At 46.7% G+C, this 72,089-nt stretch overlaps 1 protein-coding gene, 2 long non-coding RNA genes and 1 pseudogene across 3 annotated transcripts in view; 3 read left to right on the top strand and 1 right to left on the bottom strand.

Annotated features, from left to right (window-relative positions):
* The window catches only part of LOC145525293 (olfactory receptor 5P56-like), a 14,822-nt gene extending 4,129 nt beyond the window's left edge, over positions 1 to 10,693 (top strand). The window contains 4 exon segments of the mRNA XM_081538088.1: positions 2,909 to 2,951; positions 6,528 to 6,651; positions 9,767 to 9,809; positions 9,811 to 10,693. Coding sequence (XP_081394214.1) covers positions 2,909 to 2,951; positions 6,528 to 6,651; positions 9,767 to 9,809; positions 9,811 to 10,693 — 1,093 coding nt within the window.
* Positions 10,694 to 45,882: 35,189 nt separating this feature from the next.
* LOC145525585 (uncharacterized) lies at positions 45,883 to 60,498 on the bottom strand. The gene is made up of 2 exons (XR_014068308.1): positions 60,428 to 60,498; positions 45,883 to 46,444 (listed from the first exon to the last, which is right to left on the bottom strand). It is a non-coding gene; the product is annotated as an uncharacterized LOC145525585 (long non-coding RNA).
* On the top strand, positions 49,703 to 50,683 carry LOC145526648 (olfactory receptor 5B21-like; annotated as a pseudogene).
* Positions 60,499 to 60,509: 11 nt separating the features above from the next.
* Positions 60,510 to 68,696, top strand: LOC145525586 (uncharacterized). Its single transcript, XR_014068309.1, has 2 exons — positions 60,510 to 60,624; positions 64,572 to 68,696. It is a non-coding gene; the product is annotated as an uncharacterized LOC145525586 (long non-coding RNA).
* The last annotated feature ends 3,393 nt before the right edge of the window (positions 68,697 to 72,089 follow it).

Here is a 72,089-nt window from a genome sequence, read left to right as displayed (position 1 = left end):
TTAGACTATGTGAGTATAGTTGATCTCCAAGCTCAAGTTTCATTTATTTTTTTAAAGCTACCATGAGATGCTATTCTGTTCCCATGGAAACAGAACTTCACCTCCCTTCCTCCCACTGGTTACATGAAGCCTGTGTTATAATGCTCCCATCTCAGCCCACAAAGTCAGCAGAGATAGATAATAAAGAAACAGTTTCAGCTGTGGAAGAGCTCATATCACTTGTCAATCAGGCTTGAAAGAATGGGGTTGTACAGAACCTGCTACTAACAACTACAGCCTTCTCATATTTTAAAAAAATGTATTGACACAAATAAGTCACGGGGATGTACTGGACAGCATGGTGACTATAGTTAATAATATTGTATATCTGAAAGTTGCTAAGAATAGATCTTAAAATTTCTCATCACAAGAAAAAAAATTGTAACTATGCATGGTGACAGATGTTAACTGGACTTACTGTGGTGATCATTTCTCAGCATATGTAAATATCAAATCATTATATTGTATAGCTAAAACTAACATAATGTTATATGTCAATTATATCGCAATAAACAAGTGTTTTTAGGGGGCTTCCCTGGAGGCTCAGTGGTATATAATCCACCTGCCAACACAGGAGACATGGGTTCGATCTCTGGTCCGGGAAGATCCCACGCGCCACAGAGCAGCTAAGCCAGAGCACCACAACTCTTGAGCTCCAGAGCCGCGTGGCAACTACTGAAGCCTGACGGCCCTGGAGACCGTGCTCCACAGCAAGGGAAGTCCCGCAGTGAGACGCCCTCAAACCACAGCTAGAGAGTAGCCCACGCAGCAGCGAAGACCCAGCACAGCCAAAAACTAAGACAAATAAAATTACTCAGAAATTTAATGCAAGTGTAGGAACCAATTAAATTGAAAACAAAACCAAAAAGAAAAAGTTGTTTTTAAATAGAAGCCAAAACAGTTTTTAAAAATTGCCTTAGGTCAATCGACAAGATGCAGGCTCAGTAAGTGTGAATGAAAGGCTTCTCAGAGGAGACAGGGAGGAGAAGCCTGAGAAGCAAGGACCATCTGAGACAGGATAGAGGAGATAGAAGCAGGGTCACGGCCAAGCGAAGGCTATGACCGTATGAACAGGAGGCTGCCATAGTAACAGGAAGTGAACGTGAAAGTCGCTCGGTCGTGTCCAACTCTTTGCTACCCCATGGACTACAGTCCATGAAATTCGCCAGGCCAGAATACTGGAGTGGGTAGCCTTTCCCTTCTCCAGGGGATCTTCCCAACCCAGGGACTGAACCCAGGTCTCCCGCATTGCAGGTGGATTCTTTACCGTATTAACAAACGCCCAAATCTCGTTGGCTTACAACAGCAGAAAGTGTATTTCTCACTCTTGTTCACGTCTATCATGAGTCAGTAGTGAGTCTGCTACTTTTCATTCCGAGACTTGGGCTGATGTAAGGGAAATCCCTGTGTCTTGGGCATGGCTGGTGTCATAGCAGAGGGAAAGAGGGGCGTGGAGGACACGGGGTGGCTTCAGAGGCATCTGTGCCCAGACAGGGCACAGATCACCCCATTCACACTCCCAGGACCAAACCCAGTGATGTGCCTAAGCTTAACTGAAACTGGGGAAGAGAATGGATATGAATTCTCTCCTTTTTTTGGACTATAGTCAATTAACAATGTTGTGATAGCTTTGAGTGGAGAGCAGTGGGACTCAGCCATACATATACATGGATGAGAATAGATTAAAAATTTTATCCAGGGACTTCTCTGGTGGTCCAGCGGTTAGGAATCCACCTGCCAATGCTGAAGACATGGGTTCAATCCTCGGTCTGGGAGGATCACACGTGCCTCGGGGCAGGTAGGCCCCTGCACCACAAACACTAAGCCCACACTCTAGGGCCCACGCTCCAGGGGCCACGCTCCAGGGGCCACGCTCCTGAGCTGCAACCAAGACCCAGAGCAGTCCCCTCCTCCCAAACAAGAATGTTTATCCAGGACTTCCCTGGTGGTCCAGTGGTTAAGACTCCACCATGGTCGCTGCAGCCATGAAATTAAAGACGCCTGCTCCTTAGAAGAAAAGTTATGACCAACCTGGACAGCATATTAACAAGCAGAGACATTACTTTGCTAACAAAGGTCCGTCTAGTCAAGGCTATGGTTTTTCCAGTAGTCATGTGTGGATGTGAAAGTTGGACTATAAAGAAAGCTGGGCGCGGAAGAATTGATGCTTTTGAACTGTGGTGTTGGAGAAGACTCTTGAGAGTCCCTTGGACTGCAAGGAGATCCAACCAGTCCATCCTAAAGGAGATCAATCCTGGGTGTTCATTGGAAGGACTGATGCTGAAGCTGAAACTTCAGTCCTTTGGCCACCTGATGCGAAGAGCTGACTCATTTGAAAAGACCCTGATGCTGGGAAAGATTGAGGGCAGGAGGAGAAGGGGACAACAGAGGATGAGATGGCTGGATGGCATCATCGACTCAATGGACACAAATTTGAGTAAACTCCGGGAGTTGGTGATGGACAGGGAGGCCTGGTGTGCTGCAGCCCGTGGAGTCGCAAAGAGTTGGACATGACTGAGCAACTGAACTGAACTGAACTGCAACGCAGAGGGCTCGGGTTCAATCCCCGGTCAGGGAACTAAGGTCCTACATGCCATGGGAAGAATTGTTTTCCAAGAGCTCCATGGAGGAGCCCTGATGCTCAGGCATCATAACAAAATCTAACACAATTAGGGAGACACAGCGCTCCTGGGGAGAGGACCAGCGTCACGAAGCGGCGTTCGTGGGGGGCGTTCGTGGGGACGACGCATCAGACAGCCTGTGCAGGTGCGGACGCAGCCCAAGGGGCAGAGGACTCGGCCCCGTTTCCCTCCTGCAGGTGAGGTTCAGCAGGTCCCTCCCGCATGAGTAAACTCCCTCTTACCTGCAGGAACATGGGCCATCCCGCCATTCGCCTGCTGAGACTCTCCCAGGTCAGTAGTCTAGGGACTGAATCTCTCCAATCCAAACAGGTCATTTGCCTAACGAGGCCCTTGCTGTGTGTGGAGATGTCCCCTGGGATTGTGGAAACCCAGGTCGCCAAGGTCCTCAAGGAATCAGCCAATGTCTTCCTTCCCGGCCTGTGAAAATCAGGCTCTTTACACCTTGTTCTCCCGAGACTTGGCTCTTCGGGGTCCACACCTAGGGGTGTCTGTCAGAGTTATTTATCACAGTGAAAAAGTTGCAAATGCCTTATTGTCAACCGAGGGGGACCAGTTAAGTAAATGAGGACACACATATCCAGCCACAAAAAAAATGTGGTGATTAATACAATTATGTGACTATTACTTACTGATCGGCATGGGGAAATGCCCATGGCGTGAGTGAGAAAGGAAACGACAGAATAGCTTGAATAGTATAATTCTGTTTGATTCTGTTTATGGAAAATTATGGTCGTGAGTGCATTGAGAAATTTATAGCAGGAACATTCACCAAGGCCCATTTTCGTGGCGGCAGGAGTTTAGATGAGGTTCTGCTTACTTCTTGGTTCTTTTCTGTGTTGCTTACATTTTTTTACAACTAGCATGTGTTATTTCTACAATGACATTAGAGCTGTTTTGTAGGTGGGAAGAATTATGTTTTGTTTTACTATTTTGGTGGAGAGATGTATTCTGAATATTGTTAAGCAAATAAAGCAATTATGGTATAATCCCATTATTGTATATTATTTGTTGTTGTTGTTGTTCAGTTGCTAAGTCACATCCTTCTCTTTGCTGCCCAAGGGACTGCAGCCCACCAGGCTCCGCCGTCCATGGGACTTCCCAGGCAAGAACACTGGAGTGAGTCTCCATGTCTCTCTCCAGGGGATCTTCCAGACCCAGGGAGTGAGCCCACATCTCCTGCTTGGCTGGTGGATTCTTTACCACTGAGCCAGTGGGAAGCCTGGGCTGGGAAGCTGGCTGTATATTTACGGCAAATATAATATCCATGCTTCTTTCCCAGAGATGTTCTGAAGATCAAAGGAAATGACATTTGGGGAAGCCACACCCCCACAGTCACAGAGCTCACGTGTTGACGTCATTGTTAGTTTCCGTCACTTCCTGTGAGACCTGGGGATTACGTTGACTTGTGTCCCTGTGTACATCTTTCTGAGTCTTTCTGGGTCTCAGTAACCTGAGGATAGAGGCTCACCACAGATGGACACTGTCAGTGAGGACCATCTGTCCTGGCATTTGATGGAGAATCCCTGCTCCTCGGGGGTTCCCAGACAGCCCTCCCCAAGACCTCTCCAGCATCCCTCGGGGACCACCTGCCGTTTAGGTCTGCTCCTGGGAGAACAAGTCACAGATTCCCCCGGCACATTTCTGAACTCCAGGGGTCAGGATGAAAAACAGTCAGACGAAACTTAAAGAGCCTTCCCAGCAATAAGGAATCCCAATGCTTGGCTACAGCTCCTTGAGAAGTTCTCTTGAGAAAGCTGGTCAGAGGCAATTAATGAAAAGGGGAGACGAACACTCCCAACAGGTCTGCAAAAACCAGGCTCGTGGATGGACGGTCTCTGTTCAACCACAGGTAAGTGGGCTGAGAGATGGAGTCCTAAGACCAGGGAGGGCTTGGCTTCCTTGATTCTCCCTCCCTCACGAACCTGCTCTCACTATTCCAATCTGACCACCTGCCTGAACACTTAGGTGAACGGGAAGAAATTGGAGCTCAGAGCAGTGTGCAGTAACGTTGAAATTAATTTCCTTAGGGCGGTACCCTGGGGTCTCTTGGCATTTACAGCTCACACCCTGTCCTCTTTCAGCTTCAACCACCAGCTGTACTTTGTACAGCAGAGACCTTAGAATTCACCCTGACATGCTCTCCTCCTCACATGGCGCTTCAGCCCGTCACCAAATCCTGACGCCCTGACAGCTGAGCAACTCTCAGATCCGCTTCCCTCTAAGTGTCTCTGCTACTGCCACTCTAGTTTAAGCGGTGAGTCCCCCCTAGATGACTTCAATATCCCCCCAACAAATCTCCCCCATCTACGGACCCTCCTCCAATCATGTCCCCACAACTGCATTTAGACTGACCTTATCACAAAGCAAATATGGCCCTGTCATCTCCCTGGTTAAAATTCCTTTACGGTCTGTGTTAGTCACTCAGGCGTGTCCGACTCTTTGCAACCCCATGGACTGTAGCCCGCCAGGCTCCTCTGTCCATGGAATTCTCCAGGCAAGAGTACTGGAGTGGGTTGCTGTTCCCTTCTCCATCTTTTATGGTATCCCACATCAAAAAAAAAAAAAAATTCTTGACATAATCTAGATTACTGGACAGTAACAGTGTAGGCTCTAAACCTGATCACTTGATTCAAACCTCACTTCAGCCACTTCCTAGCTGAGCCTTTGGGCAAGTCCCCTATCTTCTCTGTCCCACAGTTTCCTCATATGTAAAATAGAGATTTCAATGGCGCATCTGGTAAGGTTGTTGGGAGGATTAAATCAAACGAATGGTGTTTAGAAGGGCGCTTGACACTCAGAAAGCACTCAAGTGTTCCAAAATGCTGCCCGCCTGCCAGTCTCAGCCTGCACATCCTCCCTCTTTGCCCTCTGCCAGCACTGGCCCCTTTCCAGCTCCTCATCCTCTAGAGGTTTGCTCAGACCTCAGGGCCTTTGCATGGGCTGTGCCCACTCTCCTCCTACAAAAAACTCTTCCTGGGGAAAATCCTCCTTGGTCTTCTTGAGTCTAAGTTTCAGGCTTATAGCATTAAGTACCTCCATGTTGGAGTCACTGTTCCAGTTGCAATGTTCAACTATTTGTGTGATTATTTTATGAATGCTTGGCTCTCCCTCTAAATCCCATGAGAACGAGCACCATGTCTGTTTTCCCTTCCCGCTGGACCCTCACTTCCTACCCTGTGCACAGCACGTGCACAATGGACATATTCTGAAGGACTGAACAGGCCCATCAACTCTGAAGCCTCCGTCTCCTACAAAGAACTTCCTCCTAAGCTTCAAAGTGGTAGACGCCCCCCGCCCCCAGTCTCCTGGATCTGTGTACTGGTTTCTCTCTATCACAAATGGATCTCACCGCTACTTCCCTGGGGGTCCAGTGAGTAAGACTCCGCACTCCCGGTGCAGGGAGCCTGGCTTCGGACCCCCAGTCAGGGAAAACTAGATCGCACGTGCCACAATTAAGATCAAATAAATAAATCAAAAAATTTTTAAATGGAACTCAACACATCCCTCCTCAAGTCTGTTACTTGCTAGAGGGAATGACACCGTTGTTCACTCCATCACTCGAACTAGGACCCTGGATGTCATGCCCGCCTCTCCTTCAGCCCACATATCCAATCAGTGAGCAAGCAGGGATAAATCTGTCTCCCAGCACTTTCCCCAACCTTTCCTCTCTCTCTGGGAGCAAAGATCTCCCCTACCTTGATCTCCATTGTATCTCCAGTCCTAATAAAGGGATTAGATGATCTGTGAGTCGGTAAGACAACATCATCTCAGCTAAGGCCACTGCAACCAGTTCCCAAATGTAGCTCCCCGCCTCCCGTCTGATTTCCCCTGAATTCATTTTAACAGCTTAGTCTGACCATGCTGCCATCTTGCTTATATGCCTACAACTGCTCTCCACTTATGGGGCTCTCAAGGCCAGTCCTGCAGAAGCTGAACAGCATTTCCTCATGGTTAAAAATGACCAGCACTGGTGAGTGAATGTCTGCTTTTAAACAGAAACCTGTGTACTTGTAGTTAGTGCCTAGGCTTCCCTGGTGGCTCAGAGGGTAAAGCATCTGCCTGCAGTGCAGGAGACCCAGATTCGATCCCTGGGTTGGGAAGATCCCCTGGAGAAGGAAACGGCAACCCACTCCAGTACTCTTGCCTGGAGAATCCAATGGATGGAGGAGCCTGGTGGGCTACAGTCCATGGGGTCGCAAAGAGTCTGTCATGACTGAGCAACTTCACTTTTCACTTATCGAGCATTTAAAGTTATAACCAAAAACAGCAATTCATGTGCCCGAGGAAAGAGCAAGGGTCTCAGAGAGAGAACCAGCACCCATCCACCTGGAAGGTGTCTGTGGGAACAGGAGACCTTCAGAAACTCTCAGGGACTCTCCCGTCCTTCGATGACCTCCACGTTCACGAGCCACCCGTCTGCTGACCTTGATAAGCCTCCTCTTTCCTTCATGTCAGGACACTTCAGTCTCCTTCACACACTCTGATCACCATGGCAGCCCCTCATGAGCATCTCAGCAGAGGAACTGGAGCAGGCTCTCTCATCCGGGAGTTTACCACTGTGAATCCTGGGCCTCCGAGGTCCAACCACACCCACTGTTTCCGCCAACTCACCCCTTAACCCTACCGGTGTCCTGACCCAGACCCAGCTCATGGACTCCTTGAAGAGACAGGCCAGGCAAAGCACGTGGGCCAGCTCCCCTCTTGTTTTCTCTGAGGTCTTGAAGCGTCATAACAGCTAGCATCTCTCCTCTCTGTGCAAATTCTGAACCAGTTAAGACAGAGGAGGTAGAAGCAAGGCAGACAGAGAGGAAAATACCACCTGCAGGACTGAAAAAAACCTGGTACCGCAGAGCCTGTCAGCCTTGTGAGTGGCATTTCTTAAACATCAGACAGACAATGACCTAGTTTTCAGATCGACCTTACGGAGAAGCAGAGCAGAGTGAAACCTGTGCTTCTAGTAAGAAAGGAGAGGGCAAAGCAGAGCTGGACACGTCCAGGGCCTTTTCCCAAACTCACTGACCACAAATTCCTCCTCTAGGAGAAGAGGGGCTCAGGACTGTTACACAATGGGTCCTCACTTTAGGGAAGGACACATCATAAGCACAGATATATCCCCTTCTTTTTCTTATTGGCAAGAGACTGAGTTGCCAGTGGATGCTGGTAGCACATAGTCATGTTAGTAGCTTTGATTTAGACACCGCCTGATTTGGACTTCCCTGTAGTCCAAACGGTAAAGAATCTGCCTGTGATGCAGGAGACCAGAATTTGATCCCTGGGTTAGGAAGATCCCCTGGAGGAGGGCATGGCAGCCCATTCCAGTATTCTTGCCTGGAGAATTCCATGGACAGAGAAGCCTGTCGAGCTACAGTCCGTGGGGTCGCAGAGAGTCGGACACAGCTGAGCAACTAACACACACACAGACACCACCCATTTCTCGTTATCCTGAGATACTCTAAAGAGATGCTGTCTGATTCCTCCTCTGCTCCCAGCCTCATCCAGACCATATGGCATTACGAAATGTAACCGGACAGCCACAGGCACCAACCCACCAGAACCGACACTCCACTAATCGAACAGGCATCCAACCAGAGAGGGCAGACCCTGGCCAAGACCCCACCCCAGGGCTTCCCCTCAGAACAGTGAGCAGCCGTGATGATCTGAAAATCCAGATAGCGAGGTTCTCTAGAAGGAAGTGCTTGGGAGCGTGACTACAGCTGAGAGAGCCCCTCTGGGGAGGTTAAGGAGGCGGGCGTGAGAACGCTGACCTGTGCTCGCTGGGGACAGAATTCTGCCTTCAGAATCGTGCCCGGCCATGGACCCCAGTCTTACTGCCTTCTGTTGTTAATAGCTGATGCACTAGAGTTTGTTCTTCGGTTATGGTTTTGTCAAACGGGAATTTTCGTATTTACTGTAGCTGCCCATTAGCCCGGACAAATATTTTTCTTAGTTAGTAGTAAATAATAAAACAGACTTGGCTCTATTTCATTTCATTTTCTCCCCTTGGAGTCTCAGCTCTGTCGTAGACATAGATCAGAAAACCCGGCTCCTGACAACAGCTCAGGAGCCTCCATCAAGAGCCAGGACGGTCCCCAGATGGGAGTGTGAGTCTCCAAGGGCTGTTGGAACAAAGTCCCACAAAGCGTGCAGAGTCACGCAAGAGAAATGTGCTCCCTTGTAGTTCCAGAGGCTACACGTCCAAGATGAAGCTGCTGGCAGAACCGAGCTCCCTCGGAAGCCTCGAGGGAAGGATGCTTCCTTGTCTCTTCCAACTTCTGGGAGCTCTAGGCATTCTAGGTTTGTGGCAGTCAGTTCAGTCTCAGTCGTGTCTGACTCTTTGCGACCCCATGGACTGCAGCACACCAGGCCTCCCTGTCCATCACTGACTCCCAGGGTTTGCTCAAACTCATGTCCATTGAGTCGGTGATGCCATCCAACCATCTTTTCCTCTGTCGTCCTCCTCTCCTCCCGCCTTCAATCTTTCCCAACATCAGGGTCTTTCCCAATGAGTCAGCTCTTCACATCACCCAATCTCTTTTTTTGTGGCAGCGTTACCCCATTCTCCGCCTGTCTTCACACGGCCGCCTTCCCTGTGTCTGTGAGTCTGTTTCCAGTTCATGCAATTCACTTGCATCATATTTTAGATTCCACATGTGATGCCATATGCTATTTACTTTCTCTCCCTGACTTCTCTCACTTGATGTGATCCCCTCTAGGCCCATCCACGTTGTTGCGCTATTTCACTCTTCTTATTGCTGAGTAATACTCCATTGTGTATGTAGCACATCTTTATCTCTTCAGCTGTCAGTGGACATTTAGGTTGTTTCCATGTCTTGGCTATGGTGAATAGTTAAATGGGCACAATATCGCAATGAGAAAGCATGTGTGCGCTTTCAACCACTGTTTAGGAAACGAGCTGGCACGTGACACACAGCGGGCGTTCAGTCCACCCCGGCGTCCCCTCCCCCGCCCCGCCAGCTCCGCCCACTCGAGGGGCTTTGAGCAAGCGTCGGCTGGGACCCCGGGTCTGCCTCGAGGGTGCAAGCGGGTCTTGACTTGGCGTCTTTGCCCTGGCGGGTGCCCCGCAGCTGAGAACTGCCCCCGCGTCAGCCGGTTCGTCCTGCTGGGGCTCAGGGCGGGCGGGGCTCGGGGGCCGCCTCTCTGCCCTCTTCCTGCTCATCTACTCGCTCACCCTCCTGGGCAACCTGGGCATGATCAGCCTAATCCACGCAGAGCCACAGCTCCACACAGCCATGTACTTCCTCCTGAGCGTGCTCTCCGTCACAGACTCCTCCTTCTCCACACTGAACGCCCCCCGGCTGCTGGGCGGCTTCCTCCCCTCCAGCCAGCCCATCTCCTTCGCAGGCTGCGTGGTCCAGATGGCCCTCATGACCCTCCACGGCACCGCCGAGTGTCTGATCCTGGCCATTATGGCCTGCGACCGATCCGCCGCCATCTGCCACCCTCTCCTCTACCGCAGCCTCAGGTCCCCACGTCTGTGTGTCCAGCTGGTGGTGGCCACCTATACGGCTTCTGTTGCCAGTTCAGCTTTGCTGACCGGGAACGTCTTCATGCTGCCCTGCTGCGGCCCCAACATCATTAACCACTATTTCTGTGACATCCCCCCAGTGCTCCAGCTTGCCTGCAGAGACACGGCCCAGGCTGAGGCCGTCATCTACTGGTCTGATGCCCTGATTATCCTCTTTACCGTCACCGTTACCCTGGTCTCCTGTGCCTACATCCTGGTGACCATCTGCAGGATGCGTTCCCTAGAAGCTCAGAGCAAAGCGCTCTCTACCTGTGCCTGCTTCCTCGCCCTCATCTGCCTCTTCTACGGCACCACCAGCTTCAGGTATACCCAGCCAAGCTCTCACAGCTCCACGGAACAGAACAAGGCGGTGTCTGTCTTCTACACAGCGGTCATCCTCATGCTGAACCCTCTGATCTGCAGCCTGAGGAATAAAGATGTGAAGGCTGCTCAAAAGAAGAGATGCCTCGGCCTGCTGCCTTCCTAACCCAGGGTGGAACATTCCATCCCCGAGTTTTAACATAACATAAAGACATAACATAACATAAAGACATAACATAAAGCGAGGATAATGTTAATGCTTGAATAGAGAGAAGAATGCTCCAGCACTGTTTAAGTGACTGACACACACTAGTTCATTTAATCTTCACACAACAAGTTGAAATGAGTACTATTGTTATCCTTTAGGAATCTGAGGCACAGAGAGGTTGAGTAACTGGCCCAAGGTCACACAGCAGATAAGAAGCAGAGCCAGCATCTGAATCCAGCCAGTCTGGCTCCAGAGACCTTGTTCTCAACCAGTTCATTATACTGGCTTTTTCTGATGAGTGCATCTCACCAGCAGACCCCGAGCACAGTTTTTCCTAAATTCCATACGTCATAAGGAGGAGCTGGATCATGGCATTGCAAGTGCTATGGGCAGGAGTGTGGGCTTGGGCACACCCAAGTTCATGCTGCCTTTGAGTCATTCTCTCTTTTGGCAGCCGTGTGATGTCGAGTCAAGGTACACAACCGCTGACGCTCTGTTTTCCCAAGTGAAACGGGGCACTAATCCCCATCTCAACTGGTTATCAAGGTTCCCATGAGGATAAAATGGGCTCACACAGGGTCTGGCACAACCGATTATTCACCGATCATTGAGCTTTTTCCTTCCCTGGGGAAACCTCTCTGTAAAACCAAATATTCTTTGTATTTTTTTACCTTTTTATTTTGTGTTGGGGTATAGCCGGTTTACAGTGCTGTGATAGTTTCAGGTGGACAGCAAATACATATACACGCATCCACTCTCCCCCAAACTCCCCTCCCATCCAGGCTGCCACAGAACACTGAGCAGAGTTCCCTGTGAGATACACTAGGTCATTGTTAAAAACCAAATAGTCTCATCCATCACTTTTGTCTGTTTGTGTCCATTTTGGCCATGCTGCGTCGCTTGCAGGATCTTAGTTCCCTGACCGGGGACTGAACCCAGGCGTCAGCAGTGAAAGTCCTAACCACTGAACCACCAGGGAATTCCTCCCACCAGTGTTTTTTAAGAACGGGACCCGATAAACAGCAAGGGCCTGCTGCGTAGCAGAGGGAGCTGTATTCAGCAGCAAGAAATAAACCATAATGGAGAAGAATATAAAAGGCATGTGTATATATATGTATATACATTTATATACATATGCACACACATATACACATGTATAACTGAATCACTTTGCAGTATACCAGAAACTAAGACAGCAGTGTACATCCACTATACCTCAATTTTTAAGAAAAGAGAGACACACCATGTAGCTATATTAAATAGCATCTAGCTGAATCATGGAAAAGTTCTTCCTTTCTAGTTTTCCTTTTTTACTCTTCTTATTATATCAGAGTTGAAGTTTCTACCTGGTACTACTTTGACTTTAAACCTTCGTTAATCTAGTCTCTGTTTTTAAAAGCAAACCTTAGCACTTCACAGCAGCTAGCTAGCAATTAATAACATTATATTGCTTTTGTTTTTATTTTTTTATTGTGTCACTTTACTATGATCCTGATAAAATATTTTAAATACAAAATTTTTAGAATAGTCTAATTCTTAGAAAAATCACAGGACAGGAGATACACAAGGCAAAATATCATGAAAGAGTTGGATGAATGACTTTAGGAACACTGGCATTGTTCACATTTTTAAAAATATTTTCACATTCATTCTTTTATTTGATCTTCACCAAATGTAAGATAAGTAAGCCAAATATTATTATCTCCAGGTTACAGATAATCCAAAAATAATAACAAATCCTAGAGGCTGAACTGATCAGCCCTGAGTCTCACTGGAAGGACATGAAGTGGTTTAGAGCAGAGAACCCAGGCTCCTTGAATTGAAATGGAGTCCCCTAAACACGCTGCTCAGCTTTGGTTCAGAAAGCATGAACGTTCTTGGTCGGTTTGGGCTGCGGAAGCTTTTGTCCTTCAGTGTTCCTGCTCGGTCTCTTCTGACAGCGTCTCCCTTAGCCGTGAATGTCCCTCCTCCGCCTCAGACCTCCGGAAAACACACACCGCTCAGATCCCTCCTCTTCCAGGAAGCCCAGTGAATCTGGCAAGAACTGCCTGCCACTGCTCCCAACAGAGCTCTGACCATAACAGTTTAAGCTCCTAAGCTTTCTTATGATGCCTGCTGCCTACGGGAGTCAGAGAAGTTTCCCAGAGGAGGTTAAGTTAAAGGCAGAACTGAATTAATAACAAAGAGACTTTTCAGGCTGACAAAAGGATCAGGGAGAAGACATCCCTATGTGTCCTGAATTGTGATGGAAACTTATTTTTTAAAAAGCAAAGGCTTAGGACGTCCCTGGCTGTCCAGTGGTTAAGACTCCATGCTTCCAATGCAGGGGGCCTGGGCTTGACCCCTGGGCAGGGAACTGAGATCCCACATGTCCTGCGGTGCAGCTAAAAATAAATAAACAAAATAAATTTAAAAAGAAAAGGCTAGAAATGGTTTCGACTGATATGGACACTCCCTGAAAGTGATGAAAACCAGGTGCCAGCATCCTTCGATCTTAGCATCTTTCATGCACAACTTCTGTTACAGGCAGAATTATCTCCCCACCGCAAAACTGATACGCTGACATTCTATCCCCCAGGACCTCAGACCATAACTGTATTTGGACTGCGTGTTAAGTCGCTTCAGTCATGTCCGACTCTTTGCAACCCTACGGACTGTGGCCTGCCAAGCTCCTCTGTCCATGGGACTCTCCAGGCAAGACCACCGGAGTGGGCTGCCATTTCCTTCTCCAGCTGTATGTGGAGGCAGGGCCTCTAACACAATCTGACCGATGTCTTGTAAGAAGGGGAAGTTTGGGCACACAAAGAGGTGCCAGGACGAGCAGGTGCAGAGAGAGGACCCGGTGAGGACACAGCCAGGAGGTGCAGAGAGGCCTCGGAACAAACCAGACCCTCCAGCTCCTTAACCTTGGGCTTCCAGCCTCCAGAACGCTGAAAAAATAAATATCTGCTGTTTACATAACCCAGTCTGTGGTATTTTGTCATGGCAGTCCAAGCATACTAGTACGGCTTGGGTGTCAAGGCCTCCACTGGCCACTGTGGCTGCTGAAGCCCTAGCCATCACTGCACTGTTTCAAGAAGAAAGTTGGAGAAAGGGGGAAACTACCAGCTGTCGATTCCCATTTTGTAGCCTCTTCAAACCAGCCGAGCACAGTCACTGGCCTCTCATTGGCCAGGACTCAGTCACATGGGAGTCAGATGACTTGACTAAGCAAGCGAGGCTGGGGAACATGGTCATCAGCTGCACACACAGCCACCTTGACTATCTTGGGATCCTATTTTTAAAAAAGAAGGGGAGAGTGCGTACTGGATTGGCGTCCGGCACTCCTGACCATACCTCCCTTACTGCCTAGCACAGGGGTTGGCAGAGGACCAATGGCTCACCCACAACCCTGATGCACCCTGCCAACAGGTGGTATGTGGGCAGCAAATAGTAAATTTAAAGTTTTTAGCCAACATAAAAAATTTTGATGCCATCACATTTCAACAACCCACATTCCCACCTTCTCTGTGAAGAAAAATTGAATTGGGGCACTCCACCAGTCCTAACATCATCATAGCTAAAATCATCTGGTGCTGAGTCAGAGACGCCCTTTAAAACAAGACACAGATTCTCCAGTTCTCCCCACCCAATTCTTCCCCATCACTCTTCTCAGAGTCTCTGTTGTCTTTTCATCACAGTGGTGGTGTCCTATGTCGCTAAGTCGTGTCCAACTCTTTGCAACCCCATGGACTGTAGCCCACCAGGCTCCTCTGTCCATGGGATTTCCCAGGCTAGAATACAGCAGTGGGTTGCCTCCAGAGAATCTGCCTGACTCAGGGATCAAACACGCATCTCCTGCATTGCAAGTGGATTCTGTATCACTGAGCCACCAGGGAAGCCCCTTTTATCATCATAGTAGAAAAAATTTATTATATTCACATCTCCAGCAAAAGTAAGAAAAGAAAAGAAGGGCTTAGAGGTGTGCACGTGTCAAGGCAAGTAGCCAGTGCCGAGGACAATGCCTGGTGCACAGAAGAAACTCAATCAATACCCTTTGGCTGAATGAAGATAATGTCTATTTTTGGATGTGGAGAATGTCCCTATAGATGTAATATTACCTCTCACAAAAAAAAAAAAAAAATGTGTCCAGACATGAATGCAACTAACATTTGAAGTTTTCAAACTAATATTTGAGAATGATTAATTTACCATGCTTTGAAAAGGCAATCAATGTAGGGCTTTGTTTCTGCCATCCTCAGAATACATGGATCTGGGGGATCAAATGAGGAAGTGAATCTGTTCTTGCTATTACACCTAGTGAACCCACTTACAAAAGTTTTCCCGATACTGGCAAATTTCGATTGTGCTGGTTTGTCGTAGTTGCCAGGAAGAAAGGCAGCAACCAGTAGCCTACTGATCTCTGAGGTTGGAAGTAAGTGACAAGAACCATTTAGAGTTCATGCCACAAAACTACAAGATAAAGAAAAGGTTTGCTGTATTGCAAAATAATGATAGATTAACAAGATAAGGTTGGACAAAGTCTTAGAGTTTACCTGGTCCATGCCTCCATTTAATACTCTCCAGGCAAGAACGCTGGAGTGGGTTGCCATGCCCTTCTCCAGGGGATCTTCCCAACCCAGGGATCAAACCCAGGCCTCCCGCATTGCAGGCAGATTCTTTACTATCTGAGCTACCAGGGAAGCCCCATTGAATACTTATTCCTCTACAAAATATCGCCATCAAATTTTGGCCTTCAAAAATGTGGACCTCTCTACATCAAGGCGGCTCATTCTGTTGTTGGACGACTTTGAAAGTTAGAAACATCACCATTCTAATAATCAGAGTTGGGGCTCAGTGATTTCTAGTAATTATTGTCAGCCGTGCCTTCCAGGGCAACTCAAAATAAAGTATTCCCTTTTCATTAGAAAAAAAAAAAGTTCGTCCATGTAGAAAGAACACCTTTTCATAAACGTGAGGGGCCTGAGTGTTCCCTGGAGATATTTGAGTTTGTGACCCTTGGTCCATGGGGTGATTCTCAACTCCTTAGTACGACCTTAAGAGCCTGTGCCAACCTAACCTCCCAGGGAGGTTCCACCAACCACCTACCCTGAGGCCACAACCAAAGGCAGGCATTTGCACACACCTCTTCCTCTGCACGCATCCTCTTGAGTCCTGAAGAGCGTTTCCCCATCCCTTTGTCAGCCTGACCGATCTTTGGATAATTCTGCGTGCTCACGTGCTAAGTCTCTTCAGTCGTGTCCAACTCTGCAACCCCACGGACTGTAGCCCTCCAGGCTCCTCTGTCCATGGGATTACCCAGGCAAGAATACTGGAGTGGGTTGTCATGTTGTTCTCTGGAGGATCTTCCCAACCCAGGGATCAAACCCACGCCTTTTACGTCTCCTGAATTGGCAAGTGGATTCTTTACCACTGGGCTTCCCTTGTGGCTCAGTGGGTAAAGAATCTGCTCACAATGCGGGAGACTTGGGTTCAGTCCCTGGGTTGGGAAAATCCCCTGGAGAAGGGAAAGGCTACCCACTCCAGTATTCTGGCCTGGAGAATCCATGGACTATATAGTCCATGGGGTCACAAAGTGTCGGACACAACTGAGCGACTTTCATTTCACCTTCTCTACCAGCCTAGTGCCACCTGGGAAGCCCCTTAGATAATTCTAGTCCCAGCCTAAATACAGCCTCTTCTGGGGAATTTCTCTGACTCCTACAGCCATCATTCATCATTCCTTCCTCTATGGTCTGATTTGCCTACCTTAAAGAAAAATTTGAAAACTACCAGAAGGTAAAGATTGAGTGCTGAATGGGAGAAATAAAAAAAGAAAGAAAAGGTTCAAGTAGGAAGCCCAATCCAGCACAGCCTAGGAAAGCTTCAGATCTGAGAATGCGGGAGGAGAAAGGCCACTCTCTAAAGCCAGAAGACCACGACCGGCCCTGTCCCAGCTTAGCAAAGCAGTGTCGCTGGGTGTTCCCGCATCCTCTGCCCCCTGGGGGTTTTTTGTTTGGGTTTTTTTTTTTTAATTATTTTTGTTTATTTGTTTTTCGTCGCGCTGGGTCCCTATTGCTGTGCGAGGGCTTTCCCTGGTTGCAGCCAGCAGGAGCTGGTCTTCCTCGCGGTGTGCAGGCTTTTCACCGCGGTGGCTTCCCTGGTTGGCGAGCACAAGCTCTAGCTGCGAAGCGCACGGGCTTCCGTAGTTGCGGAATGCCAGCTCAGGAGATGTGCGCGCGGGCTTAATTGCTCTGTGCATGCGGAATCTTCCCAGACCAGGAATTGAACCTGTGTCCCCTGCATCAGCAGGTGGATTCCTATCCACTGTACCACCAGGGAAGTTCCCCCTTTTTTAATTAGAGAGGATCTGGCGTCGTTATAGGCGGGCTTCCGGTTCACGTGCAGTGCCTGGCTCGGGTGGGGTCGTGGCATCCAGTTGCCTCTAACTGTATACCAGGTGCCTAAGTCAGGGGAGTCCCCCAGTTAGCAGCCATCTCATCAGCAGCCAGGGACCAGGTCAACGCTAATTATTACCTGCACACCAGCGCTCACACACGGCGCTGAAAAAGTCAGTTTGAGGACTTCCCTTGTGGTTCTCCAGGCGAGAATACTGGAGTGGTTTGCCATTCCCTCTGATGCTGATGCTGAAGCTCCAATACTTTGGCCACCTGATGCAAAGAACTGACTCATTGGAAAAGACCCTGATGATGGGAAAGATTGAAAGCAGGAGGAGAAGGGGATGACAAAGGATGAGATGGCTGAATGGCATCACCGACTCGATGGACATGAGTTTGAGCAAGCTCTGAGAGATAGTGAAGGACAGGGAAGCCTGGCGCGCTGCAGTCCATGGGGTCGCATAGAGTCGGGCACGCTGAGAGACTAAACAGCAACAGCTAGTGGTCCAGTGGCTAAGACCCCATGCTCCCAGTGCAGGAAATGCAGGTTGATGCCTTGTCAGGCAACCAAGACTCTGCATGTCTCAGGGCACGGCCAAAAGAAATAAATGTGGTTTCTCAAAAAAATAATTTTATAAAAAGAAACTCTCAGTTTTTTCTCTCCCATTTTTATTTTGGATTTTTGTTTTCTTTTTATTTTTAGCTTACTTGCCAGTCACCCAGCCTCTGCCCTAGTGTTCAGGACAGAGAGGATGTTGAGCCACTGCTTGATGCTTGACAAATAGGATAGAACAGCAAAGTGCCTACGTGGTACCTGACACATAATAGACACTCAGTAAATCACAGCTCCCGTCAGAAGGACACATGAGGCGGAATAATGGGAGGAACCCTTCTCCCAAGAACAGAGCCGGGAGGATGCCTCCAGCTTAAGCCCAAGGCCACTGCTGCAAGTTACAGGGCTGCGTCCTTCTGTGGGGAGCTGAGACTGCTCACCTCCAGATCAGCAAGCCGCATCTGTGAGCCGTTTTCCAGCAGACAGCAATCTGGAAACCCCCAGTGGTCTTTAATTCTCATCAAAGTTTGTATAAAAATATAGTATAACTTACTATCAACCCTCAGTATGATCAATTGAGTCTTGTATTTTTATAGTCATGTGAAGATCATACTCACCATTGAAATTAAGAACTTTGGAAGTTATCTTCACTCACTGCTGTTCATTCTTATTTCCTTCATCTGGCTTCAGTTCCTCGGTAAAATTGCAGGATGTGTATAATTTGGGGGGTGCAGTATAATGATGAATGCATTTGCTTTTCTGTAGGATTGCATTCTAGAAAAGAAACTTAAGTTCACTTTCTTCCAAGTCCTTTTTAGAAACTCTATTGCAAAGAATTTTAAACATGTAGGTATTTTTTAAAAACCCCAACATAAGGACTTCTAGTGTGGTCTTAGGAGAAGGCAATGGCAACCCACTCCAGTACTCTTGCCTGGAAAATCCCATGGACGGAGGAGCCTGGTAGGCTGCAGTCCTTAGGGTCACTAAGAGTCAGATGCGATTGAGCGGCTCCACTTTCCCTTTTCACTTTCATGCATTGGAGAAGGAAATGGTAACCCACTCCAGTGTTCTTGCCTGGAGAATCCCAGGGACGGGGGAACCTGGTGGGCTGCTGTCTATGGGGTCACACAGAGTCGGACACGACTGAAGCGACTTAACGGCAGTGCTACCTTCAGTACTAAAGGATACAGCCAAAGCTGGCTCCAGAGCACAAGTGTTTTCTACAGCTCTGGCCAACCCCATCGTCACTCTGAACCCTGGCTCTCTTGAAGCCTCTATTACCACTGAGTCCCCTTTAAAGCCTTTTAGATCATTTTATGGAGAAGGCAATGGCACCCCACTCCAGTACTCTTGCTTGGAAAATCCCATGGATGGAGGAACCTGGTGGGCTGCTGTCTATGGGGTCTCACAGAGTCGGACATGACTAAAGCGACTTAGCAGCAGCAGCAGCAGATCATTTTAAGCATATGCATTTCATGTTCCCCAGCTACACAGTAAATTCCCTGAGGGCAGGGAGCTTGCCTCTCAGAGCTGGGGTTTGGAATCAGGGCTCCGTGAAATCTAGTGGGAAAGTTACAGAATCAGTTCAGTTCAGTTCAGTCGCTCAGTCGTGTCCGACTCTTTGCGACTCCATGGACTGCACTATGCCAGGCTTCCCTGTCCATCACCAACTCATGGACCACAGCACGCCAGGCTTCCCTGTCCATCACCAACTCCTGGAGCATGCTCAAACCCGTGTCCATTGAGTCGGTGATGCCATCCAACCATCTCATCCTCTGTCGTCCCCTTCTTCTCCTGCCTTCGATCTTTCCCAGCATCAGGGTCTTTTCCAATGAGTCAGTTGTTCGCATCAGGTGGCCAAAGTATTGGAGCTTCAGCTTCAGCATCAGTCCTTCCAATGAATATTCAGGACTGATCTCCTTTAGGATGAACTGGTTGGATCTCCTTTCAGTCCAAGTTACAGAATGGACTTGTCCAAGCCCTAGCAGCACTGCTCCCAGCTGCAGACCCTGGATTGCTCTAAGAAATCCAGAGGCAAATTCACAGTTTTCTTCTCTGTGAGAAAACCCTGCCTGCTTCCACCAGCTTCCTCCTCAACCCAGCACCTCTGACAGCCAGCTACCTGTCCAAGGATTGTGGTTGAGTCAGGTCTCACCGGGAGCTGCTGGTGAGTTCAGGGCAGCTGCAGAGGGAACTGGAAACAACAGGGGAAAAAAAAAGACCAGCGAGGTAAGGGAAAGAGAGTGGCCACTGACCACATCCCCCTGGATCAATCCCCTCTCTAGCTCTCTTCCCCAGAGGGCTTGTCTTTTGCAGGGAGAGATCTCTACCTGAGGCTTGGAGCCTGTGAGTCACGCCTGAGAAGGAGAGTTTCTCTCTCCACCAGGATGAGTTCAGACAGGCTCGGAGTGCAAGGGAAGGGCCATGAGTCATCGAGGAGGAAGAAAGAGCCAGGGAGAGGAGCCTTGAAACATACACACTATCATCTGTAAAATAAATATCCAGGGGGAATTTGCTGTATGACGCAGGGAGCTCAGCCCAGCACTCTGTGACTACCTAGAGGTATGGGAAGGAGTAGGAGGTGGGAGGGGGGTTCAAGAGGGAGGGGACATATTATTCCTATGGCTGATTCATGTTGATGTCTGGCAGAGACCAACACAGCATTCTAAAGCAATTGCCCTCTGATTAAAAATAAACAAATTTTTCAAAAAAAGAAAGAGCCAGGGAGGGGGAAAGAGTGGGCAGGCTCCTCTGCTGTGTCAGGGTCCACGGCCTCTTTTCCTGTCCCTGGTCCTCGGGTATCCAAGGCCTTTCCTAGGCAGGTCAGGGTCTCACAACCTTGACACCGTCAACACTTGGGGCTGGGTGATTCTTTGCTGGGGGGCAGGGGGCTTTCTGTGTGTTGTAGACTATTTCACGGTCTCCCTGGCCTCTACCCTGAGACATTGGTAGCATCCCCGTCTCATCAAGTGTGACAATCAAAGACGTCTCCTTGTTGCTGTTGTTTAGTTGCTAAACTGTGTCCGACTCTTTTGAAACCCCATGGACTGTAGTCTGCCTGGCTCATCTGTACACGGAGTTCTCTGGGCAGGGATACTGGGGTGGGTTGTCATTTTCTTCTCCAGGAGATCTTCCTGACGCAGGGATCAAACCTGCTTCTCCTGCATTGGCAAGCAGATTCTTTACCATCTGAGCCACCAGGGAAGCTAAAAGATGTCCCCAGATGTTTCAAAATGTCCCCTAGGGGTAGGAAGGAGGGAGGCTGGTTGAGACCACTAGCCTTAGAGGACTTCCCTCCTCACCTTCCCTTCCTTCTACAGAAAGCAGGGATGGGTCTCAGGCTTCCTTATTCCTTCCCTCGTAGCTGCTTCTTCTTAGCAATTCCTGAAGATTATCTCCTTATCACATTTAAGGGCTGCTTCTTTCAGATTCATAGATGAGAAGGAAGAAGTGATGATCATGAAGAATAATCAAATTCTCAGAGCGTGGGGAAGAAAGGAAGAACCAAGAAGGGACCCAGGAGCTCAGATCCTATGGTAACCAAAAGTCCTGATGGACTGAGGCAGCATCATCCAATAGAAACATAACGCAAGCCACAAATACAGGCCACGTATGTTATTTACCTTTCCTAGTGGTTAGCAACATTTTTCAGAAAAGGTACTGGCGACCCACTCCAGTACTCTTGCCTGGAAAATCCCACGGATGGAGGAGCCTGGTTGGCTGCAGTCCATGGGGTCACTAAGAGTCGGACGCGACAAAGCGACTTCACTTTCACTTTTCCCTTTCATGCATTGGAGAAGGAAATGGCAACCCACTCCAGTGTTCTTGCCTGGAGAATCCCAGGGACAGGGGAGCCTGGTGGGCTGCCATCTATGGGATCGCACAGAGCCGGACACGACTGACGCAACTTGGCAGCAGCAGCAGCAGCAACATTTTTAAAAATTAAAAAGGCAAAATTAAATTCAAAAATATATTTTACTTAACCCAATATCTCAATAGTCACTTCAACATGTAATCAATGTTCTAAAATTAGTAATGAGCTATATTCTATTATTTTTTCCCACAGGCAGTCTTCTACATCTGAAGTGTATCTTTCTCTTATATTTCAGTTTGGACCAGCCATCTTTCAAGGCTTCAACAGCCACACTGGCTAGTGGCTACCATACTCACCACGGTAGGACCAGGCTTCCTTTCAGAGGTTGAGGTTCACCCCTGCCTTTCTCGCAGCACCAGAGAGCTTCCAGAGGCCACGATCTTAGCAACACAGTGAAGCCATCTAATCTCCAAGTAGATATTTGTAATTTAGAGAATACAATGCCCATTTCAAGGGGCCCCTGAGCGATCCAACACAGTATCCACTTCTGGGCCCATAAACAAAGCAGCCTGAAGGTTTCCATTGGGTCCTTTTCCAAGAGTTGGACCTCAGACGTCATGCCACACCCCTCGTCAGGAAGAAAGGTATAAATCCTCAGGGCGTACATTACCCTAACCCCACCCTACACACAGACTTTCTCCAAGCCGTCAGCGAATTCCACCCAGCCTGTACACACCCTGCTTCTCCCCAGAAGCTTACTGTGCTCAGTTCTTGCCCAATGCGAGACCGCAGACCCCTGAGGCCCTCAGACCCTGCCCTGCGTGGCATCATCGGTTCACCAACCCTTCAGTCACATCTGCTTGCTGCTAGATAGAGATCGTGCTCAAGGAGTGGAGAGCCTCTGTTCAGTTGATGAATTCCCAAGCCTGATGGACACACTCCTGGTTAAGGTACCAGGCGTAGGATAGGGGCCCTTGATGGAGACTTATAACCGCTTCCCAGGTGGCACTAGCGGTAAAGAGCCCACCTGCCAATGCAGGAGACATAAGAGACCAGCGGTTTGATCCCTGGGTCAGGAAGATCCCCTGGAGGAGGGCATGGCAACCCACTCCAGTATTCTTGACTGGCGAATCCCATGGACAGAGGAGCCTGGTGGGCTACAGTCCGTGGGGTTGCAAAGAGTCAGACACCACTGAAGCACATGAGCGCGCAGTGAGTGGGACCCCCCCTCGCTGGTACTTGTCCTGCCAGGATGTGCCTCCTGAAATTGACTCATCACGGTTCAAAGGTCCCGCAGGGCCGCGGACGGAAAAAGATGGGAAGACGGCTGAGACTAAGACCAACTAAGGAGGATCGCAGCTTCCAGTTCAAGATGGTGGAGTAGAAGGACATGCGTTCATCTCCTCCTGCCAGAGCACCAAAATCACAACTAGTCATTGAACAATCATCAACAGGAGGACACTGGAACCCACAAAAACAAAACAAAACAAAACAAAGACCAGCTCAGGAACAGAAACTCCAAACGTTTCCGAACATTTTTTCACTGGATATGTTCCCAGATGACCATTCAGTAGATTTAAAGTTTTTTTTCTTCTTTTTAATCTTTAAACCCCTAGTACATGATCTCTGACATATAGTAGGATCTCAACTAATACATGGATGAAGGGACTTTCCTGGTGGTCCAGTGGTTAGGAATCTGCCTTCCAATGCAGGGAGCGAAGGTTCGATTGCTGGTCAAGGCACTGAGATCTCACATGTCGTCAGGGAACTCAGCCCGCACACTGCAACTAGAGAGGAGCCCTTGGGCTGCAGCAAAGACCCAGTGCAGCCAAAAATAAAAGTAAGAATTTGTTGTACAAGGAGGCAAATGCAGCCCATGTGCTGGGACAGAAGGGAGGTCTCTGAGAGGTCTCCATGTAGAAGCCAAGGAAGGAATGATCCATTATCTGCAGTTTTCTAGCATCCTGATCCTTCCCTCACAGAGGCTTTGGTGGACAGCTGGACGTGTGACTCCTGGAGTCAGGTGCTGCTCCTGCCTGGGCCAAGCCTGCAGTCCGGACAAGCCCCCACGCATCTGATCACTCAAGCCCAGCCCCCACTCTAGAGACTGTAATCCGGTCCCCTCCCGCTGGGGCCACGGTTCAGGTTCCGCTCTCTTCCCCACGTTTAGCCGTTCTCTTCAGTCCTGGCTCTCGGGGATTTCCTTTCCTGTGATTTGAGTTCAATCATATCTTTCAAATTATTTTATTAGAGATTTTTTCCCTGCATTTCTGTGTTTGAGATAGAAAGGGTTCCAGTTTCCTCTGTTAAAGTAACCACAATAGACCCCAAATGGGCTCATACTAAGCCCCAAATCAGCAAAGCAAACTTAACTAAATTTCTCTGCTCCCCCAGAAAAGGAAGCCCCAGGTCAACCCAACACTGCTTGCCTACTCAGCACAAGTTACCTGGTCGGTATCCAAGACTTCGCTTTTCTCCTTGTAGGGAAAATAACCCTGCTTTACCCAATCATCAAGTGCCCAGTTTTGTTTTGTTTTTTAATTTTTTTAACCATATAGCACAGGAATTTTCATTCAATATGTTGTAATTAACTGTGCTCAGTCGCTCAGTCATGGCCGACTCTTTGCAACCCCAATGGGCAGACTGTAGCCTGCCAGTCTCCTCTGTCCAGGGGATTTTCTAGGCAAGAATACTGGAGTGGGTTGCCATTTCCTTCTGCAATAATAACTATAATGAAATGCAATCTGCAAAAAATCAAACAAAAAGCAAATGCCCAGTTTAACTTCCTTGTTCCTACTCACGTTGCCCTGTAAACATCTTTCACGTTGTACGGCTCTTCAGAGCTCTTCTCTGTCTGCTAGATTAGACGCTGTCTGACTCATGAATCACTGAATAAGATCTATCGAGTCACTAAATTATCTGTGGAAATGTTTCTTGTAATATAGCTAAGTCTCCCATGCCGACTTCAAGGGTTGTCGTTTTTGTTGTTGTTCAATCGCTAAGTCATGTCTGACTCTTTGTGACCCCATGGACTGCAGGACGCCAGGCTCCTCTGTCCTCCACTATGTCCCAGAGTTTGCTCAAATTCATGTCCATTGAGTCGGTGAAGCCATCCAACCATCTCATCCTCTGCCTCCTTCTTCTCCTTTTGCCTTCAGTCTTTCCCAGCATCAGGGTCTTTTCCAGTGAGTCAGCTCTTCCCATCAGGGGGCCAAAGTATTGGAGCTTCAGCTTCAGTATCAGCCCTTCCAGTGAATATTCAGGGTTGTGTTAGGCTGATGCAAATCTGATTGCCCAAATTTCCTGCTGAAAACCTTTCACTGATGCCCTACTTCCTTCAGAGTAGAGTCCAAAGAAGACACAGCATGACTCAAAAGGCCCTTCGTGACCTGACCTAGGTTGATTTCCTGGGTCGCTTCTCAAGCAACCCAATCCTCACACCTTTCATGCCAACATCCCTGAAATATCTGCTGTGCTCCCCAAATCAGCCACGGTCTCTTACGCCTCCTCCCTTCGCATATGCTACGTATCCCCTGGAACATTCTTCCCACTCACCCAAATGTCATTTCTCACAGTAAGCAATTCCTCACATCGACTCTGCAAGCTTGAGTCAATCCTCCATTTCCACGTTTCTGCTCTCTTAGTCCACCCCGATCTCTTCTCATCGTATATTAGAATTATCTATCCTCATGGAATTTTTTTTTATTTTCTCAGGAAACACTTGCCCCATCCACCAGGTTAAGCTCCCAGCAATCACTGTGTTCTATTAATACAAGACTCTGCCCAGAGACAAATTTTCCAGGAGGATGACACAGCAAGACTTCAGGGTTCCTTACCTGCCGGGACTCTCCCAAGGCCCTGGGAAGGCCACAGCTATGTGCTCACATCATCAGATGTCTTTTTGTAAAGTTTTAGAACGAAGGTATTTTTTGCCACAGTTGGTTAAAACCACTGCCTCTTTCCGCCTTGATTTCCCCCACATCCCCTTACCCTTCTGCAGCTTTAGAGTGGCTACTGGCAATGTGAGACCCAGCTAAGGGGTGGTTGAGGTGGGAAAGCACTCTGCTTGGGTTTATTGCATATATTCTTATGATTTCTGAATAGCCTGGCATTTAGTTCAGTTATTGGTAATCATTCCAGCACTTCCCAGGTAGCACTAGTGATGAAGAACCCACGTGCCAATGCAGGAGACATAAGATCCCTGGGTGGGGAAGATCCCATGAAGGAAGGCATGGCAACAGACTCCAGTACTCTTGCCTGAGAATCCCATGGACAGAGAAGCCTGGTGGGCTACAGTCCATAGGGTCACAAAGAGTTGGATATGACTGAAGCAACTTGGCACACAATGGCAGTCATCCCAGTGGAGAACAGCTTTCAGGAGCCCTGATATCACCCACTGGGCCAGCTCTCCCGACATTAGGCATAACAGCGTGGGGTCAGAACTCAGATGACTGCACTCATGTGGCCACAGCACTCAGATGCACATGGGTCTGAAACAGACGGAGAATACAGTCACAGAAACTACTTTCAATCATCAGGGTTATAACTGATACAAATGTCATATAATTTTTTTTCTTTTTTGTAATGCACTGGTATTTGTCACTGATAGGACATTTTTAATTTGTTGTGATTTATTTTCTCATCCATCCCAAGAAATCATTTTTTGTGTGGAATCGTGTGTTCTTTTTTTTTTCGGCCTTACCCAGCAGCTTGCAGGATCTTAGTTCCCCAACCAAGGATTGCATCTGTGCCTTCGGCAATGAAAACTCCAAGTCTTGAGCACCAGGGAATTCCCTAGCGTTCTTTTTCTTAATGAACTCCCCCAAAGATAAGCTCTCCGTGTCCCAGGAAACTTGAGCTTGCCCCTACAGCTGTCCGTCCCCACCACAGCTGACCCACGTTCTCTCGGGAATTTGAAACTGGGATTTCTGCGCTCCTGGAACGGTAAGAGGTAAACTCAAAAGCCATGAGGTGATCATGGTTCTCTCTGTGGATGAAGTCCTAGAGAAAAACCATGGGCAGAGCTGGAGGACAAGAGCTCTGTCTACTTTCCTGCCTGTTGGTTCCTCCCTTGTCCCTTCCAGGAGGGTCCATTTTAATTTTCTCCTGCTGCATGAAAGTTACACCAGTGAGCAGCTTAAAATAACAAGCACTCATTATCTCACAATCTCTGCAAGTTGAATATTCCAGGGTAGCTGAGCCAAGTGGTTCTACTCAGGGTTCCTCATAAGGCTGCAGTCAAGGTGTCAGCCAGAATCCTTGTACACCCTTGGTGGGAAGGGAAATCTGTACAGCCATTACAGAAAGCAATATGGCCCTTCCTCAAAAAATTAAAACTAGAAATACATTCTGATCCAGCAATCCTACTTCTGGGTATATATCCGAAGGAAATAATGTCAGAAATATTTGCAGTCCCATGTTTATTGCAGCATTATTCACAGTCGCCAAGAAACAGACACTATCTGTCAACAAATGAATGGATAAAGAAAGTGTTACACACATGGATGTATGTGTGTATGTATAGGTATACACACACACACGTGTGGAATGCCGTTCAGCCTTAAAAATAAGGAAATCCTGCCATTTGCAATAACCTATGTGAACCTGAAGGATGCTGTCCTGAACGAGATAAGCCAGACACAGAAAGACAAATACTGCGTCGTCTCACTTACGTGCGGAATCTAAAAATCAGACTCATAGCTGCAGAGAGTAGAATGCTGGTTACCAAGGCCTAGAGGAAGCAGAAAATGGGAGATGTCAGTCAAGGCGCACAAAGTTGCAGTTATGAAAGATGAGTCAGCTCTACAGACCTGATATACAACCCCACGCTGCTGGCGCTCAGGCGGTCGATCCTGTCTGACTCTGGGCGACCCCGTGGACTGTAGCCGGCCGGGCTCCTCTGTCCATGGGGCTCCCCAGGCAAGGATACTGGAGGGGCTGCCATTTCCTTCTCCAGGGGATCTTCCGACCCAGGGTCAAACCCACATCTCTTGCATCTCCTACGCTGGCAGGCAGGTTCTTTACCACTAGCGCCCCCAGGGAACCCCAATATATATATATACACACACAGACAGCAATTGTGTGAGGTGATGATTATGTTGATTAGCTTGATTATGGTGATTATTTCACAGTGTATAGGTATATCAAATCGCTGGGACTTCTCTGGTGATCTGGTGGTTAAGACTTGGCCCTTGCACTGCTGTGGACCTAGGTTTGATCCCTGGTCAGGGAATTAAGATCCCACAAGCTGCCTGAGAAACAAACAAATCATCAGGTTATAATCTTAAATACAACCAATTTTTAACTGTGAATTATACCTCCATAAAGCTGGAGGGGAAAGATGTCATCAAGAGCTGCAGTCATCCCCAAGACTGGAGTAGCTGCTTTCAGTGCGGCTCATTCACCTGGTCGCTACCAGGAGGCCTTGGTTCCTGCCAAGTGGACCTTTGGTGTTCTCACAACACGGCGGCTGGACTCCGAGTCTGTGATCCAGGAGATGGAGCAAGAAGGAAGCCGCAGGACCGCTTATGATTGCTACAGTTTGAACTGTGTCCTTCCCAAACTTCACATATTGAAGTCCTACCCCTCAGGAGCTCAGAATGTGACCTTCTTTCGAGATGAGGTCTTTACAGAAGAACTCACAATAAACGAGATCATCACATGCACACACCGCTGTGTTTAGGGCAGGTACCCGGGACTTCCCTGGTGGTCCAGGGGCTGAGACTCTGTGCTCCCAGTGCAGGGGGCCCAGGTTCGATCCCTGGTCAGGGAGCTGGATCCCACATGCTGCAGCTAAAGCTCGAAGAACCTGCATGACCACCACAGCCAAATAAATAAACACTTCTGAAAAATAACGAAATGAAATAGATAACCAACAAGGACCTACTGTATAGTACAAGGAACTCTATTCAATATTCTGTAATAACCTAAATGGAAAAGAATTTGAAAAAAATAGACACATGTATATGTATACTTGATTCACTTTACTGTACACCTGAAACTAACACAACTTTGTTAATTGACTATACTTCAATATAAAATTTAAAAATTTTTAAATAAATAAAATAAAATGAGGTAATTAAGGTGGGTGCTAATTCAATGCGATTCATGTCCTTATAAAAGGGGACAACTTTTTAAAATCTATTTATTTTTAATTGGAGGATAAATACTTGACAACACTGTGTTGGTTTCTGCCGTCCGTCAGCATGAATCAGCCACAGGTGTCCTCTCGTTCCCTCCCACCTGACCCTCCCTCCCCCCTCCCACCCCACCCCACCCCTCTAGGCTGTCATGGAGCACCAGCTTTCAGCTCCCTCCATCACACGGCAAATTCTCACTGGCTGTCTAAGTTTACATATGGTGATGTACGTGTTTCCACGCTCCTGTCTCAGTTCTTCCCACACTCCCCTTCCCCCACTGTGTCCGCAAGTCTGTTCTTTATGTCCGCACCCCCTTTGCTGCCTTGCAAATAGGTTCATCAGGAAAGACTCAGAGGGAAAAAAAGAGGAACAACAAAAGACTTGACACCAAGAAGTTTGGTTCAGATGGAAAAGAATCTGCCTGCAATGCTGGAGACCTGGGTTTGATCCCTGGGTTGGGAAGGTCCCCTGGAGAAGGAAATGGCAACTCACTCCAGTATTCTTGCCTGGAGAATCCCATGGACAGAGGAGCCTGGCAGGCTACCGTCCGTGGGGCCACAAAGAGTCAGACACGACTGAGCAACTCTGCACAACCACACCCCGGGCTCCCCTTTCCTCTTAAAGGGCTTGGCGGAAAGCTTTCCGTAATCTTAGGATTTTTAAGGCATGAGCCACCCACCTCTCTATATGGCCCTGTGATAAATGTTTCTCTGCTTCAGAAAAAAAAAGTAGGGAACTTTGGACCCAAACAGACATGCATAAAGGAAAACTGCTGTCTGACAGTGAAGGCAGAGATGGGGAGAACCCTGGGGAGAACCCTGGGGAGAAGGGCGGCCAGACAACCACCAGCGGCAAGGCGAACACTCCACTCACAGCCCCTGGAAGGGAGCAACACGCCAACACCTAGATCCCAGGCGTCTCTGACTTCAAAACCACGAGGCAATGCCCTTTTGCTGCTCAAGTCACGCAGTTTCTGTTACCCTTACAGCAGCCCTGAAACTAATGCAACGACCACGTCTCCGAAGTCACACGGCATCGCTGCTTCCACTTTCAGGAGTGAGTCACCCTAAGTCCAGCCCAGGCTCCAGGGGAGGGGAATTAAGCCTAACCTCTTGAAAGGAGGACTCTCAGGATTTGTGCACCCTCTTCAAAACCACCACCAGTTCCGTGGAATACCTCTGGAATCTAATGACAAATTCTCCTCTTTTGTTTAAGATGGCTCAGATTGGATTCTCCAGGTCTGCACTTAAATGTCTATTTTTATTGGAATATAGTTGATTTACAACGTTGTTTCTGCTGTACAGCAAAGTGAATGAATTCTATATGTGTGTGTGTGTGTATATATATATACACGTGTGTGTGTGTGCTAAGTCACTTCAGTTGTGTCCAGCTGTTTGCGACCCCATGGACTGTAGCCCACCAGGCTCCTCTGGATTCTCCAGGAAAGAATACTGGAGTGGACTGCCATGCCCTCCTCCAGGATATATATATATCTCCACTCTTTTTTACATTCTTTTCCCATATAGGTCATTACAGAGTACGGGGCAGAGTTCTCTGTGCTATACAGAAGGTCCTTATTAGCTGTCTATTTTATATATAGCAGTGTGTACATGCACTTAAATGTCTTTATTAAGAAGTTATTTATCTGTCACTCCTCTCTAATAAGTTCTTAAGGTTAAATTTTGTAACTCTGCCTCCCAGAAATATAATCTAGGGCTGAGAATATTTGTTCCAAAAATTGATTAATTGTGTTGAAATAACAACATATCTCACTTGTGTAGCACTTAAGACTTCACATGGCACTTTCCCTGAAACCTGTGACAGAGAGCAAGTGACAGGAAGACTGTGAAGTTTCTAAAAGCATGAAAAGTTTGACTTTCTCTACTAAATACATATTCAGTAGATAATGGACTGATACTTGGCTTTTTACCCTTACATAAGTACACAAAACTTTCTATATAACTTCATACATTCATGTATTCCCCACATGTATATGGTCTACTCTGTATCTGATGCTGGACTAAGTCTTGGAGGTAATGTGATAAGAAAGTCCCTGTCCTCACAGAATATATAGTCTTGCATTAAAACCCTTGTCAGGCTGTGTCCCAACCACCCCTGACTGGCTCTGCCCGCGACCACCCACCTCTTCAACTCGGGCCTCACTGAGCATCCCTGTTTTCTGGGTTCTGGGTGGAATATTGAGGCCAAAAGCCCCTGTCTTTGAGAAGTGGCTGTTCAAGAGGGGGCCAGATGGTCAGAGAAACACAGTTGTCTGAAGTTTAATTTTAATGTTCTGTGAATACTTTTTCCCCTTGAACATTGCAGGGGATCTGGGCCAAAGACTGTGAGTGGGTGAAAAGGAACAGAGAAATGAAAAACTAAAAATGACAAACAAGGGGAGCAGTGATACATTCTCACTTCAGAAATAACTGAGAAGAGATTGCAGGGTGGGGGTGATGTAGGTGTATGCAAATGATATGTAAATATGACATCCACGCCAGCTCAAATTGTTACAGTCCTTTTATTTTGCATAGTTGAGTGTTGGTCCCTGGAAATGTTCTCCTGGAACTTATGGTGCAAAACTATTGACTTTTAACCTCACCCTCAGTAGCTATTTAATCAGGTGATTGAGTTGAAACATTTCTTCCCCATCTGGCCCTTAGCGTCTCTTTTTACATGACCGAGTTAGATGTGTAACCTTCAAGGCTTCCTCTGTGTTTTCGTCTGGTCTCCGAACAGAGAGTCGTCATTTTCTTTGCCCTCAGTATCTCGAAAGAAACTACCCCAGGATCTTAACATTTCTTGAAAGGTTAGGCAGGAGGATAAGAAGAGAGGCTAGCAAAAGAAAGCTGTGGGAAAGAATCAACCATAAAAGGAAGTATAAGAGAAGATATAAGCATACAACCTTAAAGGTTGTAGAAAATTCCCCCACAAATCCCCAGGATCCACAGAAATGCTGTGAGTCATCTGTTCCCTCCCAGCAGGAGCATTGGCCCTGATGCTAGGTACATATTGGGCTTCCCAAGTGGTTTAGTGTCAATGGAGGAGATGTGGGAGACCTGGGTTCAATCCCTGGGTCAGGAAGATCCCCTGGAGAAGAGAATGGCAACCCACTCTAGTATTCTTGCCAGGAGAAACCCATGGACAGAGGAGCCTGGTGGGCTTCAGTCCATGCGGCTACAAGAGTCGGACACGACTGAGCAATTTCACTTTTACAGCATATCATGCGTCAGTGTTTGGAACGAAATATATAAAATACAGAACATGCAGACAGCTTGATCCCTGCCCTTCAAGGTGCCTAGAGTTTGGCTGAAGAAGCAATACTGCCACAAGTTTAGTGATGTTCAAAATGAGCTTAAGGTAGTTTATCAACCAAGGGCTAAGTGCATCTCCATGGCGAAAATGCTGTAGGATTTCAGAAGAAAGGAATATGGCTCTCAGTTTGGGTGGTCTAGAGGAGGGGGATTTTTAAGCTTATTTTTTATACAAATGTTAAAGATTACTTTCCATTTGTAGGTTTTATAAAATATTGGCTATTTTCCCCATGGAGGGGGAGAATCTTAAATTGGACATTTAAATCTTAAATTGGACATTGGAATCTTAAATTGGAAAAATACATCGTAAGTGGAGAAGCAAGAAGGCTACCCTAAGCTTAAGGAGCAAGAAGACAGGAAGCAGAGCAAAGCATCACCTGCCACAGCTGAGTGGATGGAGGACCAGACAGTCCATGCCAAGAAACACGGGAGACGGAGTCAGCCAGAAGAACAGGCAGCTATAACCGTGTTTCTGAAAATCGTCATCCTCAGCATCTTCAGTCCTTGAGGCTGTAATCAAGCCACATTAACAGCGGCGGCTGTTTGTGACTGAGGGAGAAAGTGTTTTGTAGTCATCAGCTCTCAGAGGCTCATTCCAGCTACTTCCCACACGCAGCACCATCCCAGGAATGAAGTGCATTAGCACCGTGAGCATTATTTGCAGGAAGGTTAACAATCTGCTGGCTAGAAGAGGTGAGGGGTGAGGGGTGGTGTGAATGAGAAAGGGAGATGGAGGTAGGAGGCTGAGGTGACAGACTGTGAGAAAGGGGGAGAGGAGGAGGCATGCCTGAGAGGTGGTCTTTAGGAAGAAGAGATAGGTTCAGACAAAACTCCTTGCCACGTGCTGTGTGCAGCCCTGGGTCGTTTCAGCACCCTCGTGAGTGGACAGCACTGCTACCAAGCCACTCAGAATCTGTAGGCGGTATCTGGTTCCAGTTCTACCTCAGATTGACCTTTTTCTTCTTCATTCCAATCCTAATTTATCAGTCAGCCAGTCTCCAATCTTCGGTCAACTACTCTCATGGATTTCTGACACCTCCTTGGAGATACCAGCTTTTACTATCCCAAGGAAGATCTAGTCCACTACGATGGAGTCAGATGAGTAACCTTTTTTGTCTTTGTTTCCATTCAGACCAAACTATATTTGAAAATCAGTGAATCTAAATTGCAATCTATGGTCAATTAACTTCTCACTAGCTAGAGGCATACTTTGTGCCAGACACCAAACCAGTCTACACACTTTATGTGCTGTATTTCATTTGGTTCTTTGACATTCTTGCAAGCAAGAATTTTCAACCCTACTTTACAGATGAGGAACCTGGAAGTCAAAGACACAAGGTAATTTTTCCAAGGCTACACAATTAATACATATCAGAGCCAGGATTTAAGCCTGGTTTAAGTTATTTCCAAGGCCACATTAGCGTGGACCACAGAATTTTAGGTGAAACAAAAGTTAACAAATTTATCTTAATGAAATGTGGCTGTCCAGTTGTTAGGACTCTGTGCTTACACTGAAGAAGGCATGGATTTGATCCCTGGTCGGGAAACTAAGATCCACAAGCTGCATGGCAAGGCTGATTAAAAAAATGTTTTGCCTCTGTTGATTTGATGAGCTCCTAGAATCCTTTGTACTCAGCTTCCTGCTTCCTTCAGATGTCAACAAGGACTCATCTAAGACAAAGAAAACACATGTAGTTTCTTGTAAATGGTAGATATTTAACTGACAGATATCAAATGAATTAAAAAATAAACTCCTACACAAATGTATGAACAAGTTAACAATGGGCATTTATACAAAATGGGTTTGAATGTGTAGAAAAGAGAGAAAATACTCAAAGTGGGATAAGAGAAAGCTTTCATTTTTTTCCTTCATAGAGAAAACACTTTAAATATAGACACAAAATCCATCCAGGTCACACTTTTTGACCCTCCGTTAATACAGTGGATTAAGCAGCCATTCCTGCTCTCCTGCCAACCTGAGCCCAGTGTCACAAGACCAGTAACCATTCCTGCTCCTTCACCTTTGCCTGCCTCAAAGTACAGAGGTTTAATAAGTCAGATACTCTCTTTCCCTCACTTTTGTGGTTAAAGGTGACCTCGTGATCTATTTCTGGCCAATGAGCTTTCAGGATAAATTAGCTAGCTGGCTTCTGGGGAAGATATTTCTTCACTGAATAAAAGAAGTCTACCACCAGTTTATTACTAAATAAAGAATAAATAGCCTCATCACTTAGAGTAACTTGCTTGAGTTTTTTTCTGTCATTTATGACTGGGCAAATGTAATACAGCTGACCCTTAAACAACATGAGTATGAGTTGTATAGATCCACTTATATTGAGATGTTTTTTAATAAGTAAGTACTACAGTAATACAACCCCTGTGATTGTTTGAATCTACGGATGCAGAACCGCAGATACAGAAAGCTGTGAAGTTATAGTCGAATTTTCAGCTGTGCAGACAGCAGGCACTCCAGACTCCTGTGTTGCTCAAAAGTAAACTGTTCACTCATTTAATAATTTCATTTAATTCAGTAGATTATGTTTTTAAGCCCCTACTAAGAACTCAGCCCTCTTCTCTTTAACCCCTTGCTCTAAATTTGCATCCTCTGACATGACCTTACTCTTCTTTGTGCCTTTACTTCCTGGGAAATAGTTGGTCATTCCTCTCCTCTGCTTTACGTTCTGTCGGTCTATAAAAGGGCTTCCCAGGTGGCGCTAGTGGTAAAGAACATGCCTGCCAATGCAGGAGACACAAGAGACGTAGGTTTAATCCCCCCTGGAGGAGGAAACCGCAACCCACTCCAGTCATCGTGCTGAGAGAATTCCTCAGACAGAGGAGGCTGGTGGGCTGCAGTCCATGCATCTGAGCACAAGGTCTGTAAGAAAATATCTGCCTGATTGATTCTATTTCAAAACAGAGAAGGAAGACAATTAGAGTTTATCCACGTTTTGCAAACATTGTCTCATGTGAATCTTCACCCACCCTTTGAGGTAAGCACTTTATGCCTGTTTGCAAAGGTAACTGACTCAAGGTTATACAATTTGTAAAAGTGATGAATCTAGGTTGCCTTAACCTACTTAATAATTGCAAAAGTCATGCTCTTTCTACCTCGTTGTCTCCTCCCTACTCTCACTTGCATGTAAATTGTTTCCTTCGGGCTTAGGCAGTTTGGACAATCTACACAACCCACACACACACCTCCATTTCTCTATCTGTATTTATATAATTTACAGTCAACACTTGGTTATCAGCATCTGTGGGGAGAGAGCAATTACACAGACTTTCCAAACATAACTCATGTTTGTCTCAGAGATCCACAAGGTAATTTGTTTTTATAGCAGATTTTCCCCCTAATCATGTTTTCCTCAAGCGAACACTAAGATAAGTTTGAACTTTCTAAATGCCCAGCAATGGCAGGATAAAAGAGGCCGAGCTGAGAAAGGCAAACCCTGGTAGGATCAGAAACGACAGGAGCTTGAGAAACAACGCCCCTGTGGGAAGCTGGCTGCACAGCCATGCCCTCAGGCTGTGTGTCAGGCTACCAGGGCTGCCCTGACAAACTCCACAGATCCAGTCGCTTAAACAGAAACGTATTTCCTCACGGTTTGGGAGGCAGATGTCTAAAGCCCAGGTGCCATCGGCTGGTTTCTGGTGAAGCCTCTCTCTTCCTGGCTTGTAGAGAGTTGCCTTCTTGTCACGTCTGCACATGGCAACTGCTGTGTTTGCAAACACATACGGGGAGAAAGACAGAGACTTGGTGCCTCTTCCTCTTCCTGCAAAAACACTATTCCTGGGAATTCCCTGGCAGTCCGGTGGTTAGGACTCTGCACTTCCATTGCAGGGGGGAACAGGTTCGATCCCTGGTCAGGGAACTAAGATCCAGCATGTTGCACAGAGTGGCCAAAAAATAACAAATAAATAAGAAACCTCATTCCAATTGGATTAGGGCGCTATCCTTATGAATTCTTTTAACCTGGATCCTTGACTATCTCCCTAATCATACTATCTCCTTACAGAAGATTAAGGCTTCAATATATGATTTGGGTGGGGGAGGCACACAACACAGACCCTGAACTTGGAAATTAACACAAGTCAACAGAAGATGTAGAAGATGATGAAGGAAATGAGGCAGAAGGAGAGGAAGAAGCAGCTTTACTGAGCATCCGCTATGTGCCCTAGCAGGCGCTTTCAGAAGTGATGTTACTCAACTCTCAGGAACAGCATGGAAGTCAGACACCATCACCCCTCCATTTCATTTTATTATTATTATTATTGTAGTAAACTACATATAACAGTGAAAGAGGAGAGTGAAAAAGTTGGCTTGAAACTCAACATTCAGAAAACTAAGATCATGGCATCTGGTCTTATCACTTCATGGCAAATAGATGAAGAAACAAGGGAAACAGTGACAGGCTTCATTTCTTTGGGCTCCAAAATCACTGCAGATGGTGATTGCAGCCATGAAATTAAAAGACACTTACTCCTTGGAAGAAAGGTTATGATCAACCTAAACAGTATATTAAAAAGCAGAGACATTACTTTGCCAACAAAGGTCCATCTAGTCAAGGCTATGGTTTTTCCAGTGGTCATGTATGGATGTGAGAGTTGGGCTATAAAGAGAGCTGAGCACCGAAGAATTGATGCTTTTGAACTGTGGTGTTGGAGAAGACTCTTGAGAGTCCTTTGGACAGCAAGGAGATCCAACCAGTCCATCCTAAAGGAGATCAGTCCTGGGTGTTCATTGGAAGGACTGATGCTGAAGCTGAAACTCCAATACTTTGGCCACCTGATGTGAAGAACTGACTCATTGGAAAACACCCTGATGATGGGAAAGATTGAAGGTGGGAGGAGAAGGGGACAACAGAAGATGAGATGGTTGGATGGCATCACCGACTCAATGAACATGAGTTTGAGTAAACTCCGGGAGTTGGTGATGGACAGGGAGGCCTGGCGTGCTGCAGTCCATGGGGTCGCAAAGAGTCGGACACAACTGAGCGACTGAACTGAATTGAACACATAACATAAAATTTACCATTTTAATAATTTTTAATTGTACAATTCAGTGGCATTAAGTACACTCGGAATGTTGTACAAACATCACCACTGCCCATTTATGAACTTTTTCATCATCCCAAGCAGAGATTCTGTATTTATGAAATAATAACTCCATCCTCCCCTTTTCCAAGCCATGTTAACTTTCTAAATGTGTAAATTTGCCTATTCTAAGTACCCCACATAAGTGGAATTATATAATATTTGCCTTTTTGTGTCTGGTTTATTTCATTTAACATAAAGCTTTCAAGGTTCACTGACATTGGGACTTTCCTGGAGGTCCAGGGGTTAAGACCTCACCTTCCAATGCAGGGAATACAGGTTCGATCCCTGATCAGGAAGCTAAAATCCCACATGCCTCAGGGCCAAAACACCCAAAACATAAAACAGAAACGATACTGTAACAAGTTCAGTAAAGACTTTCAAATACTGAGAATCACGTTGTCGTATGGCTCAGAATTTCACCCTTTTTCTGGCTGAATAATATTCCACTCTCTGTATATTCTACGCTTTGCTCACCCAGTCATCTGTCGGTGGACGTCTGAGTTGCTTCCGCCTTTTACTTGTTCTGAATAAGATTGCTAGGAACACTGGTGTACAAGTGTCTGTTGGAGTCTCTGTGTTATGAATTATGTCCCCCTCGAAAGTTATATTTTGAAAAATTAACCTCCAGAATTTTAGAACATTACTGTATTTTGAGATAGGATTTTTAAGGGGGTTATTTTTTTTTTCTTTATGATTGTTAACCTTTGTTTATATAATTGTTTATATTCTTTTTTTTTAATAAATTTATTTATTTTAGTTGGGGGCTAATTACTTTACAATATTGTAATAGTTTTTGCCATACATTGACATGAATCAGCCATGGGTTTACATGTGTTCCCCTTCCTGGAACCCCCACCCACCTCCCTCCCCATCCCATCCCTCTGGGTCATCCCATTGCCCCGGCCCTGAGCCTTTGTCTCATGCATCGAACATGGAATGGTGTTCTGTTTCACATATGATAATATACATGTTTCAGTGCTATTCTCTCAGAACGTCCCACCCTCACCTTCTCCCTCAGAGTCCATAAAATTGTTCTATGCATCTGTGTCTCTTATTCTGTCTCGCATATAGGGTTATCGTTACCATCTTTCAAATTCCATATATATGCATTAGTATACTGTATTGGTGTTTTTCTTTCTGGCTTACTTCACTCTGTATAATGGGCTCCAGTTTCATCCATCTCAGTAGAACTGATTCAAATGTATTTTTTTAATGGCTGAGTAATATTCCATTGTGTATATGTACCACAGCTTCCTTATCCATTCATCTGCTGATGGACATCTAGGTTGCTTCCATGTCCTGGCTATTGTAAACAGTGCTGCGATGAACATTGGGGTACACGCGTCTCTTTCAATTCTGGTTTCTTCGGTGTGTATGCCCAGCAGTGGGATTGCTGGATCATATGGCAGTTCTATTCCCAGTTTTTTAAGGAATCTCCACACTGTTCTCCATAGTGGCTGTACTAGTTTGCATTCCCACCAACAGTGCAAGAGGGTTCCCTTTTCTCCACACCCTCTCCAGCATTTATTGCTTGTAGACTTTTGGATAGCAGCCATTCTGACTGGTGTGAAATGATACCTCATTGTAGTTTTGATTTGCATTTCTCTAATAATGAGTGATGTTGAGCATCTTTTCATGTGTTTGTTAGCCATCTGTATGTCTTCTTTGGAGCAATGTCTGTTTAGTTCTTTGGCTAAGGGGGTTATTAAGGCAAAATAGGTCTTGTGGATGGGCCTGATCTAATACGACTGATGTCCTTGTAAGGAGAGGAGATTAAGATACGGAAACACGCAGAGGAAAGAATGTAAGGACTCAGAGAGAAAGCAGCTGTCTGCAAGGCAAGGAGAGCCTCAGGAGAAATCAGCGCTAACAGCACCGTTATCGCGGATCCCACCCTCTAGAACCTGGGCTTTTTCTGTTTGCTTGTTTTGAACTGGCTGCACTGAGTCTTGCTTGCTGCTCACTGGGCTGCTCTGGTTGCAGCGGGGGCATCTCACTGCGGTGGCCGCCCCTGTGGCCAAGTACCGGCTCTAGCGCGTGTGTTCAGTACTTGTGACAGGGACTTAGTTGCCCCATGCCAGGTGGGCTCTTCCCAGATCAGGCATCAAACCTGAGTCCTCTGCATTGGAAGGTGGATTCTTAACCCCTGGACCACCAGGGATGTCCCCAGAATCTGTTGTTTAAGCAACACAGTCTGCAGTAACTTGTTATGGGAGCCCCAGCAAATAAACACACCCTACTTTCTTTTTCTTTTAACTAATTTATTTATTTTAATTGGAGGCTAATTGTTTTATAGTATTGTAGTGGTTTTTGACATACATTGACTTGAATCAGCCATGGGACACACCCTACTTTCAATTCTTTTAGGCATATAGCTAGATGTGGAATTACTACGTGATCTAATTAATCATACGATAACCTTAGATTTAACTTTTCCAGGAACCACAAGGCTGCTTCCCACGGCTCCTGCACCATTGCACATCCCCACCGGCAGGGCACCAACCTTCCAAGTTCACCACATCCTCACCAACACTTTTGAGTTTCTGGGGTCTTTTTTTAACAGGGTGTGAAGGAGTCCTCTCCTTTTAAAGGGTCAAATAAGTTGACACTTCTCGGTTAGACTGAGGGCTTCGGATGCAATTCCCTGAGTCTGTCTGCACTAGACTGAGGGCTTCGGATGCAATTCCCTGAGTCTGTCTGCACTAGACTGAGGGCTTCGGATGCAATTCCCTGAGTCTGTCTGCACTAGACTGAGGGCTTCGGATGCAATTCCCTGAGTCTGTCTGCACTAGACTGAGGGCTTCGGATGCAATTCCCTGAGTCTGTCTGCACTAGACTGAGGGCTTCGGATGCAATTCCCTGAGTCTGTCTGCACTAGACTGAGGGCTTCAGATGCAATTCCCTGAGTCTGTCTGCACTTGTAATCTGTCGTTCTTCTCTCTCTTTGGAAAGGGGAAGAGGCATCTGCCTGCTGTAACTTGTCCGTTTGAAGTTCGTTAGAGGCGATGGAAAGATCTATTATCAAAGACCCTTCTGCTCCTTCCAAAGTAAGGGAGAACCATTTTGCTTGAGGTAATGAACCTAGAAAGACCCTCCCACACTTGCACAAGAATACATATCCCAGGATATTCATGGCTCAGTATAGTCATGAAACTCTGCAAACGGCATATGTTCACCAATGCAAGAATAGTTAAATTCGCTGTTGTACACTAATACATTGAAATATTATACAATAAAACTGTAGTCAAAGAGAATGAACAATGCTGCTGTTCAGTCATTAAGTTGTATCTGACTCTTTGGGACTCCATGGACTGCACTGCGCCAGGCTTCCATGTCCTTTACCAACTCCCGGAGTTTGTTCAAACTCACAACCATCGAGTCAGTGATGCCATCCAACCATCTCATCCTCTGTCATCCCCTTCTCCTCCTGCCTTCATTCTTTCCCAGCATCAGGGTCTTTTCCAATGAGTTGGCTCTTCGCATCAGGTGGCCAAAGTATTGGAGCTTCAACTTCAGCATCAGTCCTTCCAATGAATATTCAAGGTTGATTTCCTTTAGGATGGACTGGTTTGACCCTCTCCAGCATCACAATTTGAAAGCATCAATTCTTCAGTGCTCAGCCTTCTTTATGGTCCAACTCTCACATCCATACATCCCTGGAAAAATTATAGCTTTGACTATACGGATTTTTGTTGGCAAAGTGATATCTCTGCTTTTTAATACATTACCTACTTTTTTCATAGTTTTCCTTCCAAGGAGCAAGCGTCTTTTAATTTTATGGCTGCAGTCATGTCCATAGCAATTTTGGAGCCCAAGAAAATAAAATCTGTCACTGTTTCCACTTTTTCCCCATCTATTTGCCATGAAGTGATGGGACCAGATGCCATGATCTTAGTTTTTTGAATGTTGAGCTTTAAGCCAGCTTTAACTATAACTACATCATTATCCTGAAGAATTCCCTAAAAATATGTTGTTGAGAACGAGATTGCAAATTGCAAAAGGATATGGACAGTATGACAGCAGGCAGCCTGGGATTGATCACAGTTCTGCCATGCGCTAGCTGTATAACCTTAGGGAATGAACTTAATATCTGAACCTCAGTCTTCTTATCTGCCAAATAATAATAACAGTATCTAGTAACGGTATTGAGGAACTAACCGGATTCAGTACATGGAAAACCTTTCAGACAATGGTTGGCACACATAAATGCCCAATAAATATTAGCTACTGTTATTATGTATGAATTCATAACTGTACTGAAATATAGAAATATAGACTTGCTAAGAAAAACTATCTAAAACTTGGAAATAATGGGAAAAGCTGAGTAGCGTGTCTTTTCAGTGTTCCTCTACGGCCTTGGAAAAAACAGAGGCCCCCCCAGTGATGTATTTAGGAAAATGAACCTGGTTAGACTCACTGCTTACTATTCATTAAAGGTCTCAGACTTAGTGAAGTTACTTGTTAACTTACAGATTTTTCCCCCATGGAAATGCAAATGACATCTATCTTATAGAAGAAATAGCCCCAAGGTTTACAGTTAATTGCCATATAGCACAAGAGCCACTAGATATCTAACCCAACAATCTTTCTCTAATTTTCTCTTTTAAGCTAATAAAATTTCTTTTGTTAACCTTGTCAAGTTCTTTGCCTAAAGCTACTCATCCTCTCAAATGCTTTTCGGAACCAGCACTGGCACCCTGCCGGCCTCCTCGCTGGAACCAGCACTGGCACCCTGCCGGCCTCCTCGCTGGAACCAGCACTGGCACCCTGCCGGCCTCCTCGCTGGAACCAGCACTGGCACCCTGCCGGCCTCCTCGCTGGAACCAGCACTGGCACCCTGCCGGCCTCCTCGCTGGCACCAGCACTGGCACCCTGCCGGCCTCCTCGCTGGCACCAGCACTGGCACCCTGCCGGCCTCCTCGCTGGCACCAGCACTGGCACCCTGCCGGCCTCCTCGCTGGCACCAGCACTGGCACCCTGCCGGCCTCCTCGCTGGCACCAGCACTGGCACCCTGCCGGCCTCCTCGCTGGCACCAGCACTGGCACCCTGCCGGCCTCCTCGCTGGCACCAGCACTGGCACCCTGCCGGCCTCCTCGCTGGCACCAGCACTGGCACCCTGCCGGCCTCCTCGCTGGCACCAGCACTGGCACCCTGCCGGCCTCCTCGCTGGCACCAGCACTGGCACCCTGCCGGCCTCCTCGCTGGAACCAGCACTGGCACCCTGCCGGCCTCCTCGCTGGAACCAGCACTGGCACCCTGCCGGCCTCCTCGCTGGCACCAGCACTGGCACCCTGCCGGCCTCCTCGCTGGCACCAGCACTGGCACCCTGCCGGCCTCCTCGCTGAAACCAGCACTGGCATCCTGCTGGCCTCCTCGCTGGAGCCGGGTGAGCACTTGGATGCGCGTTTCTCTTTCGTTTGGGTGGATGGATCGGGAAGGCGTTACGCACAAGGAGACACGTCGGAAGAAGAAACAAATACCATGAACCTCACTGACACAGTCGTCAGTAAAACAGCCAAATTCACAAAAACAGAGAGTATGACAAATTAATACCCGTTTACCTATCATCCAAGTTCAACGGTTAACAAATTACAGCATCTCTACCATCACCACTCCTCCCACTCAATTTTTACCTTTTTTAATATAATGTATTTTATATTTGTAATGTATGTCAATATAATTTTTAAAGTTACAAGAATAATACAGAAACTCTAGGCAATGCAGGAGACACGAGAGAAGCAGTTTTGACCCCTGGGTCGGGAAGATCCCCTGGTGAAGGGCACGGGAACCCACTCCAGGATTCTTGCCTGGAGAACCCCATGGACAGAGGAGCCGGGCGGGCCATAGTGCGTGGGGGTCACAAGAGTCGGACACAACTGAGCGCACACACACAGTAGGGTTGCAGAGTCGGACACGATTAAAGCAACTAAGCGTGAGCACAAGCGTGTGCCTTTTATAGAACCAGTTGTTTCCATTCTGCCCCATTTATATATAGATGCACATAATAAATATATAAAATACTCTAATCTGAATCTGTATAAGTTTTCTTCCAAACCATTTATTGCTAAATATTTTAGTGAGCAGTTCCTGAGACTAGATCACTGTCTTACTTAACCTAGACAGAATCAAAACTGAGACATTTTATAGTTACATAGCATTATTATTTAATACACATTCATGTTCAATTCTTGTCAATACTCTCCAAAATGTCCCTTATATTTATCCCCATACACCCATTCAGAAAATTTTAAATAAAATCACAATGTTCTGTCATTAACTGGTATCCACGGGATTTCCCAGGCAAGAATACTGGAGTGGGTTGCCATTACCTTCTCCACACTAACTGGTAAGAAGTGTCCAAATATGTTCCTTTGTTTACTGTTGCTGCCCAGACGTTGCTGCTTCCCCAAGCATGTTCTTGCTCTTCCCTTTGGATAATCCAGGCCTGACTCGGAGCAGAGTGGAACCACCGCATCTCAGCTGAGAGCCGCTCGGTCACGTGCTCAGTACTTCCCCTCAGCTCAAACCCTCGTGATTCCAGAACCTCCACCACCCCCACTCCAGGAGCCCCAGCTGAGCCATCAAGGGACAGGCTCAGGGGAGCAGGGTCAGCTGACAAGTAGAGAAGGGGCCCTCTCCCCTGCTCCCACAAACACAGTGAGAGAAAAAGAGGGGGTGATCTGAGTGCATTTTTGCTCCTGGTTAACCATTCCCTTGGCTCCTCCTTACGCCCCTTGGCATTTCCTGTGCTTAAAAAGTAGCTTCAGTTCTAAAAATAATATTTTTTTAACTGCTAATAATAATAAACTACCCATTCCAATATTACTCAGCCATTAAAAAGAATACATTTGAATCAGTTCTATTGAGATGGATGAAACTGGAGCCCATTATACAGAGTGAAGTAAGCCAGAAAGAAAAACAACAATACAGTATACTAATGCATATATATGGAATTTGAAAGATGGTAATGATAACCCTATATGCGAGACAGAATAAGAGACACAGATGCATAGAACAGTCTTATGGACTCTGAGGGAGAAGGTGAGGGTGGGACGTTCTGAGAGAACAGCACTGAAACATGTATATTATCATATGTGAAACAGAACACCATTCCTTGTTCGATGCATGAGACAAGGGCTCAGGGCCGGGGCAATGGGATGACCCAGAGGGATGGGATGGGGAGGGAGGTGGGAGGGGGGTTCAGGATGGGGAACACATGTAAACCCATGGCTGATTCATGTCAATGTATGGCAAAAACCACTACAATGATGTAAAGTAATTAGCCCCCAACTAAAATAAATAAATTTATTAAAATAATAATAATAATAAACTACCCATTCCATTAACAAGGCCCCCAGCGCCTCCTCAAATAATTCGCTGGTGGCTGAAGCCAGGAGAGCTTCTGAGTGCCTGTACCTGTGTCCTCAATCCCCCCAGGGCTCCATCACAGCTGGGACACAGAAACAGCAAGGAAAGGGACTCAGCCCGGCCTGACCGGGCCCTAGACTCACACTCCGTGAGCTCAGCGTCACCGACTCGCCCTCCAGTGCTGGAGCCCAGGGCAGGTCCTCAGTGTCCAGCAAAGTCCCCTGGGTCCTTAGTCAGAATAGCTGGGCAAACTGGCCTCCAGATTCCAGCAAGCCCCCAAGGGGGCAAGATAACGTCTCTTCACCCAGAATTCAGAGTCCAGGGAGGAGGTAGGATGGCTCCTACCTCTCCTACTGAGTCTCCCTGCAGCCAAGATGGAATCATAAGTGCCAACTCCTCAAGGAGACCCTAACCTTCCTCTGCCTCAAGACCAAAGCAAGTGACCAAATTCTGCAGGAGGTCATCCCTTCTGCCCTGAGACTGAGCCTCCCGGGATCCCAGGAGAGGATATGGACCCGGGTGTGTGTCAGGGCCTCCCCGGAGCTCTGAGCCGCCACAGCACCTGCGATCACGAGAGGGCAGAGCCAGCCTGATAAACTGGCAGGACCTGAGGCGTCCTCAGCTTCAGTCCTGAGGGCCGCTCTCTGTTCACCTGAGCCGTGCGCCCCGTCATCAGCTCTGAATCCAGAAACAGCTCTAGAGAGAACCCCAAAGACACGGGCTGGAGTGGAAGTGAGTCTTGGAATCCCCCACGTGCCTGGTGGGGAGGACCTTGAGTTCCCGCTGAGATGTGCCAGGTGGGGAGCACCGTCCGCTAAGGTGGGTGATTGTCCATCGGAAGTCCTACTGAGTTCCACCCACCAGAGCTGGTTCAGAGAGCTGAGGTCGCCTGTTCTCTTCTCCTTCCTCTCCCCCCAAATCTGGACGCACCCCATTCCCTGCTCTGCCAGCCTCTAAGCACTTCCTGAGACCCCTCTGCATTCAGGGGTCCCCAGAAACCACACCCAGCTCCCCATGATCATAATGTAACTTGGGGTGAGGTAAAGTTAACGCACACCAAGTGTCTACCCTGTTTCCAGAAGTGTGCTAGGTCACTGACACACGCTCTCTCCCTCCCTGCCAGGAACTGAGGAGACCGAGGCTCTCAAACACCAGGTGGCCCGACTCTTCCCACGCGCTGTCTGCCGAGGCAGTGAGCTCCCGCTCCAGGCCGTCACCTGGTCCCATCTCCTCCCTCGAGCTCCACCTTCCTCAGTTTTCAGGGTCCAGCCGCGTCCCCCCCTTTCTGAAGCCCTCACGTCTCCAGTGCTTCCTCCTGACGAGTGGGCACCCCCCAATCCACTCCAGGGTCATGGGGGTCAGTTTCTCTCTCAGCAATATTTCAACATCCTGAATGACCAAGGCCTGGCTTTATGCTATCCTGAACAGTTCTTTAAATACTTTTGAACAAAGGGAATGGTTCAAATAGCTTTTGGTATCGGTCATTGCTCAAATATTTGCTATTCATTCGATACAAAACTTAGAACAGACTCTGCTTTCAGAAGTTACAGTGTGATGGGGGGAAAAAAACAACCTAGTTGGGGAAAGAAAAACACGGGAATATTGACAAAGGCCTGTTAAACAATAGTTAATACGTCCGTGTGAGTCAAGCTCACCTGCCAGATCACGGCAGCACACTGGAAGAGAAGTCAGCTGGGTGAGGGGAGGCTGGCTAGCAGGGCTGCGGGAGGACATCTGGAGGCTCTTCACGAGCTGAGAGCCTCGGGGTGCATCTCTGAGGCTGTCAGTTACGGTCATCGTCATTGAGGACTATTGATAGATGTGCCTCTGAAGGAATCCAGCGTTCATCTGGGACTTGGGGCGGGGGTGGCCGATTAGTAGGGAGTGTAGTCTGTCTGGACCGGGGGCAGATGGTAAGACGGGGGGAGCGGGAGAGGAGGACCGGAAACCTCCTTTACCGGAAAGCAGGATGAAGTTCAGCCCGAGCACGATGCTGCATGTGATGCTTTGTGTGGGGTGGAGTGGGGCGACAATCAGGCTGTCCTCCTAGGAGAGAAAAAGGAAAATGCTGATTTTCTTTGTGGATCAGAGACTCATGGACGTTTGGATCTGGACAAAAGTAAACCCCTAAAGTAAGAAAGTTAGAAAGGGAGGTGTGCATATGAAAGATACATGGGGCATCAGGTGGAGAAACAGGAGTCCCGGGCAGGAGGAGGACTGTGCAGGTTAAACTTCAAGGCTGAATCATGCGATAGGATTCCACCACACCACCAGGACCCTGACTTCCAGCCATGCATGCTGTGACCTTTGCAATAAACACAAGGTTGCTCTGTGAAGGGCATGGGGTGTTCCAGTGAATTCCTTACGTCCCAGAATCAGGAGACCAGCTCGGGGAGGAAGGAGAGGCCGCAGGGCAAGAGACAAGATTCCTGGAACTGACAGCCCTTCCCGTCTTCAGACCGGGGTGGTATTCCTTTGGGGATAAGGGAAGACTTTCCAAAGAGCTCATGGGCCAAAAGGAACCAATTTCCAGAACCGCAGTTCACGCTGTTATGAAAACAACGTCCCTGAACACGCACCTGTAGGCAAGTGCTGCTAGGCTTTCTCAGCTTCCTTTCCACAGTTGCCCTTCTCCCACTTTTAAAAGGAAACATCCCGACTCTTAGTGTACGGCCTTTCACCAGCCCACAGAGCAGCCAGGATATCACACAGAAAAGTGATTTCATAAATAGGTGCCGAAAAAGTGAATGACTTCCATGACTGTTTTTATTTAAACAAACTGATTTTGTAAAATGAATGAATATATGCTAATGAATGACTATAAGCCTATAAAAATATTTAACTCAGGTGGAAATCTTTCCACAAAATGGAGCGAGGATCTTTCAAAAGCAACAGCTGACTGGTGCTCTGTGACCACCTAGAAGCTTGGCAGGGGGCGCGGGGTGAGAGGGAGGTTCAAGACGGAGGCAACATGTGTATACCTGTGGCTGATGCGTGTTGTATGGCAGAAACCAGCACAGCATGGTAAAGCACGTATCCTCCAGTGAAAAATAAATTTTTAAAAATAAAATAAAAAGCATAATTAAGAATAATTTTTGATGACACATCACTATGTGATTCCCGGCACTGACTAAGGAGCTCAGTGAATTAAGTGACATCACCATAATCAAACTACTTATGTTCATTTATTCATTTACGTTAACGAGGTTTCACAGAAACTGCCACTTCATGTACAACATGTCTGCCAGGGATTACTGCCATGAGTGGACAAGGTACTTAAATAGATCCTTGTGAGCTGGTCAGACTCTCCTAAAATTGTCTCCGATAATCAGCTATGGAGAATCCTTTTTCTAGACACATCTGGGTGGATTCTTTGTGTGCTGTGTAGGGCTACACTGGCATCAGGATCTGTACCCAGGCAAGAAGTTCCGGGAAGAAGCCCTGATTCACAGTCAGATCGTCAGCACCAGGCCTGACTTCAGATATCTTTTAAGCACAACCTTGATTTTGCAGTTGAGGGATCAGAGGACTAGAGAGAGGAGACTCGCCCAAGGTAAGAGAAGCGACAGGCACCAGAGCCGGACCCAGAAAGCAGGTCTCCATCCGTTCTGTCCACGGCTCTTCCTTCATCCCCTGTCCTGTCACAGCAGGTGGGACAAAGATGAGGCTGTCGCATGTTCTTCTGCCAAGTTCAACGCTTCCCCTCCGTGTCCTCTATACAAGCTGCTAGGCTTGGATGAATAGGTTGGTGAGGTGTCCCTGCTTGGTTTTCATAACTTTAGCCCAAACTCTCAACGAACAAGAATTTGAGGAACAGAAGAGAGAGGAAAGTGTGGGGAGGAAAGAAAGGACTCAGCCTGTCCAGTCCTCCGATGGAGAAACGTCCTGGAGGACAGTCAAGGAAGCCCCAAAACACCGTTTACAGTCTGATTGGTCTCCGAGGTGACAGTTAACTCAGTGGATTCTCAGAGGACAAAACGGTTATGGTATAGAGGAGGGGGCACCCGGAGGATGTCAAACAGCAAGATAGAATGAGTAGTCATACATGCCACACGTGGGTGAGCCCTGCAAAAAATAAGTGAGGCCCCAAAGACCACAGATTGTGTGAATCCTATGACATGAAATATCTAGAGTAGGCCAGTTCATAGAGCCAGAAAGTAGATTAATTGTTGCCAAGGGCTGGGGGAAGGGGAAGACAAGAGGTGACTGGTAATAGTTAACAGAGTTTTCTTTCTTTGGTGATGAAATTGCTCTGCAATTAAACATTAGGGGTGGTTGGTTATGCAATGTAATGAATAGACAAACAACCACCGGTTTGTACGCCATTAAATAGTGAGCTTTATGATACGTGAATTACATCTTGCTTTTAAAAAGTTCAGAATGAGGGCTTCCCTGGGGGTCCAGAGGTTAAGAATCTGCCTGCCAATGCAGGGGACACAGGTTCAATCCCCGGTTCAGGAAGATTCCAAGTGCCCCAGGGCAGCTAAGGACGAGCACCACACCCTCTGAAGCCTGGTGCCTAGAGCCCAGCTCTGCACAAAGAAAGCCACTGCCGTAAGGAGCCCACGCACTGCAAGGAGAGAGCAGCCCCTGACTCACCACAGCCAGACAAAACCTGAGCACAGCAACCAGGACCCAGAGCAGCCAAAACAACACCAAATAACTTTCTGAAAAAAGGATAGAATGAAATCATTGTCAAATAGTCACGAGCGTTATTTATGCATACACACACAACAGAGTTGAGAAGGGACCTCGTGTTTATTGATAACCTACTGTGTCCCACACACTCAAAGGGTTTAGATTTGTATTTTCATTTCCACCAAAGAGCAACCCTGAGAAGTAGACTTCTTTTCCCTACTTTAAAGATGAGAAAAACAAGGCTCATGAATATAGCTTATCCAAAGAGATGCTAGCAGTTAGTGGCACAGTCAGAATGAAGACAGGGGTATCTGGCTTCAGTGTCCATGTGCTACCCACTGGGACATGATACTTGCCATTATTTCTTTTTTTAAATGTTTGTTTATTTGTCTGGTTGTGCCAGGTCTTCGGTGAGGAGTATCTGATCTTTAGCTGCAGCGTGGAAACACTTAGTGGCAGCCTGTGGGATCTAGTTACCTGACCAGGATTCAAAACCGGAGCCCCTGCATTGGAAATGTGAAGTCTTAGCCACTGGACCAGCAGGAAGTCCCCCCATTTCTTCTTGGAGCAGATTATACCCACTGGGTATTCTTCCTCATTGTACCTTGCACAGGTGGACACGCTCAGTAACACTGTCTGACTGACAGTCAACTGTCACCTCTGCAGATGATGCCTGGAGAACTAGCCTTTGCCACTGGAAACTACACCCCAGTCACCCGGTTCACCTTGCTGGGGTTCTCCAATGACCCCGACCTCCAGAAGCTTCTCTTTGGAGGCTTCCTGCTCATCTATGTCATGACCGTGGTGGGCAACCTGGGCATGATGCGCTCATCTTCACAGACTCCCGCCTCCATAGTCCCGTGTACTTCTTTCTCAGCGTCCTCTCTTTTCTTGATATCTGTTACTCCTCTGTGGTCACACCCAAGCTGCTGGTCGACTTTCTGGCCTCTGACAGGTCCATCTCCTTCAAGGGTTGCATGCTCCAGATGACCTTCTTTGTGATGCACGCGACAGCTGAGAGCTTCCTGCGGGCTTCCGTGGCCTACGACCGCTGCACGCCACCTGCCGACCTCTCCACGACGGCTCTATCACGACCAGGGACACCTGTCTCCAGCTGGTGGCTGCTTCCTATGCTTTCGGTGGAGCTAATTCTGCTATTGAGGCTGGGAATGTCTTTGCCCTGCCTTTCTGTGGGCCCAACCAGGTACGCACTACTTCTGTGACATCCAACCCCTTCTCCGCCTGGCCTGTGCCAACACAGCCATGGCAGGAGTGGTCCTCTATGTCTTCTCTGCCCTGGTTACCATTCTGCCTGCTGCCCTCATCCTCACCTCCTACGGCCTGGTCTTGGTGGCCATCGGGAGGATGCGCTCAGCCGCTGGGAAGGAGAAGGCCCCCTCCGCGTGTGCCTCCCACTTCCTGGCCATTGCCATCTTCTACAGCACCGTGATTTTCACCTACATCCAGCCTCATGGATCCACTGATGATACCAGTGCCAAGGTAGTATCTGTCTTCCACACCATCATAACCCCCATGCTCAACCCCGTCATCTATAGCCTCCGCAACAGGGAGGTGAAGGAGGCCCTGCAGAGGAAGCTCCAGGTCAGTACCTTTTTCCTGCTGAGCCCTGCAAAGCTGTTGGAATGAGGAAGGCATAGCATCTTCCAAATCACACTAAGAATTGATCTAACCAAGAGCAGCCTGGTTTTGGAGGAGGTGGTAGAAGTAAGAGAGAAACACAAATACCGTACTTCGTGCAGAGCACTGCAGCTTTAAAGTAACTCACTATCCATTAACATATTGAATCTTTGCCGCCATTTGTGAGGGAGCTGTGTAGAGATGATCTCATTTTACAAATGAAGGGTATGTGACTCAGTAAAAGTAAAGTAACTTCCTGAAGCCACACAGCTGGTGAGAGAATGAGAATTCAGCATCAGGATTTCCACATCATAACCAGGTATTTCAATTACACCATGATCTCTTATTGGCAGCTCATCATGACTCCCAGGAAACTTCAGACCAGGGGCAGCACAATCTTCTGGTTTTCCCCAGATTTAGTGACGGGGGTAGGTGCCCGTGACTCAATGCTTTCCTCCTGCTCCAGAAAGAAAGAGGACCAGGTCAGAAGTGTCCTTACTTCTTACCGTTGCTGCAGTTTGTTGAGCTGCCCATGAAAGAAAACTTCAGGATCAAGAGAGAACTTTCCTCACTTTTGTCATACATCTGTTTTCTAGCCGGAAGTATGTATGTGTCTCAGAATTCTCAAGGGTCTGCGTGTGTGAGTGAGAGACAGAGAGGGAGCTCAGTGCAATCACAGTATTATATAAGATTATTATAAATGACTCATTAAGAATTCCTTTCAGGAAAGCTAAGTATGAAGATTTCTTACTTTTGTATCCCTCCAGAAAATAAATATTTACTAAATTCCTCCTATGTTCTACATTCCTTTAACTAATAAACCACGTTTTTAGTACATGTCAGCAACTAAGGTCAGGACTAGAACATTAGGGTGAAAAGACATGTTAAAAATTAATTTAATTCACTCAGCTGTAAAAATATACAGGAGGCAATTAGGTACGACACAGTGTGGTAGGCCCTGCCTAGATTAATAGCCAGAGCACGTATGAGTCGGATAGTTTATGCTACAGAAACAAATAAACCCCACAAGGTAACTCAACACCACAAAGGCTCTTTCCTACACTAAACTGGAGACAGATCAGGGACTCTCCAGGGCAACCTTTATCCACCCATCAGTTTTTGAGCCTTTTTCATTTGACAGTGCCATCATCTCAACCTCAAAGTGCCCGCCAAGATTCTAATACTGAGGGAAACAATCAAGAAGGTTATGAAGCGTGCTTTCAGTAACCTGGCCTGAGGTTGGCTCACATCAGTTCAACCACTTATGGCTTTAAGATAACTGCAAAAGAGACTGGGAAACACAACCTTCTTAGTCCAGACATAGGAAAACTAAATGAGATTTAATAAACACCTAGCTTTGTCTCTCACTGGCCAATTATGCCATTGATTACACCATCTTCTGTACGGAGTTCTAAAACACCACCAGATTAAATCTGAAATAAATTGCCGGCTAACTTATGCTTCTACATAATTGAGGTGGACCGTTTCTTAGGGTGTGTGCTTAGTTGCTCTATCATGTCCAACTCTTTGTGACCCCATGGACTGTAGCCTGCCAGGCTCCTCTGTCCATGGAGATTCCCCAGGGAAGGATACTGGAATGGGTTGCCAGGCCCTCCTCCAGGGGGATCTTCCCAATCCAGGGGTCGAACCCACGTTTCCCACATTGCAAGAGGATTCGTTACCTCTGAGCCACCAGGGAAGCCCAAGAATACTGGAGTGGGTAACCTATCCCTTCTCCAGGGGATCTTCCTGACCCAGAAATCAAACCAGGGTTTCCTGAATTCCAGGCAGATTCTTTACCAGCTGAGCTACCAGGGAAGCCTGTTTCTTAGGGTGGAAATATTTAAACATCCTTTGCCTGTGCTGAACTACCTCGGTTGAATCTTTTTTGAATCACACTCTAAGTTCGTGATAGTAAAACTAACAAGCAGTAAAACTAACTCTGAGACCAGCTAGCTGACTGTTGCCTGAATTTGGAGGTCATAGTTCTCTTGAACTCTAAAACTATAGCACATGACATGCATACGCTGTTGTTGTTTAGTCACTAAGTCATGTCTGACTCTGTGACCCCGTGAACTGTAGCCCGCCAGGCTCCTCTGCCCATGGGATTCTCCAGGCAAGGATACTGGAGTGGGTTGCCATTTCCTCCCCCAGGGGATCTTCCCCACGCAGGGATCGAACTTGCGTTTCCTACATTGGCAGGCAGATTCTCTACCACTGAGCCACCTGGGATGCACATGCTTCTTAGACAAGGCTTAAATGGAACAGTATATATGCAAAATTTAAATTTAACTAGAAATAAAATATTGTCAGTGGGGCAAATTTCCTTAAAATTATATAATAAATACATACTAAAGGCCAAGAATACAACTGAATACCAATGAAGGCTCTAATGAGTACTTTTTTGTTCTGAGGCTCTTAAACATAATGAAGTCCAAGCCTCGGTTAATAGCCCTGTCCATTCTACACTGAAGCACACATTACCATTTGTAAAATAGATAGCTGGTGAGAAGCTGCTGTGTAGCAGACAGAGCTCAGCTCACACTCTGTGATGACCTAGAGGGGAGGGAGGGTGGGGGGCTCAGGAAGGAGGGGTGTATGGATACCAGTAGCTACACATTGCTGTTCAGCAGAAAATAATACAACACGGTAAAGCAATTACACTCCAATTTAACAAAAAAAAGAAAAGACATTAGAAAAAATAAATGAAGACTCAGTGATAAAGGAAAATATATAAATAAACCAAAATTAAGGCACAATTCAGCAATACTTACTAAGAGGGACTTTATCTAAGTTTAAACCCTGTAATGTATCATCCAGGATTGGGTCCGTACAAACACCTGAATTCCTCAAGAGAGAATAAGAAACCACAAAAAGAAAAGCATTTTGAAAGCATGAAAGTCAGAAAACAGAAAATACAAGTTAAACGGGCAAGTAATACGACTCTATGGTACAATTTTAAAATAATAGACCATCAGTTGCTATCCACGTCAACAATACAAATGTTGAACAAATATTTATACTTTCAACCTGAGGAGTGGCAAAGTGGTGTCCTGTCTCATTCACCATTGTATGCTCAATGTCTAGTACACTGCCTGACCCATTATAGACACTTCATAAATATTCTCGGTAAGTGAATGGATGGGCCTCTAGATGCTTGTTTTCCTTGGACCAGTAGCATCGTCATCACCTGAGAGCTTTTGAGAAATGGAGAATCTGGGACCCCACCCCAGAACTACAGATCCGAATCTGTGATGGTTCTCTCTGTAAACCGGACTGACCACTTTGGGGAACAATTTGGTATCAAATTAAAAAGTTGCCCCAGTCTTCCTGACCTGCAAGGGAGACTCCAAAATGACAGAGTAGAAGGACATGCGCTCATCTTCTCCTGCAAGAACACCAAAATTACAGCTCGCTACTGAGCAACCGTTGACAGGAGAAGGCTGGATCCCACCAAAAAAAGATACCCCACATCCAAGAGCAAAGGAGAAGCCCCAGCAAGACGGTAGGAGGGGCAAAATCGTGTTTAGAATCAAACCCCAAACCCGCCAGACACTCTCGGAGGGCTCAAACAAACCTTGTCTGCACCAGGACCCAGAGACCCCACAGAGACTGAGCCAGAACTGTGTCTGAGCGTCTCCTGTGGAGGTCCGGGTCAGCGGTGGTCTGCCGCAGGGGCAGGGGCTCAGGGTGCAGCAGACCTGGGGATGGCATAAGCCCTCTTGGAGGAGGGCACCATGAACCCCACCATAGAGCTGCCAGAACTTACACAGGACTTGGAAACAGACACTTGGAGGGCACAAAAGAACCGCGTGCACCAGGACCCAGGAGAAAGGGGCAGTGACCCCGCAAGAGACTGGCCCAGACTTGCCCGTGAGTGTCCAGGAGTCTCTGTCTGAGGTGTGGGTCACTGATGGCCTGCTGCAGCATTGGGGGCCAGTGGATGCATGGGACCTTTTGAAGGAGGTCGCCATTATCTGCATTACCTCCACCATAGTTTAGACTCAGGTCAAATAACAGGCAGGGAACAGAGCCCCGCCCATCAACAGAAAATTGGATTGAAGATTTACTGAGCATGGCCCCGCCCATCAGAACAAGACCCAGTTTCCCCCTCAGTCAGTCTCTCCCATCAGGAAGCTTCCATGAGCCTCTTATCCTTCTCCATCAGAGGGCAGACAGACTGAAAACCACAATCACAGAAAAGTAGCCAATCTGATCCCATGGACCACAACCTTGTCTAACTCAATGAAACTATGAGCCATGCCGTGTGGGGCCACCCAAGACAGATCGGTCACGGTGGAGAGTTCTGACAAAACGTGGTCCACTGGAGAAGGGCATGGCAAACCACTTCAGTATTCTTGCCTTGAGAATCCCATGAACAGTATGAAAGGCAAAAAGATAGGACACAGAAAGATGAACTCCCCAGGTCGGTAGGTGCCCAATATGCTAACGGAGATTGGAGAAAACTCCAGAAAGAATGAAGAGACGGAGACAAAGCAAAAACAACATCCAGTTGTGGATGTGACTGGTGATGGAAGTAAAGTCCGATGCTGTAAAGAACAATAATGCCTAGGAACCTGGAATGTTAGGTCCATGAATCAAGGCAAGTTGAAAGTGGTCAAACAGGAGATGGCAAGAGTGAATATCGACATTTTGGGAATCAGCGAACTAAAATGGACTGGAATGGGTGAATTTAACTAAGATGACCATTATATCTACTGCTGTGGGCAAGAATCCCTAAGAAGAAATGGTGTAGCCATCGTAGTCAACAAAAGAGTCCAAAATGCAGTACTTGGATGCAATCTCAAAAATGACAGAATGATCTCTGTTCTTCTCCAAGACAAACCATTCAATATCACAGTAATCCAAGTCTATGGCCCAACCAGTAATGCTGAAGAAGATGAAGTTGAACACTTCTATGAAGACCTACATGACCTTCTAGAACTAACACCCAAAAAAGATGTCCTTTTCATTATAGGGGACTGGAATACAAAAGTAAGAAGTCAAGAGCTACCTGGAGTAACAGGCAAATTTGGCCTTGGAATACCAAACGAAGCAGGTCAAAGGCTAACAGAGTTTTGCCAAGAGAACCCACTGGTCATAGCAAACACCCTCTTCCAACAACACAAGAGAAGACTCTACTCATGGATGTCACCAGAGGGTCAATACTGAAATCAGATTGATTATATTCTTTGCAGACAAAGATGGAGAAGTTCTATACCGTCAGCAAAAACAAGACTGGGAGCTGACTGTGGCTCAGATCATGAACTCCTTATTGCCAAATTCAGACTTAAATTGAAGAAAGTAGGGAAAACCACTAGACCATTCAGGTATGACCTAAATCAAATCCCTTACGATTATACAGTGGAAGTGACAAATAGATTCAAGGGATTAGATATGATAGACAGAGTGCCTGAAGAACTATGGACAGAGGTTTGTGACACTGTTTAAGAGGCAGTGATCAAGACCATCACCACAGAAAAGAAATGCAAAAAGGCAAAATGGTTGTCTGAGGAGGCCTTACAAATAGCTGAGAAAAGAAGAGAAGTGAAAGGCAAAGGAGAAAAGGAAAGATATATCCATTTGAATGCAGAGTTCCAAAGAATAGCAAGGAGAGATAAGCAAGCCTTCCTCAGCAATCAGTGCAAAGAAATAGAGGAAAATAATAGAATGAGAAAGACTGGAGATCTCTTCAAGAAAATTAGAGATACCAAGGGAATATTTCATGCAAAGATGGGCACAATAAAGGACAGAAATGGTGTGGACCTAAGAGAAGCAGAAGATGTTAAGAGGTGGCAAGAATACACAGAACAACTATACAAAAAAAAATCTTCATGACCCAGATAACCACGATGGTGTGATCACTCACCTAGAGCCAGACATCCTGGAATGTGAAGTCAAGTGGGCCTTAGGAAGCATCACTACAAACAAAGCTAGGGGAGGTGACGGAATTCCAGTTGAGCTATTTCAAATCCTAAAAGATGATGCTGTGAAAGTGCTGCACTCAATATGCCAGCAAATTTGGAAAACTCAGCAGTGGCCACAGGACTGGAAAAGGTCAGTTTTCATTCCAATCCCAAGGAAAGGCAATGCCAAAGAATGTTCAAACTACTGCACAACTGCACTCATCTCACAGGCTAGCAAAGTAATGCTCAAAATTCTCCAAGCCAGGCTTCAACAGTACGTGAACTGTGAACTTCCAGATATTCAAGCTGGATTTAGAAAAGGCAGAGGAACCAGACACCAAATTGCCAACATCTGCTGGATCATTGAAAAAGCAAGAGAGTTCCAGAAAAACATCTATTGCTGCTTTATTGACTATGCCAAAGCCTTTGACTGTGTAGATCACAACAAACTGTGGAAAATTCTTCAAGAGATGGGAATCCAAGACCACCTGACCTGCCTCCTGAGAAATCTGTATGCAGTTCAGCAAGCAACAGTTAGAACTGGACATGGAACAGCAGTCTGGTTCCAAATTGGGAAAGCAGTATATCAAGGCTATATATTGTCACCTTGCTTATTTAACTTATATGCAGAGTACATCATGAGAAATGCTGGGCTGGATAAAGCACAAGCTGGAATCAAGATTGCCGGGAGAAATATCAACAACCTCAGATATGCAGATGACACCACCCTTATGGCAGAAAGCATAGAACTAAAGAGCCTCTTGATGAAAGTGAAAGAGGAGAGTGACAAAGTTGGCTTAAAGCTCAACATTCAGGAAACTAAGATCATGGCATCTGGTCCCATCACTTCATGGAAAATAGATGGGGAAACAATGGAAACAGTGAGACACTTTCTTTTCTTGGGCTCCAAAATCACTGCGGATGGTGACTGCAGCCATGAAATTAGAAGTCGCTTGCTCCTTGGAAGAAAAGTTATGACCAACCTAGACAGCATATTAACAAGCAGAGACATTACTTTCCCGACAAAAAGTCCGTCTAGTCAAAGCTATGGTTTTTGCAGTGGTCATGTATAGATGTGAGAGTTGGACTCTAAAGAAAGCTGAGCACTGAAGAATTGATGCTTTTGAGCTGTGGTGTTTGGAGAAGACTCTTGAGAGTCCCTTGGACAGCAAAGAGATCCAACCAGTCCATCCTAAAGGAAATCAGTCCTGGGTGTTCATTGGAAGGACTGATGCTGAAGCTGAAACTCCAATATTTTGGCCACTTGATGGGAAGAACTGACTCATGTGAATAGACCCTGATGCTGGGAAAGATTGAAGGCGGGAGGAGAAGGGGACGACAGAGGATGAGATGGTTGGATGGCATCACTGACTCGATGGACATGGGTTTGGGTGGACTCCAGGAGTTGGTGATGGACAGGGAGGCCTGGCGTGCTGCGGTTCATGGGGTCTCAAAGAGTCGGACAGGACTGAGTGAACTGAACTGAAATGTTGAACATGTACATACACTATGATTCAGCAATTCTATGAGTAGGCATATAATCAGGAGAAATTCTTATACATTTTCATTATAAAACGTATACCAGAAATGCTTAAAGCAGCACTGCTTCTCATAGCAGAAATGTGACAACAACACAAACATCTGTCATCTGTCGGAACGGATGAATAAAACAGAGCTTATTCATAACAGAAACTAAATGGTAGCAAAAATAAATGGACTACAGGTCTGTACATCAAGATAAACATGTCTCTAAAACATAAGGTTGAATGAAATAAGGAAGTAACAGAAGATCACTCATGTTATTGCCCCATCGTTGTAAAGTGTGAAAACAGATCAGGATCTAGCAATTCCACTCCGAGGTACACAGCTACAAGAAACAAAACCACTGTTTTGAAAAAATACCTGCGTCCGTTGTTCACGGCAGTGTTACTCACAGTTGCCAAGGTATGGAAGCTCCCTAAGTGCCCATCAACAGACAAATGGATAAAGAAGAAGGCGGCATGTGTGTGTGCTATATGTACATATATATATGTACATGTATATGTTGCTCTTTCATTTAGTCACTAAGTCATGTTTCAACTTTTTTGCGACCCCATGGACTGTGGCCCGCCGGCTCAGAATTTCCCAGGTAAGGATATTGGATTGGGTTGCCATTTCCATCTCCAGGGGATCTTCCCAACCCAGGGATTGAACCCTCATGTCCTGCCTTGGCAGGAGGATTTTTTATCACTGAGCCTATGTATAGGGCTTCCCTGGTGGCTACAGGGCTATGGCCTTACATATAATGGTTATATATATGTGTGTGTGTGTGTGTGTGTGTGTGTGTATAGGGCTTATTATATATATAGGGCTTATTATATATATAGGGCTCATAAATATATACAGCCTGTGTAGGGAAAAAGAAGGAAAGTTTGCCACTTGCAGCTACATGTATGGATTTGGAGAGTATTATGCTAAGAGATGGGAATCCCAGACCACCTGACCTGCCTCTTGAGAAATCTGAATGCAGGTCAGGAAGCAACAGTTAGAACTGGACATGGAACAACAGACTGGTTCCAAACAGGAAAAGGAGTACGTCAAGGCTGTATATTGTCACCCTGCTTATTTAATTTATATGCAGAGTACATCATGAGAAACGCTGGGCTGGAGGAAGCACAAGCTGGAATCAAGATTGCCGGGAGAAATATCAATAACCTCAGATATGCAGATGCCACCACCCTTATGGCAGAAAGTGAAGAAGAACTAAAGAGCCTCTTGATGAAAGTGAAAGAGGAGAGTGAAAAAGTTGGCTTAAAGCTCAACATTCAGAAAACTGAGATCATGGCATCTGGTCCCATCACTTCATGGCAAATAGATGGGGAAATAGTGCAAACAGTGGCTGACTTTATTTTGGGGGGCTCCAAAATCACTGCAGATGGTGACTGCAGCCATGAAATTAAAAGAGGCTTACTCCTTGGAAGAAAAGTTATGACCAACCTAGACAGCATATTAAAAAGCAGAGACATTACTTTGCCAACAAAGGTCCATCTAGTCAAGGCTATGGTTTTTCCATTAGTCATGTATGGATGTGAGAGTTGGACTGTGAAGAAAGCTGAGCACTGAAGAATTGATGCTTTTGAGCTGTGGTGTCAGAAAAGACTCTTGAGAGTCCCTTGGACATCTAGGAGATCCAACCAGTCCATCCTGAGAGAAATCAGTCCTGAATATTCACTGGAAGGACTGACGTTGAAGCTGAAGCTCCAATACTTTGGCCACCTGATGCAAAGAGCTGACTCATTTGAAAAGACCCTGGTGCTAGGAAAGATTGAAGGCAGGAGGAGAAGGGGACGACAGAGGATGAGATGGTTGGATGGCATCTCCGACTCAATGGACGTGAGTTTGAGTAAACTCCGGGAGTTGGCGATGGACAGGGAGGCCTGGCATGCTGCAGTCCATAGGGTCTCAAAGAGTTGGACACAACTGAGCAACTGAACTGAACTGATGCTAAGTGAAATAAGTCAGACAGAGAAAGATAAATACTATACAGTATCACTTTTATGTGGAATCTAAAAAATACAACAAACTAGTGAATATAACAAAAAAGTAGCAGACTCACAGATACAGACCGAGAACAAGCTAGTGGTTACCACTGGGATAGGGCGGCAAGGGTTACCATGGGGTGGGAGAGTGGGTGGTACAAACTTGTGAGTGTAAAATACTCAAGGATGCATTGAACAACATAAGGAACACAGCCAATATTCTGTAATGACTGTTAAACCATTATAATATTTAGAACTGTATTCACTGATGGTAAAGATATTTAAAATAAAGCAAGGAGTGATTACACAAAATTTGGGATAGTGCTTACCTCTTGTTGGGGTGAAAAAGTGGGTGAAATTAGAGAGAGGAACACAGGAATGTTCTTAGGTCATATGCTCGATGCATAATCTTTGGAACACCAGCATCTGTGTCACCTGGGAGATAGAAGCACAGAGGCTCAGGCTCTTCCCCAAATCTACCGAATCAGAATTAGTCAGATGCTTCACAAGCACATTAAAGATACTTGTAAGTTTCTATTTTAAGATAAACAGTGCATAAATACGTGTCTGTTTTAGCAATATTCTTTAAATGGTGTAGATTTGCACGGGTGGATGTTGAGGCAGGGTGGGGGGTACTGTTAAACTGTGACTGCTCAGAATCGACAAAGAGAGTGCTTTTGCCATCTAGCAGATAAGGAATAATATGTATGGTATGACACCAGACAGCTTGGGATTGATCACAGTTCTGCCTCTTTCTAGCTGAATGATCTTAGGGATTTGTGTCTCAGAGTTTTCATCTGTAAAATGAGAATAGCAATAGTACCTAATATTGGTATTGAGGAGCTAAACAGACTTACTACATGTATTAATGAAACACTTAAGACACTGCTTGGCACACATAAATGCTCAATAATTACTACCTACTATTATTATCTGCGGATTCACAACTGCACTAAAATAGAGCAATACAGATTTGCTCAGAAAAATTATCCAAACCTTGGAAATACTGGGCAAAGGTGAGTAGCACGTCTTTTCAGTGTCATTCCGAGGCTTTCTCTAAATCCCTGGGCGGCCAAGGATTTATTTAGGAAAATGAACCTGGTTTGGTTGTTCACTGTTGATTAAAGTTCCAGACTTAGTAGAGTGATGTATTATTTATAGATTTTTTGTCCAGTAGAAATGGAAACAATTTCTATCTTGCAGAAAAATATAACCCCAAAGTTTATAGTTTACTGCCATATAGCTCAAGAACCACTTGGATATCTAACCCAACAATCTTCTCTACATTCTAACTCTCTTTCATTAAGTTGATAAAGTTTCTTTTATTAAATTTATTGTTTACTGCCTATAGTTATCTTTCAAATGTTCCTTGAATTAGCCTTAATAGCTTACTGTTTTCTTCCTTGATAAATTGTATAATCTCTTTGATGTGTTTCTCTTACATTTTGGACTTCCCTGGTGGCTCTGAGGTTAAAGCGTCTGCCTCCAATGCGGGAGACCTGGGTTCGATCCCTGGGTCGGGAAGATCCCCTGGAGAAGGAAATGGCAAACCACTCCAGTATTCTTGCCTGGAGAATCCCATGGATGGAGGAGCCTGGTAGGCTACAGTCCACGGGATCGCAAAGAGTCGGACACGACTGAGCGACTTCTCTTTCTTTCTTACATTTGTGGGAGTCACAGTTTTCAGTTTTTGAAAACTTTGTTTTCATAAACTGAAGGATACAAGCCAAGCCTATGATAATGGTTGTCTCTAAAGAAAGAGAGACATGGAACTAGGATAGATCACATGGGGATTCGATGACCTTTAATGTATTATTTCTCTGATTAAAAAAAAGAGAGAGAGATCTGTGATGTATGGCAGAAACCAACACATGATAAAGCAATTATCATCCAGTTAAAAATAAATTAAAAAAAAAATCTGAAGGGCCTTCCCTGGTGGCTCAGTGGTAAGGAATCTGCCTGCCAGTGCGGGAGACACGGGTTCGATCCCTGGCCCAGGAGGTTCCCATGGGCCGTGCAGCAGTTAAGCGTGTCCGCCCGCCGCAACGCCTGAGCCCGCTTGCTGGAGCCCGGGAGCTGCACCTGCTCAAGTCCTTGTGCCCGGGGCCGGCGCTCCCCGACAAGAGAAGCCTCCACAGTAAGCAGCCGTGTGCCACAGGGACGACTAGCTCCTGCTCGCTGTAGCTGGGGAAAGGCCCAGCACCAACGAAGACCCAACACAGCCAAAAGTAAAGAAAGAAATAAAAGTACAAAATAAATAAAATTTTTGTGAAAAGATCTGAAGCGTATATAGCAAAAACATCTACAGTTACTAAGCCAAAATAGTGGACATAGGGTATCACGTCAGTCTCTGGGTTTTTTTTAAGTTTCCCCAAAAGCGAAGCAGTAAAGTACCTAAGCAACCTTTAGGGCAAGATAGAAAGTACTGTGCACGCGTTAATCCCAATTACTGATCCCACACCATTTAAGAGGATGGAGGCTTTGTCTAAAGATTGTACACTTGGGGCCCAGGAGACATGGGTTAAAGCTTTGAGTCCAACACTAACTAGCTGCGTGACCTTGGGTAGGAAACGTCCGTTCTTTGAATATCAGTTTTGTTGTCTGTAAGATAACTACGGAAAAAATTATTTTCTTTACTTCACTCTACTTATGAATTTTGAGCTGTAAATGGAGTGAAAAGAATTGCAAGAAAGTTTTGATTTTTCTGTGGTGCTTCAAAGCTCTTTAAAATTAGTATTAATACGCACTCCCATGTTTATGGCGGCATCACTCAGGATAGCCACGTATGGAAACAACCGGAATGTCCATCACCCGATGAACGGATACAGAGCGCGTGGTGTGTGTGCTCAACGGGATGGTCTGCAGCCATGAGAAAGGCCACCCTGCCATTTGCAGCAACGTGGATGGACCCTGAGAGCAGGAAGCTCAGGGAGAAGTCAGAGACACACAAATATCACGTGATACCACTTACATGAAGAATCTAAAAAAATCTGAACTCGTAAAAACAGAGTAAAACGGTGGCTGCCAGGCACTGGGGAGTGTGAGGCGGGTCTGACGCTGCTAAGGGCACAAACGTGCACCAAATAGAAAGTCCTAGAGAGTAAACGTAACACCAGCGAACCCAGACAATGCTTTTACAGTCATCAAACTTTCTAAGAGACTGAGTGTGTGTCTGTGTCAGTCACTCAGCCATGTCCAACTCTTTGCAACACTGTGGACTGCAGCTCACCAGGCTCCCCTGTCCATGGAATGCTCCAGGCAAGAACACTGGGGTTGGTTGCCATGCCCTTCCCCAGGGGATGTTCCCCACCCAGGGATAGAACCCGGGTCTCCTGCCTCGGCAGGCAAATTCTTCACCGCCTGAGCCACCAGGGAAGCCTAAGAGACTAGATCTTCATTAATCCAACCACTAAAAAGAGATAATAATTATATGACAATAGAGGTGCTAATTATCATTGCAATGGCAACTATACATAAAAGTATCGAATTAGCATGCTATACACCTTAAACTGGCACAAAAAAAGATGATACGTCACATGTGCCGTAAGTGGATTTCAGCTTGAAAAATACAACTAGGGTTCAAAGGTTCAAACACATACAAAGCAGATAGTATGATAAATTAATTCAGATTTACTTCTTATCCAATTTGAGCAGTTAACAATTTTAGCATTTCTCCCATCAGCACTCCTCCCACTCAGATTTTAACTTTTAATATAACTTATTTTATAATTGTAATGTATTTTAACATAACTTTTTAAGCTGCAAGAATAATACCGGCTTCCCTTCTAGCTCAGTCGTAATGAATCTGCCTGCAATGCAGGACACCCAGTTTCAATTCCTGGGCAGGGAAGATCCCCTGGAGAAGGAAATGGCAACCCACTCCAGTGTTTTTGCCTGGGAAATCCCACGGACAGAGGAGCCTGGCGGTGGGGCAAGAGTCGGACACGACTTAGAGATTAAACCACACTACATATACCCTTTAGACTCACCAATTCTTTATTTTTGCCCCATTTGTATACATATATGTACCTAATAAATACATAATATATTAATGCATGCATGTGTGTGCTCAGTCATGTCCAACTCTTCGCAATCCTCTGGACTGTAGCCTGCCAGGCTCCCCTGTCATGGGATTTTCCAGGTAAGAATACTGGAGTTGGTTGCCATTTCCTACTCCACATAAAATATTAATATATATAACTCATTCAAAACCATTATCACTAGACACTTTAATGAGCAGTTCCTAGGAATGCCCCATAGAGTTATCAAAACTTGGACGCCTTGCAGCGATATGGTTTTGACATCTAATCCACAGTTCATATTTAGACTTGTCAATTCTCTCCAAAATATGTTCTTTATGTTCTTTATTTTTCCCTATGCATCCACCCAGATAATCTTAAAGAAAATTCCAGAATCCTTATGTGTATCTTTTCCTGGACTTTATTTTAATGACCATTTGTTGTTGTTCTTCAGTCACTCAGTCGTGTCCAACTCTTTGGACCCCATGGACTGCAGCACGCCAGGCCTCCCTGTCCTTCACCATCTTCCGGAGCTTGCTCAAACTCATGTCCGTTGAGTCAGTGATGCCGTCCAGCCACCTCGTCCTCTTTAATGACCATATGTGACCTTTATTTGATGTTGTTGCCTAGACTTTGCTGATGCCCTAGCACCTGGTCCTCCCACTGAGAAATCCAGGCCTGACTCGGAGCAGAGTGGAACCACCGCATCTCAGCTGAGAGCTGCTCGGTCACGTGCTCAGTACTTCCCCTCAGCTCAAACCCTCGTGATTCCAGAACCTCCACCACCCCCACTCCAGGAGCCCCAGCTGAGCCATCAAGGGACAGGCTCAGGGGAGCAGGGTCAGCTGACAAGTAGAGAGGGGGCCCTCTCCCCTGCTCCCACAAACACAGTTAAAGAGGGGGAAAAGCCACGCCTGGGAGATGATCCGTGTGCATTTTTGCTCCTGGTTAACCATTCCCTTGGCTCCTCCTTATGCCCCTTGGCATTTCCTGTGCTTAAAAAGTAGCTTCAGTTCTAAAAATACAATTTTTTAATTGCTAATATAAATAAACCACCCATTCTGTTAACAAGGCTCCCAGCATCTCCTTAGATGAGTTCCTGGTGGCTGAAGCCAGGAGAGCTTCCTAGAGGGGGTCAGGCCCCAGGACACCTGCCCCAGGGTGCCCACACGCCCCAGGGCTACATCACGGCTGGGACACAGGAACAGCAAGGAAAGGGACTCAGCCCGGCCTGACCCGGCCCTAGACTCACACTCCGTGAGAGCTCAGCGTCACCGACTCGCCCTCCAGTGCTGGAGCCCAGGGCAGGTCCTCAGTGTCCAGCAAAGTCCCCTGGGTCCTTAGTCAGAATAGCTGGGCAAACTGGCCTCCAGATTCCAGCAAGCCCCCAAGGGGGCAAGATAACGTCTCTTCACCCAGAATTCAGAGTCCAGGGAGGAGGTAGGATGGCTCCTACCTCTCCTACTGAGTCTCCCTGCAGCCAAGATGGAACCATAAGTGCCAACTCCTCAAAGAGACCCTAACCTTCCTCTGCCTCAAGACCAAAGCAAGTGACCAAATTCTGCAGGGGGTCATCCCTTCTGCCCTGAGACTGAGCCTCCCGGGATCCCAGGAGGGGATATGGACCCGGGTGTGTGTCAGGGCCTCCCCAGAGCTCTGAGCCGCCACAGCACCTGCGATCACGAGAGGGCAGAGCCAGCCTGATAAACTGGCAGGACCGGAGGCGTCCTCAGCTTCAGTCCTGAGGGCCGCTCTCTGTTCACCTGAGCCGTGCGCCCCGTCATCAGCTCTGAATCCAGAAACAGCTCTAGAGAGAACCCCAAAGACACGGGCTGGAGTGGAAGTGAGTCTTGGAATCCCCCACGTGCCTGGTGGGGAGGACCTTGAGTTCCCGCTGAGATGTGCCAGGTGGGGAGCACCGTCCGCTAAGGTGGGTGATTGTCCATCGGAAGTCCTACTGAGTTCCACCCACCAGAGCTGGTTCAGAGAGCTGAGGTCGCCTGTTCTCTTCTCCTTCCTCTCCCCCCAAATATGGACGCACCTCATTCCCTGCTCTGCCAGCCTCTAAGCACTTCCTGAGACCCCTCTGCATTCAGGGGTCCCCAGAAACCTCGTCTAGCTCCCACCCACTACATGTTCCTACTCTAACTTGGAGTGGCATGAAAGCTAATGTGTTACCCTGTTTCCAGGAGTGTGCTAAGTATGCTGACACACACTGTCTTCTACCTCACGGAAACTGAGGAGGCTGAAGCTCAGACTGTCTTTGCAATGCATTTTTTGTCCAGTAAATGTTTACAGAGGAGATCAGTCCCCACGTCCAGGCTGTCGCACACCCTCGTCTCTTCCACAAGGCTCCACCTTCCTCATCTGTCAAGGTCCAGCCCCGTCCCTTCTCTTTCTGAAGCCCTCGCTGGTCACTACAAAGGTTCCTCACAGGCACCTTCACTCCTGAGTCACAGGAGTCAGTTTGTCTTTCAACATTATTTCAAGATCCTAAATGGTCAAAGTCATGCTTTATGCTATTTTGACCAGTAGTTGTTTAAATACTGTTGAACAACCTCAATTGTTCAAATATTCTTGCATAACTGTAACTGTTCAAATATTTACTATCCTCTTGATACAAAACTTAGAACAGTCTCTGCTTTCAGAAGTTACAGTGTGATAGAGAAGCAAAACAACCCAGTAGGGGGGAAATAAAAGTCTTGGAAACAGTGGCAAAGCCCTGTTAGGCAATTCTAAATACCCGTGTGAGTCAAGTTCAACCTCCAGATTGCAGCAGCGCACAGCAGCGAATTCAGCTGGCTGAGGGGAGGCTGGCTAGCAGGGCTGCGGGAGGACATCGCGGGCTCTTCACTAGCTGAGAACCTCAGGTCCATCTGCAAAGCTGTCAGTCAAGGTCATCATCAGTGAGGGTTATTATAGATGGGCCTCGGAAGGACTCCCGTGCTCCTCTGGGAGTCGGGACGGAAGGAGTAGTTAGTCTGTCTGCACCGGGGGGAGATGGTGAGAGAGGGGTACCAGAGACCTCACCTACTGGGGAGCAGGATGGAGGCGCTCAGCCTAAACCCAGAGCTGGATGACTCTGTGGTGTGTGAGGGTGTGTGTGTGGGTGTGAGCGCGTGTGTGTGTGAGTGTGTGTGTGCGAGAGAGAGTGTGTATGTGTGTGTGAGTGTGTGAGTATGACTGTGTGTGTGTGTGTGAGTGTGTGTGAGAGTGTGTGTGAGTGTGTGAGTATGACTGTGTGTGTGTGAGTGTGAGTGTGTGTGAGTGTGTGTGTGAATGTGTGTATGAGTGTGTGTGTATGAGTGTGTGTGAGAGAGTGTGTGAGTGTGTGAGTGTATGAATATGTTAGTGTGTGTGTCTGTGTGTGTGAGTGTATGAATGTGTGAGTGTGTGTATGAGTGTGTGTGTTGTGTGTGATTGTGTGTGTGTATGAGTGTGTGAGTGTTGTGTGTGGGGGTGTGTGTGAGTGTGTGTGTTGTGTGTGAGTGTTGTGTGTGTGTGTATGAGTGTGTGAGTGGGTGTGTGAGTGTGTGTATGAGTGTGTGTGAGTGTGTGTGGGTGGGTGTGAGTGTGTGTGAGTGTTGTGTGTGTATGAATGTGTATGTATGAGTGTGTGAGTGTGTATGACTGTGTGTGAGTGTATGAATGTATGTGTGTGAGTGTCTGTGCGTGAGTGTGTGTGAGTGTGTGTGTGTGAGTGTGTGTGTGAATGTGTGTATGAGTGTGTGTGTATGACTGAGTGTGTGTGGGTGTGTGTGTATGAGTGTGTGTGTATTGTGTGGGGGTGTGGGTGAGTGTGTGTATGAGTGTGTGTGTGTGTTGTGTGTGTGTATGAGTGTGTGTGAGTGTTGTGTGTGTGTGTGAGTGTGTGTGTGAGTGTGTGTGTGTGTGTCTATGTGAGTGTCTGTGTGTGTCTATGTGAGTTTCTGTGTGTGTCAAGGGAATCTGGCTGTCGTCTTGAGAGAAAAAGAAAACCACTGATATTCTTTGTGGACCAGAGACTCGTGGATATTTTCATTTGGGCAAAATTAAGCCCTTCAACCAAGAAAGCAGAAAGGGAAGTGTGAGTATGAAAACACCGAGGGCAGCTGGTGAAGAAGCAGGAAGACGGGGCCGGAAGCTTCCAGGCTGAGTCCTGTGACCGGATTCTGCCACACCGCCAGGACGCTGACTTTCGGTGCTGCGTCCTGTGACCTACACGTGTAGATACAGGCACAAGAGAATGGGGAAGGGACCTCACCTTTCTTGAGTATTTACTGTGCTCCAGACATTCAGAGCTTTTCCATTCATTCATTTCATCTAGGCCACAGGGCAGTCCTGAGTAGATACATGTTCTCTGTTTCACAGGTAAGAAAAATAAGACTCAAAGATACAGCTTATCCAAGGAGACGCAACCAGTTAGAGGCGAGTCAGAATGAAGACTCAGGTCTGTCTGTCTCCACAGCCCGTGTCCCGTCCACTAGAGCACGACACCCTCATGCATCTTGTAGAAGACTCACGCTCGCCTGGTGTTCCTCCTCATGGTGCCTGCACGGGCGGACATAGTCAGCAAAAATATGTAAAAAAAAAAGAAAAACTACCAAATGTAAAGTGAGCGTATTACTTAAGTAGTCTAGGGATAGGAGATTGTCTTTTCCCCCAAAGGTAGTTATAACTCCCTTCATGAAACCAAACAGAAAATAAAGATTATTTGTAGAGTCAGTAATTACATTGAGGAGAGGAAGGAAGAATAGCAATATTATTATTATCAACACAAATTTAGTTCTGCTATATAATTTACATGCATGCTCCAACTGAATCCTTACAAAAACCTCATGAAATAGGTTAGAATAGATCCCCTGTTCTACAGTTAGGAAAACTGAGTCTCCCTAAGTGAATTGCTCAAACTTATGGAAGTAGTAAGCGTCTGAGTGATGATTAGTTGTCACCTCTGCAGATGATGCCTGGAGAACTAGCCTTTGCCACTGGAAACTACACCCCAGTCACCCGGTTCACCTTGCTGGGGTTCTCCAATGACCCCGACCTCCAGAAGCTTCTCTTTGGAGGCTTCCTGCTCATCTATGTCATGACCGTGGTGGGCAACCTGGGCATGATGCGCTCATCTTCACAGACTCCCGCCTCCATAGTCCCGTGTACTTCTTTCTCAGCGTCCTCTCTTTTCTTGATATCTGTTACTCCTCTGTGGTCACACCCAAGCTGCTGGTCGACTTCCTGGCCTCTGACAGGTCCATCTCCTTCAAGGGTTGCGTGCTCCAGATGACCTTCTCTGTGATGCATGCGACAGCTGAGGGCTTCCTGCGGGCTTCCGTGGCCTACGACCGCTGCACGCCACCTGCCGACCTCTCCACGACGGCTCTATCACGACCAGGGACACCTGTCTCCAGCTGGTGGCTGCTTCCTATGCTTTCGGTGGAGCTAATTCTGCTATTGAGGCTGGGAATGTCTTTGCCCTGCCTTTCTGTGGGCCCAACCAGGTACGCACTACTTCTGTGACATCCGACCCCTTCTCCGCCTGGCCTGTGCCGACACAGCCCCGGCAGGAGTGGTCCTCTATGTCTTCTCTGCCCTGGTTACCATTCTGCCTGCTGCCCTCATCCTCACCTCCTACGGCCTGGTCTTGGTGGCCATCGGGAGGATGTGCTCAGCCGCTGGGAAGGAGAAGGCCCCCTCCACGTGTGCCTCCCACTTCCTGGCCATTGCCATCTTCTACAGCACCGTGATTTTCACCTACATCCAGCCTCATGGATCCACCGATGATACCAGTGCCCAGGTAGTATCTGTCTTCCACACCATCATAACCCCCATGCTCAACCCCGTCATCTACAGCCTCCGCAACGGGGAGGTGAAGGAGGCCCTGCAGAGGAAGCTCCTGCTAAACCCTGAGAGGTTGTTTGTTGGCAAGAGGAAGGCATCGCATCTTCCAAATCAGACTGTGAACTGTCCTAGCCAGGAGCAGCCTGCCTTGGAAGGAGGGGGAGGAAGAAAGAAACAGCAAATACCATACTTTATACAGATTGTTGCTAAAGCATCTTTTCATCCATTATCATAGTCAATCTTTGCCGTTGCACAGTGAAGCAGCCATCCTTAAGATGATCTCATTTTACAGTTGAAGGATATTTCACTTAGTAAGCATAAGTTAATAATCTAAAACAATTGGTGACCGAGTAAGCATTATATTTAGAATTATAAAGAATTATATTTTGCCTGGACATCTTTGAATATGCATGTAGGGACTTCCCTGGTAGTCCAGTGGCTAAGATTCTGTGCTCCCAATGCAGGGGGCCCAGGTTGGATCCCTGGTCAGTGAATTAGATCCCACATGCCAACTAAGACCTTGTTGTTCAGTCACTCAGTCGTGTCTGACTCGGCAACCCCATGGACTGCAGCACACTAGGCTTCCCTGTCCTTCACCATCTGTCCAAGTTTGCTCAAACTCATGTCCATGGAATCAGTGATGCCATCCAACGACCTCATCCCCTAAGACAGTCAAATAAATAAAAATAAGTATTTGAAATAAACCAATAAATAAACATGCTATATGGTGAGTATATGTGTTTCAGAGAATCACACAAATGAGGAATGTGAACTTGACATAATTCAAGGTTGGATGCTGGACTGGAAGGCACGCTCTTAAACTAAGGCAAAATTTTTTTTAATGCTGCCCTCTTGGCAGTTTTCTGTGTGCTGTTTTCCTGGGTCTTAGCTGCTGTGTGCAGGGCTCTCTCTGGTTGCAGAGCGCGGGGCCACTCTTTGTTGTGGTGCAGAGGTTTCTCATTGTGGTGGCTTCCCTTGTTGCGGAGCACACGTTTCAGGAGCTGCAGCTTGCAGACCCTAGAGCAGGCTCAGCAGTTTGGCACACTAGCCCAGCTGTTTCGTGGCTTGTGAAATCCTCCCAGACCAGTAATGGAACCCGTGTCCTCCCCATTAGCGGGCCGACTCCTGTCCACTGCACCACCAGGGACGTCCAAGACAGTCTGAACTCGGACTGTGCTGGCCTCTCTCTGAGATTTCAGGATCATCAAAAGCCTTTTTTCAGGTCTATCTTAAGGATGTGATTCTAGATATAGACAATCTTACTAGACAAAAAGGCTTACCACAGCATCATGCTTGAAAACAAAAACTTGGGAGAAACCTAAATATTCAAAGCAGGAAAAAACTAAACCCCTAAATGTTATGTTTATGGAGACAACATAATAACATGGAGAACAGGAGGTCAGAATACTGTGATTGCAACAGTGTGATAAAAAGGAGTAGGAAAAACCCGGAGGAAACACACAACGCTGACGCTGGGAAGGACTGAAGGTGGGAGGAGAAGGGGACAACAGAGGATGAGATGGCTGGATGGCATCACCGACTCGATGGACATGGGTTTGAGTAAACTCCGGGAGTTGGTGGTGGACAGGGAGGCCTGGCGTGCTGCAGTCCATGGGGTCGCAAAGAGTCGGACACGAGTGAGCAGCTGAACTCAAGTGACCTGAACTGAACACACAACGATGTAAATGATGGTCGCACTAGAGTAGTGGCGCTGTGGGAAGAGGTTTTTCTATTTTTCTCAAAAATTTTACAAAACTTTTAAAAAATTTTATTTATTTATTTTTTCACTTTACAATATTGTATTGGTTTTGCCCATACATTGACGTGAATGAGCATGTTCAATTTTGACATTTTATTCTAAAAATGGATAATTTAAAAATCCTTTCCAGTAAACTAAGCATGAAAATACCTTACTTTTTTGTCTCTCCATCCAGAAAGTAAATATTTACTAAATTCTTCCTATGCGTCACATTCCTTTAATAAACCAAGTTTTTAGTACATACCTACAATTAAGGTCAGGACTAGAACATTATGGTGAAGAGACTTGATAAAAATTAATCTAATTCACTCACCTGTAAAAGTATACATGAGGTCATCAGGTACACCACAGGGCGGTAGGACCCACCGAGGTCAATATTCAGAACATGTATTACGC

The sequence above is a fragment of the Giraffa tippelskirchi genome, chromosome 11, assembly GCF_054371585.1.
Source record: "Giraffa tippelskirchi isolate mGirTip1 chromosome 11, T2T-mGirTip1v1.2.pri, whole genome shotgun sequence".
In the NCBI taxonomy this organism is placed as follows: Eukaryota; Metazoa; Chordata; class Mammalia; order Artiodactyla; family Giraffidae; genus Giraffa; species Giraffa tippelskirchi.
The sequence above is the reverse complement of the archived record's forward strand: the minus strand, read 5'-3'. Positions and strand labels throughout refer to the sequence as shown.